The 71,866-nt window shown below is 42.5% G+C and overlaps 1 protein-coding gene across 1 annotated transcript; it reads left to right on the top strand.

Annotated features, from left to right (window-relative positions):
• Nucleotides 1-23,013: 23,013 nt before the first annotated feature.
• On the top strand, nt 23,014-70,384 carry SMAP2 (small ArfGAP2). Its single transcript, XM_027537682.1, has 10 exons — nt 23,014-23,555; nt 54,799-54,932; nt 56,122-56,207; nt 57,431-57,509; nt 60,930-61,016; nt 62,119-62,200; nt 63,159-63,268; nt 64,042-64,207; nt 64,613-64,929; nt 69,016-70,384. Exons 1-10 carry the CDS (start codon nt 23,453-23,455, stop codon nt 69,139-69,141), a joined length of 1,290 nt encoding a protein of 429 aa, XP_027393483.1. The 5' UTR covers nt 23,014-23,452; the 3' UTR covers nt 69,142-70,384.
• The last annotated feature ends 1,482 nt before the right edge of the window (nt 70,385-71,866 follow it).

Genomic DNA, 71,866 nt, shown 5'->3' with positions numbered 1-71,866 from the left:
CCAAGAATGCACTCCATTAGACAAGAAGATCCATAGATATTCCCTAGATAATTTCATTTCTATTTTTGGCTTCTGTTGAGATACTTGAGGGGAATCTGTGGGTTACATACTTCATCTCTCCAAAAAACCTTGTGTGACTGAATACTCCAGTCTTTTGATCTTTCAGAGAAATTAATAAAGATTGTCAAATACATCCTAAGCTTTTTCCCTCCAGGAGCTTTCCTGGCAGTGAATCTTTTCATGTTAATATCATATGCAATTTAGATAGGCTGCTGCTGCTGCTGCTGCTGCTGCCAAGTCGCTTCAGTCGTGTCCGACTCTGTGCGACCCCATAGACGGCAGCCACCAGGCTCCCCCGTCCCTGGGATTCTCCAGGCAAGAACACTGGAGTGGGTTGCCATTTCCTTCTCCAATGCAGGGAAGTGAAAAGCGAAAGTGAAGTCGCTCAGTGGTGTCTGACTCTTAGCGACCCCATGGACTGCAGCCCACCAGGCTCCTCCGTCCACAGGATTTTCTAGGCAACAGTACTAGAGTGGGTTGCCATTGCCTTAGGCTGAGAACTCCCCAAATCAAGTCCTGGTTCTTATTTGTTGGTGGGTTCTTCCCTCAGTTTATCTGTTTTCCCTCTCATTTTACCAAAAGTGACAAGAAACCAGGCCACACCCTTCAACTCTTTGCTTGGAAATCTCCTCAGCTAAATATCTGAGTTCATTGTTGATTAAGTTCTGCTTTCCACAGAACTGCAGGGCACACAGTTCTAATTTGGGCGGGGGTGGGGAGTTTCTGAGTATCGCCCTTTCCTCCAGTTTCCAATGACACGTCCCTCGTCTCCTCCGAGCGGAGCTCTCACAGGCAGCGCCTCTAGCACCCATACTGCTACAGGTTTATTCATGTGCTTCAGGTATTCTTCAAGTTGTGTTGTTTTCTTGGCCGTGCTTTTTTCTGAGTCCCCGCCGGCAGTCCACTCATATTTCTCTTAAGGTCTGTCCAAGGTGATCCGGGGTGTTTTGGTTCATATCCCTGAGTTTTTCTTGCCTCTTCTCACTGTCCAACTCCAAAGTCACTTCCACTTGTTTAGGCATCTGCTAGAGCAGATGTTATTAGTTCTTATGGCTGTTGTAAAAAATTACCACAAACTTAGTGACCGAAAACAGCAGAAGTTTGTTATGTCAAAATTCTCTGGGTCAGAAGTCCAACACTGGGCTAAGATCAAGAGGTGAGCACAGCTGCTTTCCTTTCTGGAGACCCTAGTGGAGAGTCTATTTCCTTTCCTTTTCTGCCTTCTTTTTCTCTCTTTCTCTTTTTTTAATTTTGGCCACACCATGTGGCATGTGAGATCCTAGTTCCCTGACCAGGGATCAAACCTGTGCTCCCTGCATTGGGTGCAGAATCTTAACCACTGGACTGCCAGAGAAGTCTCCTTTTTCTACCTTCTAAGGGCTTCCACATTCCTTGGCTCACAGTCTCTCCCTTCCATTTCTCACAGCCAGTGATGTAACATCTTTCTTACCATTCTTCCATAGCAAAAGCTCCTCTGCCTCTCTCTTCTGTTCCTCACCCCACACTTTCACTTTTAAGAATGTTTGTGATTAAACTGAACTCATCTGCTTAATCTAGGATCGTTTCCTCATCTCAGGAGCATTAATTTAATCATGCCTGCAAAATCCCTTTGGTCACAGAATGTAACATATTCATAAATTCCAGAGATTAGGATGTAAACATCTTTGGGAGGTCATTATTCTGTCTACCACCGTACCCATGCAAATTTTAGCCAGCATGGCCTCCCCAAACAAATTCAATCATGTTAGTCTCCTGCTTAAAATTCTTAAAATGAGTTTTGCCTTGGGGGCATGATGCTGAGTGAAAGAAGCCAGATTCAGAAAGAAAACAACCATATGATCTCACTTATATGTGGAACCAAAAAAAGAAAAACAAAAAACTTCATGGATACAGACAACAGATTGGTGGTGGCCAGAGGCAGGGACTGGTGATGGTGGGGTGGGTGAAATAGGCGAAGGGGGTCAAAGGTATAAACTTCCAGTTGTAAAATAAGTAATCCTTGGAAACGTAGTGCCCAGCATGATGGCGATAGTTAATAATACCGTATTACACAAGTGAAAGTTGCTAAGAGACTAAATCTTACATGTTGTTTATCACACACACACAAAATTGAAACTATGTGTGGTGATGGATGCTAAGTAGACTTATTTCGGTGATCATTCCATGATATATATAAATATCAAAATATGCTGTACACCTGAAACTAATATGTTATATGTCAATTATACCTCAGTTAAAAAACCCAAAACCAACAATAGAAAAAAACCTCCTAAGTGGCTCCCTGTAGACCTTGGGATGGACTTCCCAAGTGGTGCTAGTGGTAAAGAACCTGCCTGCAAGGCAGGAGACGTGGGTTCGATCCGTGGATCAGGAAGATGCTCTGGAGGAGGCAGTGGCAACTCACTCCAGTATTCTTGGCTGGAGAATCTCATGGACAGAGGAGCCTGGCAGGTTATTGTCCAGAGGGTCACAAGGAGTCAGACACGAATGAGTGACTGAGCACAGACTTCAGGTTACCAATCAGATTCCTACTGTAGCTGTTATAAAGCAACTTTTGTGATCTGTTCATCCCTGTCTACTGGACACTCTCACCTTCCCCGTCTGTCCAGCCTCAAGCACCCTACTATACAGCTACACTGAACTGCTGCAGCTGTAGAGTTCCATGACCAAGGTCACTGTTCATCGAGTTCAGTATCAGGTCTAGTCGAGCATCATCCTCTTCTGGACCTTCCCTGGGTTAGTTGTCCCCCTGCAACTCCCTCCACTTTCCCCAAGGCAGGGTGTGACCCGTGGACTTTTCAGTCCCTCCCGCTAGATTGTAAGTCTGTGAGGCCAGGGACTGTGCCTGCCCAGCTGCTGTGTCCTATCTGTGTGTGGTCCTGCCAGGGTCCACTATGAAGTAGGCTCTTCCTGAGTTTGCTTTGAGAAGTAATGGACACGATTCCTTCCAGCTCACACATTCTGTTCTGTGAACTCTCACTGCAGGGTATGCTGGAGGATTTTGGCAGAGGTGTCCAAGGCAGTCATCGTGCTTGTGGGAGTGATGCGAGCTTTGAATGACAGAGGCAGAAGTGGGAGTGTTGGGTGGCCAGACTCTTGCCTCTTTAATGATTGTGCTGCTGATTCCCAGCTCAGAAGGCAACGCTTCCAGCCCCAACTGTCACACCCTGGGATATTCAAGGAGTTTCCTTTCTGCTGATGGAAAGGAGACTTCTCAACTCTAAAGGTTCACATTTATTTGTTTTAATTTTTTGTGTGTGAAAAACAAAATAATATGTAACATCCAGATTCCCACCTCTTAAAAATGCTTTATTTCTCAAGCTCTGTCTCTCTACCCACACAGATACACACACACACATGTAATCTGCTTTTCTTCAACATATCATGGATTTAATTGATCAGTACATACTCTTTTTTTAATGCCTGCATCTATTGTATACAATCACGTAGTGTTAAAACCATATCCCATAAATGAAGGACTTTGTTGTGGCTTCCAATTATTGGTTTTTGCAGTTGCCAATGTTCTCCAATCTGAACCTTAGGAACAATCCATCCCCAATCAAATTCAAATCTGTTTTTGCTCAGCTTCTCCTCTTACCCTGCCTCTATCTTGCCTTCTACACAAATTTCTGTCCTTTCCCAGGTTTTTTATTCCAAACCAGGTACAGGTAGAGAGAGGAAGCGGAAGAGGCCAGAGGAAAAGGTTGAAGCCTCGAGCCTTTGGAGGTTTGGCCAGGGAGAGGCCTGGAGAATAGAGGGTGAAGTGTGGCTGCGGCTTCCCTTCAACGCCCTTTGGGAAATAAAGCATTGGAATTTCTTTCTACTGGCACTTGATTATTTTTATTTTTTTAATTACAAACCCTTTTTATTTTGTATTGGGGTATAGTCGTTTAACAATGTTGTGGTAGTTTCTGGTGTACAGCGAAGTACCTGGTGTGCATATGCATGTCTGCATTGTCCCCCAATCTCCCCTCCCACTCAGGCTGCCATGTAACATTGAGCAGAGTTCCATGTGCTATAGAGTAGGACCTAGTCAGTTATCCATTTTAAATATAGCAGCATGTACATGTTCATCCCAAACTCCTAATTATCCCTTACCCCCATTCTTCTCCCTGGCAACCATAAGTTTGTTTTCTAAGTCTGTGAGCCTGTTTCTGTTTTAAAAGTAGGTTCATTTGTATCGTTTCTTTTCAGATTCCACATATAAGAAATGTCATGTGATATTCCTCCTTCTCTGTATGATTTACTTTACTCAGTATGACAATCTCTAGGTCTATCCATGGCTGCAAATGGCATTATTTCATTTTTTTTAACAGCTGAGTAATGTTCCATAGTATCTAAGTACCAAATCCTCTTTATCCATTCCTCTGTTGATGGACATTTAGGTTAGGTTACTTCCATGTCTTGGCTGTTGTAAACAGTGTTGCAATGAACATTGAGGTGCATGCATCTTTTCAGATCATGTTTTTCTCTGGATATATGCCCAGGAGTGGGATTGCAGGGTCATATGGTAGCTCTATTTTTGTTTTGTTTTTTTAGGAATTCCATACTGTTCTCCATAGTGGCTGCACCAATCTACATTGCCACCAACAGTGTCACCAACAGTGTAGGTGGCACACTACATCTCCACACCCTCTCCAGCATTCATTGTTCATGGATTGTTTGATAATAGCCATTTTGGCTGGTACAATGGATGAGATCTCATTGTAGTTTTGATTTGCATAATTAGTGATGTTGAACGTCTTTTCATGAACTGGAACTTGATTTTGACCGCTGAACATTTTTTCTGAAATATAGTTGATTTACAATATTCTGTTAGCTTCAGGTGCACAGCAAAGTGATTCTGTTATACACGAGTATTAATAGGTATATATCTATATTCTTTTTCCTAGATTCTTTTCCATTAGAGTTTGTTACAAGATATTGGATATAGTCCTTGTGCTATACAGTAAATCCTTGTTTATCTATTTTATATATAGTAGTGTGCATCTGTTAATCCCATAGTCCTAATTTGTCCCCCACTCCTCTTTCCCTTTAGTAACCATAAATTTGTTTTCTATGTCTGTGAGTCTGTTTCTATTTTGTATATAGATTCATTTGCATCATATTTAGAGTCTGCCTATAAGTGATATCATATAATATTTGTCTTTGTCTGACTTCATATGTATGATGATCTCTGGGTCCACCCATGATTGCTGAGCATCTTTGAATGTGACTCCATGTAAAGACTGGGCTGCTTGGGTGTTAGGATTACCAAACAATACTGCAGTGGATCCCACTGACTGTGCTTCTTAACGTGTTTTTGCTATTATTTCTGTAGGATCCATCACCAGAGGAGGACTCCCTTGTTTAGTAGTATGTGCATTTAAATATCACTCCAAAAAAGGTATCGAACCACTTTCCAAAAAGCCTGTAGCCCCTTTTATGCTCCCACCATGGTTTGTGAACCTGGACATTTTTCTACACCCTCACCAACACCAGACCTTATCTATCTTTCATGTGTTTGCTACTGTGATAGGAAAAACACGCACTAGCCAAGTAATTGCTTTTCTTTTTATTAGTAGGGAGGTTGTGCCAGACATTTCAATGACACAGTTTTGATGAAGTTGACATTTTCACTCTATGTTTATGAATATGAATGTTTTACTCAGAATTGTACCCAGGATGTTACAGACCTAATACTTTCAATTCCTCCAGAGTTCCAATGAGTTATCCAGAATTGTACCATAAATGGCAACACTAGGCTTAGCAATCAGCTCTCGTAAACTTTAATTCAAAAAAGATACATACACCTCAACGTTCATAGCAGCACTGTTTACAATAACCAAGACATGGAAGCAACCTAAATGTCCGCTAACAGATGAATGGATGAAGTAGGTGTGGTACATATATACAGTGGAATACCGTGTTGTTCAGTCACTCAGACATGTCCAACTCTTTGCAACCCCATGGATGGCAGCACGCCAGGCTCCCCTCTCCTTCACAGTATCCTGGAGTTTGCTCAAACTCATGTCCCATTGATGCCATCCAACCATCTCATCCTCTGCCATCCCCTTCTCCTCCTGCTTTCAGTCTTTCCCAGCATCAGGGTGTTTTCCAATGAGTTCGCCCTTGGCATCAGGTGGCCAAAGTATTGGAGCTGCAGCTTCAGCATCAGTCCTTCCAGTGAATAGTCAGGACTGATTTCCTTTAGGATTGACTAGTTTGATCTCCTTGCTGTCCAAGTGACTCTCAAGAATCTTCTCCAGCACCACAGTTTGAAGGCATCAATTCTTTGGTAGTCAGACTATTTTATAGTCCAGTTCTCACATCTGTACATGATTACTGGAAAAACCATAACTTTGAATATATGGATCTTTGTAGACAAAGTAATGTCTCTGCTTTTTAATATGCTGTCTAAGTTTGTCATTGCTCCTCTTCCAAGGAGCAAGTGTTTTTTAATTCCACAGCTACAGTCACTGTCCACAGTGATTTTGGAGCACCTTGTTTCCCCATCTATTTCCCATGAAGTGATGGGACCAGATGCCATGATCTTAGTTTTCTGAATGTTGAGCTTTAAGCCAACTTTTTCACTTTCCTCTTTCATTTTCATCAGGAGGATCTTTAGTTCTTCTTCACTTTCTGCCATAAGGGTGGTGTCATCTGCATATCTGAGGTTATTGATATTTCTCACAGCAATCTTGATTCCAGCTTGTGCTTCATCCAGCCCAGCATTTCTCATAATGTCCTCTGCATATAAGTTAAATAAGCAGGGTAACAATATACAGCCTTGACATACTCCCTTTTCCAATTTGGAACCAGTCTGTTGTTCCATGTCCAGTTCTAACTGTTGCTTCCTGACCTGCATACAGGTTTCTCAAGAGGCAGATCAGGTGGTCTGGTATTCCCATCTCTTTCAGAATTTTCCACAGTTTATTGTGATCCACACAGTCAAAGGCTTTGGCATAGTTAAGCAGAAATAGATGTTTTTCTGGAACTCTCTTGCTTTTTCCATGATCCAGCAGATGTTGGCAATTTGATCTCTGGTTCCTCTGCCTTTTCTAAAACCAGCTTGAACATTTGGAATTTCATGGTTCACATATTGCTGAAGACTGTTGAAGCCTTGGAAAATTTTGAGGATTACTTTACTAGCGTGTGAGATGAGTGCAATTTTGTGGTAGTTTGAGCATTTTTTGGCATTGCCTTTCTTTGGGATTGGAATGAAAACTGACCTTTTCTAGTCCTGTGGCCACTGCTGAGTTTTCCAAATTTGCTGACATATTGAGTGCAGCACTTTCACAGCATCATCTTTCAGGATTTGAAATAGCTCAACTGGAATTCCATCACCTCCACTAGCTTTGTTCATAGTGATGCTTCCTAAGGCCCATTTGACTTCACATTCCAGGATGTCTGACGCTAGGTGAGTGATCACACCATCGTGATTATCTGGGTTGTGAAGATCTTTTTTGTACAGTTCTTCTGTGTATTCTTGCCACCCTCTTCTTAATATCTTCTGCTTCTGTTAGGTCCATACCATTTCTGTCCTTTATTGAGCCCATCTTTGCATGAAATGTTCCCTTGGTATCTCTAATTTGGAAACTCCCAGAATCATCCTTTAATCCCATATTAAAGATGAGGATGCCAAGGCACACAGAAGTTAAGTAGGTTGCCTGCAGTCACGCAGAGAGTAAGTGGAAAGCTCTTCATTATTTCTCATCCTCATGACAACACGTGCAGTGTTATTTTCTCTGCAATTCAAACACCCATTTTCCATCCTTTCTAAGGTCACTCACAGGAGCACCTTTCCCAGTATGGCATCTCACAGGCACTTGTTGGAAATAGCAGAGGGTTGGTGAGTCAGATAGACAGCAAGGATTTTCTCCAACCTTTCCAGAGAGTCCAGGTTTGAGGGGTGGACAGTACTCCCTACAGGTCTTCTCAGAGGAAGTGTGGGTAAATTCCCCACCAGTAAGGGGGAGCAGGTGTCTGTTCATGAGATTCCTGTCTCAAGAAGTCAGGTGTCAGTGAGTACTTCAAGAGCAGACCAAAGCTCAACAAAGGGTGATACATCTGTTTACTGGTAAGAGACAAAACCAAGGCGAAGATTGTTTTACTGGCGCAAAACTGAACTTGTGTGGCAATTTGCAAATCTGGGCTACTTCCTGTTTAGGCACTAGTTGCGTAATATACTTGGTAATAGGGCCCCATCTTGCTAGATCAAGGGACATTCCCACCCAGCTCAAGGGTGCTGACAGTTACCTGGAGGTCTGTTGAGTTTACTGGATGAATAATTTAAGGATGTGGTACTTGAAGGGCTGAGAACCCAAAAGCTGTCTTAAACTCAGGAATTGATTGAAAAGAACCAAAAGAACACCATTGTCAAACAGCTTAGTTCTGTGAAGAACGTTTCTGTATAATCTTCTAAAACATTTTTTATAAAGTAATTTCTCTGAGTTAAGAAAAATAAGTAATAATATTCTGTCCTACTATGCTGGTTCATACATACAAAAAAGATCTTCACAACCCAGATAGTCACGATGGTGTGATCACTCACCTAGCGTCAGACATCCTGGAATGTGAAGTCAAATGGGCCTTAGGAAGCATCACTATGAACAAAGCTAGTGGAGGTGATGGAATTCCAGTTGAGCTATTTCAAATCCTGAAAGATGATGCTGTGAAAGTGCTGCACTCAATATGTCAGCACATTTGGAAAACTCAGCAGTGGCCACAGGACTGGAAAAAGTCAGTTTTCATTCCAATCCCAAAGAAAGGCAATGCCAAAGAATGCTCAAACTACCACAAAATTGCACTCATCTCACACACTAGTAAAGTAATCCTCAAAATTCTCCAAGCCAGGCTTCAGCAATACATGAACCGTGAACTTCCAGATGTTCAAGCTGGTTTTAGAAAAGGCAGAGGAACCAGAGATCAAATTGCCAACATCTGCTGGATCATGGAAAAAGCAAGAGAGTTCCAGAAAAACATCTATTTTTGCTTTATTAACTATGCCAAAGCCTTTGACTGTGTGGATCACAATAAACTTGGAAAATTCTGAAAGAGATGGGAATACCAGACCACCTGATCTGCCTCTTGAGAAACCTGTATGCAGGTCAGGAAGCAACAGTTAGAACTGGACATGGACAACAGACCGGTTCCAAATAGGAAAAGGAGTATGTCAAGGCTGTATATTGTCACCCCGCTTATTTAACTTATATGAAGAGTACATCATGAGAAACACTGGGCTGGAGGAAGCACAAGCTGGAATCAAGATTGCCAGGAAAAATATCAATAACGTCAGACATGCAGATGACATCACCCTTATGGCAGAAAGTGAAGAAGAACTAAAGATCCTCTTGATGAAAATGAAAGAGGAAAGTGAAAAAGTTGGCTTGAAGCTCAACATTCAGAAAACTAAGATCATGGCATCTGGTCCCATCACTTCGTGGCAAATAGATGGGGAAACAGTGGCTGACTTTATTTTTCTGGGCTCTTAAATCACTGCAGATGGTGATTGCAGCCATGAAATTGAAAGATGCTTACTCCTTGGAAGGAAAGCTATGACCAACCTTTTCAATATACTGAAAAGCAGAGACGTTACTTTGCCAACAAAGGTCCATCTAGTCAAGGCTATGGTTTTTCCAGTGGTCATGTATGGATGTGAGAGTTGAACTATAAAGAAAGCTGAGCGCTGAAGAATTGATGCTTTTGAACTGTGGTGTTGGAGAAGACTCTTGAGAGTCCCTTGGACTGCAAGGAGATCCAACCAGTCCAACCTAAAGGAATCAGTCCTGAATATTCATTGGAAGGACTGATGCTAAAGCTGAAGCTCCAATACTTTGGTCACCTGATGCGAAGAGCTGACTCATTTGAAAAGACCTTGATGCTGGGTAAGATTGAGGGCAGGAGGAGGAGGGGATGACAGAGGATGAGATGGTTGGATGGCATCAACGACTCAATGGACATGGGTTTGGGTAGACTCCAGCAGTTGGTGATGAACCGTGTGCTGTGGTTCATGGGATTGCAAAGAGTCGGACATGACTGAGTGACTGAACTGAACTGATGCTGGTTCATTCATCATAAGTAGTGGTTGTAAGCTGCCAGAGTTAAAAGACTTCTGAAGACACAAGGGAGGGAAGATCTCACTGATCCTACTCTTAAAAAAAAATATATATATATATAAATATTTATAAATATAAATTAATATAAATATAATATATATTATATAGTAATATATATATATATATATATATTTTTTTTTTTTAAGAGTAGGATCAGTGAAATCTCTTCCCTCCCTTGTGTCTTCAGATATTTATTTGGCCACACCAGGTCTTAGTTGCGCACACAGGACCTTCAATCTTCATTGTAGCATGTGGGAATCTTAGTTCCCTGACCAGGGATGGAACCCGGCACCACATGCATTAGGAGTGTGGAGTCTCAGCACACTGCACCACCACAGAAGTCCCCAGTTAATCCTACTCTTTATGGGGAATCATAGGGACAAGTCACAGGTGACAAGTTCTTTTGCACTTATTCCACTTGCCTTGGAAACATTCACTCCTGTTCCATTTTTCTGGTGACTTCTTGGTGCAAAGTGTGCCATTCTGGAGTGTCCCAGCCTTGATGGATAGCAGTGGCTCTTACATTGTAGATGTTCCATCTCCTCCTTTCTCATCATGTGAAAGAGGCGATAGAGGCCAGGACTGAGAGGTTTGTGGAAAGAACAGGAACTGTAGGGCCTAGCAGGTGTTTCTCACACACTGGAGGAATACCCACCTCTCTGGGCATCTGTTGGAGAGTGCCCACTTCAGAGATTTCACAGAAAAGGACTCTGGACAGGAAAATGGAACTCTGGTGCTAGTCTGAGCTCTGTCCTTCTCTAGTTAACCTGGACCTAGAATCTGGTTGGAGTCTGAATTTATTCTGGTGATAAATACAAAGTCTAATGACTAATTCTTTGACTCCTCAAAGAAGTGATTCTTAACCTCATTTGGGTTGTATATATCTTAGCAAAATTTAGGGCCCACTCCTCAGAAAAGGTAACACATCTGCACGGCCGTGAAGTCTGTGTTCTAATTTCAGAGGACTGACAAGGTTTAAAGTTTACTCTTGCCTGAAAAATCCCATGGACGGAGGAGCCTGGTGGGCTGCAGTTCATGGGGTCACTGAGAGTCGGACACGACTTAGCGACTTCACTTTCACTTCTCACCTTCATGCATTGGAGAAGGAAATGGCAACCCACTCCAGTGTTCTTGCCTGGAGAATCCCAGGGACGGGGGAACCTGGTGGGCTGCCGTCTGTGGGGTCGCACAGAGTCGGACACGACTGAAGCGACTTAGCAGCAGCAGCAGCAAAGTCCATCTGCGGGCCCAGGTTAAGACATCCTCCAAGCTTTAATGATATCAGAAACAGTGTAGAGCTCAGCTGCCGGGAGCCGGCGAGAGACATTCCATTCGTGACAAAGGTCATGAGGAAGGAGGCTCGTCATACGCAAAGGCGGGATCGATCCTCAGGAGTCCCCCCGGATATTCTCGAGCATCTACCCCCAAAAAACCAGAGTCTGCCTACTTTATTGCTTTGTGCTCTCACCTCTGACTTTACTGGGGGCTGTCCCCCACCACCATCTCGCTCTCTCTGTCAAAGAGTTAACTTACAGCTCCAATTAATAAAGTTCCTGGGCAATTAGGAGTGTTTAAATCCAAACCCCTCAGATAGCTCTCTAATTCGCCTGACAAGTTTACCCGGACTCCTACAGCTATGCATACGATTGTTTACAGTCTCCCAGCCTGAGAGGCACAGGAAGCTTAAGATATTCAAATAGCTTAGAACCTCTCAGAGAGTTAGAAACTGTCAGAATAAACTAGTAAAGGATTTCATTGATGAGCCAATGCTTGTTGCCAAGTTTTCACATCCCCTGAATTGTATCCTTGAATGTGTATTAATTAATATAGTTGGTATCTAGAAAAAATAAGTAGTGGCCTTGGTGTTAGTAACTTTAGACCCTTAAGGTAATAAATTCTTTCCTTTGTTGTAAACCCATTACACATCCACCCTATAGGAATGCAATTTTATCTTCGGAAGATGGTGCCAAACCTTAAAATAATTACTCTTAGAGAAAATAAGTCTTTGTGATAAGTCCTTGTCAAGAGTCATAAAATGTTAATAGGCCTTCTGGTCAGAAGATGATGTAAATCACCTAAACCATTTGTATACGATAAATTTGCAGGAAAGAAACCCTGGTTTTTGATAAGGATCAAAAACTGCTGACTTTGCATCCCCTATTATCCTCTATGTGTAACTTAGGGTATAAAAGTCCCTGTTGAAAATAAAGCTACGGGCCTTGCTCACCAGAGCTTGGTCTCCCCATGTCATTCTTTTCACATTCTGGCTGAAGTCTCCATCTGGAGTGTGGATATCCTCTGCGACCATTTATTTGCCTGGGCTTCTAAGACCCACTCAAGAAGGTGTCTAAGGTGGGGCACCTTCCGCTATTCGAGAGGGCGCCTGCGGCCTCCATGGTCAGAGCTAACCTGGTGTCACGGGTTATATTGATTTTCCGCGTAAACCAAGCTACTCAGCCTCTTTTCTCCACTGAATTTTCCTACTGAGCTATCCTCATTCTATTACTCTTTATATCTCTAATTACCATTTGAATAGGTCGCCGACGCTGTCTCCCCTTCAAATACCCTGGATCAGCCGGGGCTGGACCTCGGCACTCAACCTCCTCAGCAAAGCACACAAGGCCCTTTATAATATGGCCATTTGCTCTTTCTCCAGCTTCTCGTAATGCTCATCACCTGGACCGTTTCTAACAATTCACTGTTCTCCTTTCCCACCCCTGCTCTTTCAGGAATACTCAGTTGTTGTTGTTTTTTCTGCCTCGACTGTACTGCTTGATTGCCTAGAAACTAACTCTATTAAGATAGAGTTAAGCACTCCTTTTTGTATGTTAGGTGTACCAAAACAGGGCATCTTGATGGGCTGTTTGATCAACAGTATCAAAGCAGTCACTATGTCAAATCTCCATGTTAACATGTAAAACAGTGTTTCTTTCAGCCAGTGTGGCAGGACAGGATTTTCTGTCCCCTCTTTCCCCTGGGCAGGGATTCTTTCTGCATAATGAATTATGGTAAGAAACACCATGCCATAAGAAACAGATAATATTAATAAGAATTCAATTTCTATGTCTTGTAGATTTTCCCATCTGAAGAATTTGCCAAGTTCTAAGGCTATTTTGAGGACTTCTTAGGTGGCGCTAGTGGTAAACAATTCTCCTGCCAATGTAGGAGATGCAAGAGATGCGGGTTCCATCTCTGGATGGGGAAGATCCCCTGGAGAAGAAAAAGGCACCCCACTCCAGTATTCCTGCCTTGAAAATTCCATGGGCTGAGGAGCCTGGTGGGCAACAGTCCAGGGGACTGCAAAGAGTGGGACGTGAAAGAGTGAGCACGCACACACAAAGCTATTTTTGCAGAACAGTGACAAGATCTGCTGCTTTTCCATGATGGGGTCAGGAATGATGCTGTCTATGGCCCTGAGCATCATAAACCCTGTGGCAGATGCTGTCTGCTTACTGAACGCAGCCATTCCCAGCCCTCTTCTCTACTGCTGCCTTCAAGTCTAGGGCCTAGAAAGCTATACATGCCTTCCACGTCATCTTTGTAGTTAGGGGTTGAGTCATGTAGCCTGATTCTGGCTAAGGAGTCTTAGGGAAAGTATGCTGGAAAGTTCTGGGAAATTTTTTGCTTTCCTGATAAAAGGAACTTAAAGCATTCTTTTCCCCTCTTTCCATCTTCAAAGATAATGTGATGTTTGAAGCTGTGACAACCATTTTGTGACCATGAGGTGATGAACATGAGCAGTGGTTCTCAAACTTGAGTGTGCACCAGAATCACCCAGAGGGCTTCTTTTGTTTTAATTTTAAATTAATTAATTAATTTTTGGTTGTGCTGGGTCTCTGTTGCTGCACGTGGGCTTTCTCTAGTTGTGGTGGCCGGGGGCTAATCTTTACCTGAGGTGCACCGGCTTCTCACTGCAGTGACCTCTTGTTGTGGAGCACAGGCTCTAGAGCCCATGGGCGTGAGTAGTTGTGGCTCACAGGTGCTATAGCACAGGTCTAGTAGCTGTGGTTTACAGGCTCAGTTTCCCCGGGGCATGTAGACTCTTCCTGGACCAGGGATTGAACCTGTGTCCCTTGCATTGGCAGGCGGATTCTTAACCACTGGACCACCAGGGAAGTCCCAGAGGACTTCTTAAAACACAGACTGCTGGAACCTCTCCCAGACCTATTTCTAGGTCTGGAATGAGCCTGGGAATTTGCATTGTTAGTAAGTTAAGTTTTCATGTGATGCTGATGCTACTGAGCTGGGGACCACCCTTGAGAACCACTGAACATGAAGGTGAAAATTCAATAGCCTGATGAGGGCAAAGCAGAATGATAGAGTGTGGGTGTTGATGGCCTTGTCAGGCAGCTGAATCAATGTAAATAATTGCTCTGCCTCTGGATTTCTTGTTCTGTGAGAAAATAAACCACTATTTGTTTAAGCCATGGTTATTTGGATTTCTTGTGACTCACATTCAAAAGCATTCTGAATTTACAGAGAGCGGAACTCTGTGCGGAGGGCAGATGGAGAGAAAAATCCAGGCGGATGCTTATCTGAGGCTAATTTAGCATGGAGTAAAAACCGCTTCAACAGGAAATGTTTTGAAACATCTCTCAGGGTTCATGGGTATTGATCGTAGAAAGACTGTGGGTTTTAAAAAATATTATGTTAACTAAAAATGTTCTTATCAAAATAAAACATGTATAAAATTTTAAAAATCTGATTATATGAAGCTTATAATGACAAAGGAGAATGCCCTGCTCCACGCCTACCCACCCTGTCCCTACTCCTCTGAGGCAACCATTTTCAATTCTTCTTGTTTCTTCTGGAATTTACAAGTTTACCTAAATGACATGCTTATACTACCATTATATACCGTTTGGGCTTTGTTTAATCATGTCCTGCTGTGGAAGATGAGCACTTAGATTTCTTTCTTTATATCCTTCCCTACTCCATGCCACATACTTCCTGTCCAACATTTTCCCAGTGTAGTTAAATAACAATATTTTGTTCAATTAATACTCAATCTTTCTCATATTATGACTAAATATTATTGACAGTTGAGTCTTGTATTCATTGATTACACTTTTCTGGCTAATTTTTCCCCTCTGGAGTCAATAATTGCTCCATTTTTATTTGTTTAATTCTCTGTGAATCTATAATAAATTCATACCCTTATCCTCTGACAGAGAGAATTTCCTCTTGGTTCCAACACTTCAGCTAATCTATGAATTTCATTTTTCTTGGCCCTGGCCATTCAGTGCTGCAATCTAGGGTAGCCATTCTGTTGTATCACTGTCACATTGGAATTTCCCTTCACCATCACCCTGGGAATAGCCTCTGTCCTCATCCTCCTAAATTTTCTCTTTTTTGGACTTGGTGTTTTCATTTTTCTTGATTAACTCTGTCATTTTGGACAAAGTATGCGTCAGTAAGCATTCTGGGAGATGAATTAGTTAGGGTACCAACAGGAAGCATATGGCCAACACAAAGAGGGCAATTGAAGAGAATTTAAAGAAGGAATCATTTTACAAAATGTGGGCAGGGTTAAAAGAAAAAATCAAGAGGCATGATGTACCCTGGGGTTAGCAACAACCGGAAGCTCTTACCCTTAAAGCTGGAAGGGGCAAGAGAAGTGGGTGTTCCTAGAACATGGTGAGACCCACAGCCACAGGAGAGGGCTATCTCAGAGGGACTCTGGCTGTCACTTAGAAATGTGGTAGTTCTGTCAGCAGGGAGGGAGCAGAGAAAATAAATAACTCATCATCTTCTTCTTTTTTCAATTTTCTGGTCGTGTTGCAATGTCATGTGGGATCTTAGTTTGCTGACCAGGGATCTAACCCATGCACCCGGTGTTGACAATGTGGGGTCTGAACCACTGGCCCACCAGGGAATTCCCTGAATGACTCAGCTTCTACTTGCTCCTGCCCTCTGATGTTCCACTCATGCCTCCAGTTGGCTGAATCCAACCAGAAGTCAGTGTGCGGAGGAGCTAATACCAGGCACAGAGCATCTTGGGGCACAACGCAGGGTGAAGGGTGAGAGTGGATGGGGGCAGGAGGAGGCAATGGAGCATAGCCAGCATAGGAAGCAAAAGTTTTAAATTTAGTGTATCTGAAAGTCTTTACTCGGTGCTGCCTCTAGAGCAATAGTTTTGCTAGTATAGAATTCTGAGCTGGCAATTCTTTTTCCTTCGGGATTTTGGAGGCAATTTCCATTGTCCCCAGGCCTCCAGAGCTGTTCTTGAGAACTCTGTGCCGTTCTGATTCTTGCATTCTTTTTATGTGACTTGTTTTTCCTTTTTGGAAACTTAGGATCCTCTCTTTCCCCCAGTGTCCTGCTATTTGATGAGGGTTAAATTTCTGTTATTATACAACAGGGTCCCCAGAGGAGGCCAGGCAAGGTTAGGCATACTTGCTCAATTCCTCCTAGGCCCTGAAAATGCAAGAAATAGGAATATCGGTGCCCACTCTCCGGCATCATTCCATAGCTACAATCCAACTGCTCACATGTGATGTCTGGTCACCATTATGCACCTGTGAGCAACATAGCAAGAAGGCTGTGATGGTGAATTAGGCAGGGATTCAGATACTGCTGGTACAGAGGGCTCTGCCTCCTCTCCCAGATTAGTCGTGGTTGATGATAGTCATGGGAAGTTTTATTTTGAAACTAAGAAAGAGAAGAGGCTTCCCTTGTGGCTCAGTAAAGAATCCGCCTGCCAATACAGGAGATGCAAGAGATGCGAGTTTGATCCCTGGGTTGGGAATATCCCCTGGAGAAGGAAATGGCAACCCTTTCCAGTATTCTTGCCAGGGAAATCCCATGGATAGAGGAGCCCTATAGTCCATGGGGTCACAAGTGTTGGACACGACTTAGCAACTAAACCACCACCATCACCAAGAGAGAAGAGAGAGGTCGAGATGTTTAGTAGAGGTCAGAAGCTCAAGTTGTCTTGAGAAAAATGGTGGGTTGATGCGGCATTGAAGTCTGTGCCCCTCAGACTCCTTGAGTCTCTGGACAATGGGCCTGAGCCCCTAGGTGAGAGAGAGAGGTTCAAACACCAGCTAAGCGGCCTTTAAGCAAGACCTTGTAGGACTACGCACCAGGCATTTGGGCCCAGATGACAGCGTGTGATGGAGTTGGAGAGGAGCCATCTCTCTGTCCTTGAGGGGACTACAACTGATCACCTGGAATCCCCAAAATTGCTGTGAACAGCAAGAAATAGTGCTGCTGACAGAGACATGGCTTTCTCACAGAGCATTCCATCAACAACAGAAAATTGAGGCTCTTCCTAGAGTCTCAGGCTGTGGAAATAGACAAATGGGAACTGGAGCAACAGAAGAGGGCCACATAGCTCAGCCTCAGAGCTCAGAGAGTTGGCCTCCAGAGCAGACATATGTTTGCAAGGCAGTGGAAGCTTTTAAATAATCACAAGTTCTCTATACTGAGAAAAAAATTGAGAGTTGACTGAAGAGAGATATTGACTAGATTATGAGTTCACTTGAGATACTAAAAAAGTTCATTTACATGTGACAAAGAGTAAGAGCTGGTAATAAAATGGAAAACCTAATTAGCCAGCTTTATTTTCAATTTTTATTTTATATTGGAGGGCTTCCCTTGTAGCTCAGTTGGTAAAGAATCTGCCTGCAATGCAGAGACCTGGGTTTGAAGGAAATGGCAACCGACTCCAGTATTCTTGCCTGGAGAATCCCATGGACAGAGGAGCCTGGCAGACTACAGTCCATGGGGCCGCAAGTGTCAGACACGACTTAGAGACTAAACCACCATTTTAAAATGGAGTATAATTGATTTATAATGTTGTGTCAGTTCAGGTGTATAGCAAAGTGATTTAGTTTTACATATACATATTTCTATCCTCTTTCAGATTCTTTTACCATATAGGTTATTACAGAGTACTGAGTAGACTTCCCTGTGCTATACAGTGGGTCCTGGTTGGTTATCTCAGTTTTCTTGACTAACGTCATTTTATTGAGTATTACCTTGAATAGGTAAAGTGTCTGACCAGGGGATTAGAAGTCTCCTATATGACTCAGGAGATTTGATCTCTTAGCAAGAAGATACACTAATGATAGTTTCCAATAACAACAGTCCCAAAATATTCACCATACCATTTTTTTCTTTGGTAGTATTCTGGGCATTTTACCACAGTGACTATTCTAATATAACAGTTTAAAAACAAGTTTCTATTTTGTACTTTTATTTATGTGAGTTGGGGTTTCAAAATACTCTGATATAAAGACCAAGAAGAGAAATGACCTGGAGGTTGAGTATATATGGTGTCAGGTCTCTTCAATTTATCCCAGTTTTCTGAAATCCATAGGTATAATGCAATCAAATTGTATCCAGTAGCCACTGAGAGAGATTAGAAACTTTTCTCTCTGGTGGTAGCTAATGTGAAACACTTTAAAGACAAGATAACACAGTCACGTATGGAATGGAGGGAACATTTTTGCAGGAATTGTCAAAGAAAAACTCAAGACTTCAATACAAATATGTGTACTTGGGAAGAGAAGAAGTTTGCTTTGGCCATATTCTGAGACCCTGGAATATGCATTCACTTTCCTCTGCATTTTTTTTTTTTTTGACTGCACCACCTGGGATCTTAATTTCCTGACCAGGGGTCAAATCCATGCCCCCTCCAGTAGAGTCCTAACCACTGGACCACCAGGGAATTCCCTCCTGTGCTAATAATAATAACAATAGCACATGTTTGGTGTATCGATTGGGGTAGGGTACACAAAGTTCAGTGGCTTAACACAAAGAAGGCTAATTTCTTGCCCATGCTACATATCCTTTATGGGTTGGCAGAGAGCTCTCACTTATAGCTACTGGGGAACTTAGGATAATAGAACAAGCACTGTTAGGGACTGAATGTTTAAGTCCATAATTCCCCAAATGCATATATTAAGATCCTGCCACCTAATGTGATTGTATTAGGAAGTTCAGCCTTTGAAAAGGGATCAGGTCATGAGGATGGAGTCCTCATGAATGAGATTGTGCATGGATGCAAAGTCACTTCAGCCATGTCCAACTCTTTGCGACCTATGGACTGTAGCCCTCTAGGTTCCTTTGTCCATGCGATTCTCCAGGGAAGAATACTGGAGTGGGTTGCCATGCCCTCCTCCAGGGGATCTTCCCAACCCAGCATCTCTTACGTCTCCTGCATTGGCAGACAGGTTCTTTACCACTAGTGCCACCTGGAAAGCCCCATGAATGAGATCAATGCCCTTACAAAAAGAACCCAGAGAGCTCTATTGCCCCTTCCGCCTTATGAGGACTCAGTGTTACATCCCCTGCTGTGAACCAGGAAGTGGGGTCTCACAGAAACTTTCAGCACCTTGATCTTTTACTTCCCAGTCTCCAGAGCTATGAGAAATACATTTATGTTTATAAGCCTCCCAGTCTATGGTATTCTGTTATGGTACTAAGACAAACGCCATCTTGAACATTGATGGTTTCCATGTCAGAGGGAAAGAGAATCTGAGGAGTCTCAAAGTAGTGATTAAATGCTTAAGGCATGAAGGGACACATAACCTTTCTGCTCAAACTCATTGGCCACACCCAATGGTAAGAGAGCCAGGAAATAAAATCCTACCCTGCGCCCAGAAGGCAGAAGGCCAGCAATATTTGGTGAAGAGCATTGATTGTCTGTCACTCACTGTGTGCCAAGAGCTCTTCTAAATATATTACAGGCGTTATCTCAGTTAAGCTTCACAAAAATCCTATGAAAGAGGTGTTTAATATCACTATCGTTCACATTTTGTAGATGAAATAACTGAGGCACAGAGAGGTTAAGTTACCTGGTAGAAGTCATATAGATAGTAAGTGGTAAAGCTCAGGATTCAAACCCAGTCATTCTGGTCCCATAGTCTGTGTGCTTAACTACTAGACTAGACAATCTCTCTCAAGATGGAAAATTTTGAGAAGTATTGCCATAGGTCATGGAGAGGCACTAAAGGGTTTTTAAGCAGGAGACAGTCAACCAGATTTACCATTTAGAAAGCTCTCTCCATAGCGTCATCCTGCTTATTTAACTTATATGCAGAGTACATCAAGCGAAATGCCAGACTGGATGAATCACAAGTTGGAATCAAGACTGCTGGGAGAAATATCAACAACCTCAGATACAAAGATGATACTACTCTAATGGCAGAAAGTGAAGAGGAACTAAAGAGCCTCTTGAGGGTAAAAGAGGAGAGTGAAAAAGCTGGCTTAAAACTCAACATTCAAAAAACTAAGATCATGGCATTTGGTTCCATCACTTCATGGCAAATGGAAGGGGGAAAGTAGAAGTAGTGACAGATTTTCTTTTCTTGGGCTGCAGTCCATAGAGTCACAACTCTTTGTGACTCTATGGACTGCAGCCCAAGAAAAACTTGCCTGGAGAATCCCAGGGACGGCAGAGCCTTGTGGGCTGCCGTCATGGGGTCGCGCAGAGTCGGACACGACTGACGCAACTTAGCAGCAGCAGCAGTAGTGACTAAACAACAACTACTCCAAAGAGTAGAGTGAAGGATCAAATTAAAATTAGACTAAAGCAAAAAGTCTATTTGCATAGTGTCGGGATGAAGATGAGAATTTGAACTAAGGCACGGTGATCACAATTTACTGGGTAAGCCTGAGCCTTTCTTTCATCTTTTGAGACTCTGTTTCATCATTTTTTTGAAAAATTGTTATGTTAATATTATTACTTATCCTGTTGGGGCTTTCTCTGGATTATGATAGATAACATAAGCAAAAACTCTGACAGTACTAAGGCTGTGGGATCATAGAGATCTAGGTTAAAAATCCCAGCTCTACTACTCCCTAGATGAAGGAGTTTATTATTCTAAGTCTCAGTTTGCTCATTAGTAAAAGAAGTGTTAAAATAAGAAAATCTAAGTACGTTAATGTAAGAAAAATGATTACAAATGGGATATCGGTTGAGAATATTAGCTTCAGAGGAAGGCAGAATTCCTTCTAGAGAAAGAACTGAGAATTTGTTTAGGAAAAATACCTTAATGAACTTATGTGTTTATGAAAGTCAAATCTTTAGAAGGAAAGACGTTTAGACAGAGAATCAGATTGTTTTGATTAATACAGTAATAGAAAATTTTAGTTTTTTTCTGATGAAAGTTTTGCTTTGGGGGGAAAGTAATGAGATGGTGTGGTAGTTTAGTAACTAAGTTGTGTCTGACTCTTGCAACCCCATGGACTGTAGCCCACTACGCTCCCCTGTCCATGGGATTTCCTGGGCAAGAATATTGGAGTGGGTTGCCATTTCCTTCTCCAGGGAATCTCCTCAACCCAGGGATTGAAACTGTGTCTCCTGGATTGCAAGTGGATTCTTTACCGCTGAGCCATCAGGGAGGCAAAGAGACGGAGGAAAATTTGACTAGAGATAACTCTGAACATCTGGTCTTACCAGCTTCCCAAATCCACTCTTCCCATAGCAGCCAGATTGACTGCTTAAAACCATTAACTGAATCACATTGTTCCCTCTCATCCCACCCCAGGACAGTGCCTCATACTTAGAAGTTTCTCAGTAACAGTTTACTAGGTGATTGAAAGAATGAATGAGTGAAGGAAAACATTTGCCAGACGGCAGGTAAGTCCCTAAAGAAAACGACAGCCATTGAGAAATTCTGTACTTAATCCCCTCTGTAGTAAGGGTGGTTTTAGACAATGATGTTTAATAATCATTTTAATTAGTTATCTATTCTTGTGTTTTGATCTGATTCTTGTGTTTTACTGTAATAGCCCCTCCTCTCCACCTCACCTCTCCAAATAACTTTCAGTAAAGGTCTTCTGCACAAAACTGCACTATTTTGGGAGAACTGAGGAATTAAACAAGAAAGTGTTTAGGCAAAACAATGTCCAAAGATGTCAATAATCATAAGAGGAGACCTAATGAACAGAGAAACCCAGAATTCAGCAGGAGCAGGCATACCAAGTGAGAGGTAACCAGGGGGAGGTTGTGATTGATGTTCCCTTATTCTGTATTAGGAGGTGGTTGTTGTTATCCAGTCACTACATCGTGTCTGACTCTTTGTGACCCCATGGGCTGCAGCACGCCAAGCTTCCCTTTCACCATCTCCAGGAGTTTGCTGAACACATGTCCATTGAGTTGGTGATGCCATTCAACCATCTCATCCTCTGTCACCCCCTTCTCCTCCTGCCCTCAATCTTACTTAGCATCAGGATCTTTTCCAATAAGTCGGATCTTCGCATCACGTGACCGAAGTATTGGAGCTTCAGCTTCAACATCAGTCCTTCCAGTGAATACTCAGGGTTGATTTCCTTTAGGTTGATTTCCTTGCTGTCCAAGGGACACTTAAGAGTCTTATCCAGCACCACAGTTGGAAAGCATCAATTCTTCGGCTTTCAGCCTTTTTTTATGGTCCAACTCTCATATCCATAATGACTACTGGAAAACCATAGCTTTGGCTATATGGACCTCTGTTAAGAGGTTTAGAAGGTAGGACCCTTCTATTTGGCTGTTGAAGGAAAGAATAAGCTTTGGAGCATTCACAACCCAAAGGTTACATAAGGATGGTAAAATTTTAACTCATAGAGAGGTTTGGGGGATTATGTTGGGATCATTCATAGAAAGCGCTCAGCACAGTGCCTGGCACGTGTAAGAGCTCAGTTATTTGTTGTTTCCCTTCACTTTCCTCCACTCCCTCCACCCGCTCTCCGCCTGCTCCATTCATTCTTTTCCAAGGACATGCAGGGGGCGTGCCCAATCCTTCCTCCGCCCCATCCAAGCCCCACCCCTTACTTCTGCCCGGATTGGTTCTTGAGAAGCGGAGCGGAGGGAAGAGCCCAGTCAGGAGCGGTGGGGGCGGGGCGCATGCGCGGGCTGGGCTGGGTGGAGGAGGAGAGGAAGAGCTGCCGGAAGTAGGCGGCCGAGGTGGTGGCAGAGCAGGCGGCAGCTGCCAGGGAAACCGAGGCGCGGGAGCCGTAGCCCGCTGACAGGCAGGCCCGGGGGTCGTCTCTGCGCCCGGCAAAAGCAGGAGGCCCGAGCGTCCCTGTTGCCTGGGCCGAGGGTCCTGCCTGGTCCGGCAGCCTCGTTGGGACCTGGGCCTTTCCCTAAGCCCGCCAGGGGGCGCCGCCCTGAGGGGGGCTGCAGAGTTGGGGGGCAGGCGCGGCTGACTGGAGAAGGGGCGCTGGACTGCGCAAGGGGAGAGGGCTCCCTCGTTCTCAGGAGGTGCCCTGGGCCGGGGACCGGGAGTCCTCACCTCCGGACTGAGGCAGGGGTTTCTGGGGGCTAGGAGGGCGCGTCGCCCTCTGCCCCCACCGGCACCCTGGCCATGACGGGCAAATCGGTGAAGGACGTGGATCGGTACCAGGCAGTCCTGGCCAACCTGCTGCTGGAGGAGGATAACAAGTTTTGTGCGGACTGCCAGTCTAAAGGTAGTGCATCCTTCCTTGCGGGCGAGGGGTCCAGTCTCCGGGCGACACGGGGAAGGCGACCTGTGTGGGGAGGGGGGAGGTCTCTGGAGCTTAGGGGGCCCCTACCGTCTAAATGGTAACGCGCGCTACCCTCTTTGAGGAAGCTGCTAGGTGTTCTGGGGCGCCGGGATTGGTGTGGGGAGAGGTTGCGAGGGCGAGTTGTATGGTTGAGACTAGGGTGGGGGGCGGGGGCGGTGATGGTCGGGGTTGGGGGAAGTGGCATGATGTGTGCAGGTGAGAATGTCTGTATTTCAGGGCTCTGAATGAGTTCTGCGCCCACTGTCAGTGCGGCTCGCAGCCTTCCACTTGCAACGCTGGGGGTGAACTGCAGCGGGGTGGGGAGGGGGTGGGGAGGAGAGGGAAGTGAGATGACGGGGAGGAAAACTGCTTAAATGGTTTTTAAAGGTGGTGAGCGTGGCTGCCTGCTATTTGGTTAGCAGTTCCTTCTGTCATTTTACAGCCTTGCTGAGATCTGACAGAGTGCTTAGGTGGCTTTCCTCTTCCAGGATGTGTGGAGGGGGGAACTGGCTTATGCAGTGACACAGTGCGGATTTCTAGGCAGCCTAGCCCTGGCTTGTGGAGAGTGTTGGAGGCCTGATGTGTGTGTGGTGGCAGGAACTGGCAGATTGTGGCTGTAGTGCAGGATCGGTTTAATCAGTGCAGAGAAGGAAACAAGGGCTCATCGAATTTGTTGCTTCCATGGCTATCATCCTTCTAAAGATGAAATATGATCATGGCAGTGTCTTTGTTTTCTGTGCCCTTAAAGATTCATGATTTGGTACAGTTACAAATTAGCATGCAACCAAAGCTTGCTTATTAGTGAAATATTTGCGCTCGAAATTGATAGGTTACAAATATTTTGTTTCCTTATTTTCTTTCTGAATTCTTTGGAATATAAATTGGAGTTGGGAAAATTCCTTTTTTGGTTTGGGAGCTATTGCGAATTTACTTTTGTTCATAACACAGTGAATTCACCTGGATTGTTTGCCATATAGCATGTTGGGCATATAGTACACAGCAAAGATCCAAATGTATTTGTCTTTATCAGTATTGAGAAAGGAATTACATGCTTAATTGATACTTTCACTTAATTACCTTTTATTTTGGAGAAGTAAGGTTATATAAGGAGATGGGAGAGAGACATTGATTTGGACCCCTGGTAGTATATTTTAGTGCCCTTTACCAATGGGTAAATGGCATGTGCCATTAGGAAAGTAGATCCCCCGACTTCTTTCCTGAATTTTTGCATTGGCAAAAATTCATTTTAAAAAGTATTGTAGAATAAGGTTATGTTGAGTAGGTTAATTTCTTATAGTTGACTTTCATGAGATCTTCTGCTAGCTCTATGGGAAGATTTGGCTTAAAATTTGGGAGTATATCTCTTTGGCTTGACTCAAATTCCCTTGTGTCCTCAGTTGACAGATCTTGAGTCGCAGTGGAACAACCCACTGAGTGAGCACTGCTCCGTTTGGGGAGTCAGATACCATTTTGATAATCGGTACCACCCCACCCCCCATTTCCCATACCACTCTTGTACTTACTCATATTCCAACAAAACATAGCACATGGAAGAGAGGTTGATTCATCACCTCCAAATTTTCTGTTGCTCTTTATTGACAGAATTACTGGGGATCAGGTAATAAAACATTAGTTAGTTCATTCTTAATGAGAGATGGTAACTGCTGGCCTGTAAACTTTATTAACTAATTTTGATAGTAGAATCCTGGGTCCTGAAATGACTTCTTTTCATGAATTAGCTTTACATTTTGGCCTGATGGCTTCAGTGACTTGGCCATTCTATTAAAAATGAGATGACAATGTGTCAGTCAGTCATCGTTCGGTTCAAGTCAGTAAGATATTTGTGGCCTCAGTTTTTGCAGTTTATGTGTTAGCTAGCCCTTGTACTCTTTGAACTCCTCCCATTCATTTTCCCGCTCCTTTTTCCTGACTGTGGTTGTCGTAATGGTCATGTGGACAAATGTCAGATCGTGGAAGGAAGAGACACTTGAATCCGTAGATTAAGTTATCTCTTAGCTCTGGTAAAAAACACTTTTAGTGGGAGGAGGAATTTTAAAGCTGCAGGCTAAAATGAGGTTTGTACTTGGGTATTTATCTGTAGGTCTCATGTCCTTTCTTACTTAGAAAATTGAGAGCTTAATTGTGTAGGACCTGGTGAGTGATTGCTTACTAATCCATTAACATAAAATCAGATGATGTAACCCTGAACTGCAGACCTATGAACAGGTATTTTTGTAATGTTTCAAAATACCTCTGGCAGTAATTCTTTAAAAAAAATTGTATACTGATTTAAGAATGATGTTATAAGATATGTAATTTGAGTGTCAGAATAGAGAATAAATGTGTTCTCTTTGTGTAGTATAAGTTTTGTTGGTTCTGGGTTTTTTTTGTTTTTGTTTTTAACTCTCTTGAGCATAAGACTCACAAGTTTCCTGTACCTCCAAGGCATTGAAATAATTTAAGTGGGAATGGAGGCCACTTTGGTACTGCCTTTAAAGCAAATGCTTCAACTTGCTTTAAGCTGAAAGATATGGTTTCATCACCCAAAGCCTTTAACTTACTGTGACCTTTAGGGTAAAATTTTGGGCTGACTTGAAGTTGTGGTAGAAGAGAGGACAAACATACTGAAAACTTCAGATATGTTGATGGTTAACTCCACCTTGCTGAGGCCAGGCCGCGTGTTTGGAGGTTTAGTCTGTAGCTCTGCAGTTCCATGTTTTGTCTGTATGCCTGGAATAACTCCTAATCAGCCTCTTCAGAGAGTGGTTTAAACTGGACACTATCCTATTTAGCATGAAAGGATCTACCTTTCTGATGACCTGAATACTTATGTCCAATGTTGGGATGTTCCTTTCTCAGTATCAAGGTTCGTGAAAAAAATAGAGCTGTTTAATGAGCAAAGAATTAGAATGGAAGAAATTTGATGGTCTTGAGGAATATTTGCTTTCAACTGTGAAATACCACATAGAATTCTGGAGTCTGACAAGAAGTCTGTCATACCTTTTTACTGCTCTGTTCTTCTGCACTCCATCTCGGAAATGTTTCACTTCAAATCACCTGGCCACTGCCTTTGTTCCAATGCCTAGTACGTGTTCTTAAATTCAGATTTCCTTTTTGAAAAACCACTTTTATGTGGTTCAAAATTCAAAAAGTTCAAAAGGGAATGTATTCAGTGAAAAATTGTTTTCCTGTCCCTGATCCCTTAACCAGCTTTTCCCAGTGCTTCTGGAGGTAACCACTGTTGGTAATTTATTACATGACTTTTAAGAGATGATACATACATAGACAACTTCATTTAAATGTATTCCTTTTCAGTGCTTTTATGCAAATAATAGCATGTTACCCAAAGTCCATGGCACCCTGCATTCTTTTTCTTCTTCTTTAATATTTACGTATTTATTTTTTTTTGGCCACGTCGGGTCTTAGTTGAAGCCCGCGGGATCTTTCATTGTGGTGCTTAGGCTGAGTAGTTGCAGCACGTCCAGTAGTTGGAGCACACAGGTTTAGTTGCCCTGCAGCATACGGGATCTTTGTTCCCTGACCAGAGATTGAACCTGCATCCCTGCATTAGCAGGCAGATTTTTAATCACTGGACCATCAGGGAAGTCCCAACCTTTCACTTTTTCAATCAAGTGTATAACATGAAGGGCATGGAGAGTCCCTCTCCATGCACAGTAAGGAGTGTCCCCAGGGTTTAAAGTTGAAAGATATGCTTGATTTGGAAACATCTGCTCTCGCTGAAGTCATCTTAGGCAGTGTCCTAGCCCCCGTCCATAGCACCTGTAAGCTCACCTTTCAGGTGCAAAGAATCAGAGCTGTAGACTTTTAAAAATATGTATTTATTTATTTATTTTTGACCTCTTCAGATCTTAGTTGCCCCAAGGCATGTGGGATCTTAGTTCCCCAACCAGGGATCAAACCCACATCCCCTGCATTGGAAGACAGATTCTTCCAATGGAAGGACTTCCAATGGAAGTCACTGGACCACCAACGAAGTCCCAGAGCTGTAGACTTTTGTTGGAAAGTGAAAGTCACGTCTGACTCTTTGTGACCCCATAGACTACACAGTCCATGGAATTCTCCAGGCCAGAATACTGGAGTGGGTAGCCTTTCCCTTCTCCAGGGGAATCTTCCCAACCCAGGGATTGAACCTAGGTCTCCCGCATTGCGTGTGGATTCTTGACCAGCTGAGCCACAAGGGAAACCCAAGAATACTGGAGTGGGTAGCCTATCCTTTCTCCAGGAGATCTTCCTGACCCAGGAATCGAACTGGGGTCTCCTGCATTGCAGGCAGATTCTTTATCAACTGAGCTATCAGGGAAGCCCTTTGATGTTGGAACATCCAGTTAAACTCTATCATTCTCTTTATTTTAGCTTTGGGACCTTCAGCACACCACCTAAGTTTCTCAGTTTAATTTTCCTCATTTGAAAAATAAAAATGCCTTGTAAACTAAAGTGTTACACACATGTAAGCACTATTTATCATTACTATTGCTGAACTCATTTATTTCATCTTAATTTTATTCATTCATTCCACTTTCAGACTTTATTCCCTTAAATACCCTAGTTACTGGAAGCCACAGTTAGAATGACTCACTGAATAACTCACTGAATAGAAAACTCATCTAGTTTTTAAGCCAAAACCATTTCCTATATTTGATTCTAACTCTGGTAAATTCATCTCTAGTTTTGCTTTACTTTTGTTTTCTGTCAATAGCTAAATCATTGCTTGTTGAATATCATTCCCTAGAACATGAACATTGCTATCAGTTTTTAATTATTTTAGCTGTATCTGTGGCACCTTTTAAGAGATTTTTATCTTAATTGCCACAAACCTGGACAGTAGAAGGTATTTTCCTTCCATCTCTAGTTAGACACCCTTCTCCAGCCAAAATCAAATAACTCTCAGTCCTTTTACAGCTCATGCACCTTAACTCTGACCATTGTAGTTAGGCTGACAGAGTTTTACTGAAAGTAATTAAAGTCCCTGTTAGGTTGTCATTTATTTTATTTTATTTATTTATTTGATTGCGTAGGGTCTTGGTTGAGGCACACCAGATCTTGGCTGTAGCTCACAGGCTTAGGTGCCATGCGGCATGTGGGATCTTAGTTCCCTGACAAGGGATTGAACCCACATGCCCTGCACTGCAAGGCAGATTCTTTTTTCTTTTTTTAAATGATTTATTTGTCTGTGCTGGGTCTTAGTTGAGACACTCGGGATCTTTAGCTGTGGTATGTGGAATCCAGTTCCCTGACCAGGGATCGAACCCAGGCCCCCTGCATTGGGAGTGCAGAATCTTAGCCACTGGACCGCTAGGGAAGTCCTGCAAGGCAGATTCTTAACCACTGGACCACCAGGGAAGTCCCTAGGTTGTCCTTTAATATCCACTTATTCAAACTGTTCCCTGGGAGACATTTTCCTATTAGTTCTCTCTGTCCTTTAAATATCATCTGGTAGCAGTGGGATAGAAAGTACAAAATGCCTTGTCTTCTGAGAGTGCAGTCCCACACTGTATGTATTCATTCAGAAAATGCTCTTAAGCACCTGCTTTGTGTCAGACACTACCAAGACATGTAGATTAAAAGATAGGGCCTTTGGTCTCAGGGATTTTATAGTCTAATGAGCAAGCAGATGTGTAAACAGATAAATGATGCAATGTAGTAATTATCATTGTAGCATTGTGTACAGGGAGAAATGAAAGCGCTGAAGAAAGCAAGCAAGTCTGCTTAGGAAGTCATGGCTCAGAGAGACAAGTAGGCTATGTCTTGAATGATAAGCATGATTTTGTCAGGTGAATTTAGGGGACTTGCATTCCAAGCCGAGGAAGAAGAATGTGCAAAGCCTCCAAGACGTGCTGTAATGTGTGTGTGAGATTCTTTGGTATAGTCTCACTACATGTTGGGGATTGACAAGGGCTAAGGTAGGCAGAGACACGTCAGACTAGCTCTGTAGTTGACTTGCTGTGTGGCATTGAAATTATGAATATGCATTAGACTCTCTGTTATGTAAGAAACCCACAGTATTGGAAGTCCACCTGCTACTCAGATGGAGTTGTAAATATAGCAAACATGAAATGTTTCTAACTGCTGAGTGGTAAGGAAGGTCAGAGTATCGTGCCCACTCGATCTCCCTTCATGAGTACCTTCATTTATCTTGTGAAGTCTAGTGAAATGCCAGCCGTCGATGTCAAGCTGTTTCTGGAGCTGGTGACGTTGGATTTTTGAAGCTGAGCATGCTCTCACACTCAAGCAGTCTAAGAATATTTCACGCAAGCCCTTGGCTGTTCAGTGCTTGTGTGTGTGTTCAGTCGTGTCTGACTCTTTGCGACCCCATGGACTGTAGCCCTCCAGGCTTCTCTGCCCATGGAATTTTCCAGGCAAGAATACTGGAGTGGGTTACCTTTTGCTTCTCCAGGGAATCTTCGCAACCCAGGGATTGAACCTTTATCTCTTGTGTCTCCTGTATTTGGCAGGCGGATTCTTTACCCTGAGTGCCACTTGGGAAGCCGGATGTGTAAACAACAGGCAGCTGCAGCCACATCTCAGTATACCTTTCAGCAAATCTATTGCTTTTAAATAAATCAGAAAACTACCTTCTTTCTGCATGTTTCCTCTGAGATCGTGGTATGTAGGTGGCAGCTTTCTTGGGCAGAGTCGTCTGTGTAACTGTTCACCACATGAGTCATTGTTTCTGTTCAGCCTAAAAATTCCATCTTGGAAATAATGTCATGCAGTTGGAGACCACAACACTTGACTCGTTATGTGCATTGTGGCTGGCTTTGTATGTGATACTGGAAGCTACCTGCGCCATAGGGAGGAGATAAAGTGACATTAAATGGACTCAAACTCAATTCCTCCAAGTAATAGCTCCTCTGAAAAAGATACCCAGCAAGACTCTGCATCAAACACTCATGTGTTTTTCATTTAAGCATACAGTGCTTAACTTTTATTATTGTGTCTGCCTAAATCCTTATCACAGTTATATTTTTGTTTGAGCAAGTTGCCAGTTTAAGTAGATACTAACTTTGAAGAAGTTCTATACTGGCCCCTGGAATGTGACAGTTCAGCATACCACACTGAAAAGGTAGGAACCAAGTCTCTGTAGAGTAGAACCCCTTAAAGTTAATTCACTTTTACCAAATTCCTCTATTTTTAAAGAAATATTCCTCTGCTAGTTAACTTCTTAAAATTGTAATTTGCCACAGTTCACTAGAAAGTAAGCCGCATGAGGGCAGGAGTTTTGTGCCTGTTTTGTTCAATATAGTATTCCCAGGACCTAGTGTGGTCAGTTCAGTTCAGTTGCTCAGTCGTGTCCGACTCTTTGCAACCCCATGAATCGCAGCACGCCAGGCGGTCAGGCTGTCAGTAAATATTTGCTTGAATGATACAAATCCTTTGTTTCTTATTAAAAGAAATCCTTTATAACTTATCTGAATATTTGTGTAATTCTTAGGAAATCTAAGTTTTTAAAATATATTTAAAAGTCATGGACCCTTCAGAGAAACAGAAAACACTATAGGAGATACAAGCTGAGGGACTTTAATATCGAATAGGTTCCATAGGTGATAAAAGGGCCAAGAAGGTCAGTGGGCTGGTGAGACAACGCAGAGATTGGCAACACCTGGGACCTCCTATGCCCTAAGGAAATTAGAAGGTGCTGAAGTCAGCAAAGGCCAGAAGCCTGAGCCATCTGCTGGGACCAAGAAGAGTGGAAAGAAAAGCTGTCTGGTGGTAGCTGGCACTCGGACCAAGTAAGATAGAGAGTGTTACCCTGGCTTCCCCCCTTCTCCTGCCTCTTATCCTTATCAGTGCCTCCCATTGATGGAACTTACCAAGAAATTAGTTGGCAGGGGAGCCTGGGAGATGTAGTTCCCCGTGATAGTGTGGAGGAAGGGGAGGATCCAAGTTGAGACAGGCAAAGGCACTTAAATCTCCAAGATGCAGTTCTTTCTGCTTGTAAGAAAACAGTTGAGTTATTTTGGACAAAGGATAAGAAGGGTGTTCAGGCCAGTGCTTCTAAAGGAGCTTAACTGTTGCCAAAACAATAATTAGTCCTGGGAAGTAATGTAACAACTCAGTCATTGCCTGTTTAATTAGGATGCATGACTTCTGTGGAATCTGTATTTGACTTTCTGTTTCTACCAGGAGCAGTTTATCGTTTGGTTACTTGGAAAATAAGTTCCCACCCTGCTAATTCTGGGAAGACTTAGGCATGATGTGTATACACTGAGTTTGTCCCATCCACAACTAAAAACTCGAGTCGGTATCACTTAAGATATGCAAAGAGTTTTGAGGATTGCAGCCTTAAAACGTGGTACGGATTAGACTTTTCTGATTGTTAAGCTGGAGCCAATTTTCCTTGTGTTGGGTATCTCTTTAAATAGTTTTGATTGGTTTGTCTGTTCCCCTCCCTCAGCAAGCTCAGATCAGTTAGCACTGGGTGAGAGAGGAGATCACCGGACACACAGTCTTCTCTGTTGTTGTTGTTGCCCAGTCCCCTCGTCGCGTCCGTCTCTGCAACCCCATGGACTGAAGTCTGCCAGGCCTCTCTGTTCCTCACCGTCTCCCGAAGTTTGCCGAAGTTCGCTGTCTTCTATACTAGACCTGAAAAATATTTTGTCTTATTCAGAAGGTTGCTGCTGTTCCTTGTAAAGACAAGGCTTCTCAGGTTATTGCTGCCAGTTTTCTTGATGATGAGCTGTTTAATGAGTTCTGTGATACGAGTTGAGCGCTTTGTAGAAGAGCTTTTTTTGTCAATCGGGTCACCTGCCTTTGGGCGCCTGCCACATTATTGGAATTGGTGGAACCAGGCCAGCAAGGGTTTTTCAGTGGAGTGTGAGTATGTTTGCTTTTAGGTGGTTCTTTTCCTGCAGAAGCTATGGATAAGGACCTCTCGTTGAGTAAAGTTACCAGTGGTAAAAATTGCATAGGTTTCATTGTTTTTCTCTTCTTTTCCAAAAATTAGTTTCCTCATAGCAGGTACTACTATAATTCACGCATGTGATTGAAGTGTAATTTGGTAGTGTAAAAAGCATATCTCTTCCCAGAGTACCAGTTCTTCCCAGCCAGCCCCTTTCACCTTAAGAGGTACACTTATGTGGTTTTGAAGCCTCGTGTTTAATAATTGCAATATTTCACTACTGTATTTGACTCTTCCATTTTCCAAACTTTCTCCTTTCCTACCCCACTCTTCTGGATCCTGTATTTCCCCCACAGGCTGTGTGGATGCTGGTCCATTGATGGCTGAACTGCAGGTTTCTTCCCAGTGGAAAACCCCAGAGATGAGCCAAATCTGCCTTCAGCTGTGGCCACCCATCAGCGTAAGGTCACCCTGGTGGTCGTCTTCAGTTTGTGCATCACGCCCCTGAAACCCCCATGCTCTCTCTTGTGTGGCTGGAACTTGTCCCGGGTTCCCACCTCTGCAGCCTGTTGCTGGGATTTTGTTGTTGCTGCTCGTTTTCAAACAATGTTAAGTAGCTTTTTAACCATTTTTGTTGACCATAGCCCTCTTTTCCCCATTTGTATATTTCCTATGGGTATTCTGGTTTGCTTTTTAAATAGCTGTTGGATATGGTTTATTTAGAAAGTACTGGATTTCATAAGTCCACTTGGAAAATGCTTTGTTTATCCTTACTTAATTTCAAGTCAAAACTTACAAAAAGAACTGTCTTAATCAGAAACAAAGAGAACCAGATCCCTCAGGCTTCATGTCCTTTCTCCTCACCCAAGGAACAAACGTGTAACCTTTTCCATTTTATGATGTAGTGAAAATAATAGAGCAAATACAGGAGGAGGAGAGACCTAGTCTCAGCTGCAGCTGATAAGCCTGTCCCCGCATAGAGATGTGCGGAAATAGAGCACCTTTTCTTTCCCTTTATTGCAAACAGCCACCCTGTCTTTCATGGCGGTTGCTGGTGGTGGGAAGTCCGTAAATATCCCCGCGCCTCTGTCACAGAGCTTACATCTTGAGATGTGGGTTTACATGTTAATCCTACAGTGTTATTTCCTGAATGCACACACAGTGAATTTTAACTTCTTCCTCTTTTCTTATCTTAATGGAAGTCCCCTCTGTGTGTGTGTGTGTGTTTGTGTGTGTAAATTTAGAAATGAGTTCTCTAGTGTTTCAAGTCTTGAGTTAAAAATTGTCCTAATATTATTTAGATGGTTTTTGTTCTAGGGCCTTAAAAAATAATCACCTACAGAATTTTCCATCCTGTGCTGTTGATGGAGGGGACATTGGTGTCTTTTCATGTTGACACTTTACCACTTGGGTTATAACTGACCCAAGGCCTCTGATGAGAAAGAGGAAGGAAACTCCCTATTCTTATCATGATGCTTGTGTTCAAAATAGCTGGAAACAATGGACTTAATGGAGACCATTTGAAGTGTGACAGCCGATTTGAAAAAGAAAGAATGAAAAGACTCAGCCTCTTCTGCTGTATCGAAAGCGTTTTTATTGTGAGAATAGCTGTAAGGGACTGGGAACTTGGTCTCTCCCAAGGTAGATGTCAGGAGATGAGTTAGAGGAACTGTTTCAGACTGAGGGGAATTTTGAGGTCTTTCTGGTAGTGTGAGTGTTGTGTGAACATTCCTAGCTCTCCTGTGAGAGAAAGGAAGCATCATTAAATACAGCATTGGAATCAGGAAGATTCCAGCTCAGCTCCCTTGAGCCTTCTGACTTGGTTTTGAGCCTTGTCTGTGAATAGGCATCTGACACAAGTGACTCAAATTAAGGATCGATAGGAACAGATTCCCAGGACAGTTGTGCTTATTAGCTAAACATCATTAAATGCTATTTCTCTAAAAAAGAAAAACTATCTTTTTCTCATTATGAAAGTTATTCATATTTGTGATGGAAATCATTGGAAAGTATGAAAAAGTATAGTAATGTAGAAGATATTTCATATAATCGTTATCACCCATTTTTACTTAAGCTTATACTACTGTAATATAGTTTTATATCATTGTTGTTTTGCTTAATATTTATCATAAGCATTTTTCCTGACATTAAAAATGTTTAAATGCCTTTATTGTACTCCATTGTTTGAATATATCATTACTCAATTCTTGCCCAGTTGTTGGGCATTTGGGTCTTAAATTTTCAGGGTTATAAAATTTTTTATAACGAGACAATGTGAATTTTGGTGTTGCTGTTAGACTGATGGGTTATTTATGCGTTCAGAGTTGAGTAGTGATGTGTGCCTTCTAATTTTAAGGAGTGGTCAGGGGGTTCTCCGGTTGAGCCCCTGTAGAGACGGCCTTGCTGTGGGGGCTGTCGCTTTGAACTGTCTTATTGTAGTGGACATTTGAGACGGGAGCAGAGAGCTGGGGAGAATCCAGGCTTAACCATAAGGAACAGATTTACAGGATATGATCATAGCAAGATGGGCCAAGATATATTTTTATATCTGACGTGCACGTTGCACATTATGTACTTGATATGTGGAACTGTTCTGTCAGGCCACTGATCAGCATCTTATGCTGTTCATACAGGCCTCCTTCACTTAAACTCAGTCCCCTGGGAAGAAGGATTAGAAGCCCTACTATGGTGGAAAGGGGATAACAGCCACTGGTTTTTGCTTTTGTTTTACAAGGCTTTCTTTAGACTGTGGGTTCCATAAGGACAGGCACCTTGTTCCATGTTTCCCTGATACCTGATGCTCAGCATCTGCTGCATAGCGTCTGTGCTTCTGTAACCATTTTTTTTGGAGTATAATCTGCAACATTGTGTTAGTTTCACATCTACCGCAAAACCATTGAGGACACTCACACACACGTGTGTGTGTATACACATTCTTTTTCATTCTTTTCCATTATAGGTTATTAAAAGATATTAAATATAGTTCCCTGTGCTATACAGCAGGTCCTTGTTTACTATCTTATCTATAGTAGTGTGTATATCTTAATTCCAGACTCCTAATTTATCTTCCTACCCACAAAAATTTTGGTTTTAGGTTGAATTACTTTACATTTGTCCCCAGTATCATCTTTTTCTCCTCTTTCCAGTCCGCACTCTCGACTGGGTTGGGTGCAGAATGATGTTTGCTGAATGGGGTAGAGTGTGTTCTGTGGGCATCGTGAACACTCTCCTAGTCATGCATGTTCAGGTCATACTCTTTCTCCTGTTTTATTTTTTGAAAGTCACCTTTATCCTCTCAACTCAGATATTTGAAGCTCTGTGACATTGCAGGAAGCCCAGCAGGTGAATTTCCTGGTGGCTTTGTGACCATTGCTTTTGTGTGCCGTTTCTTCTGTGTGCTCCTGGCATCTGTGCCACGTTGAAAGCTGGAGCCAGTCACAAAGCTAGTACCCTGTCCTTCGCATAGGAGGTTTTAGTGTGACACATCACTGGGTGGGGGGATGTAGCCACGGGTGTGAAACAGAAGGCTGAAACAGTAGCCCTTTAGCCTTTTTTGTGGGATGGGAGTAAATATTTAGACACTGTTCTCAGGTGCTGTAGAAATTAATCAGAACCTTGCAGCGCTTTTAGAAGCTCTCTTTGTCCCGCTGGAACAGGTTTGTCTAATTCCAAGAACCTGTGCTTTTCCTTGAGACCTGCCCTGGGTTCCCCTGCATAAAGTTCCCTTTGCAGGAGCTTTCTATCCACACAGCTGGCATCTTGCCCCACCCCCTTCTGACCTGTACCTCATTATACCCAATTCTGAAACACCTGGCTTGTGAAAGCTTGTAGTGAATGTCTTCCTCTGGAAGGGCAGATCTCCACCTTTGCTCCGCTCCCTTAAGCCAGGGCTGTTTCAATGACTAACATTCTGTGCGTCACTGAACTAACTGGCTGTACTTTGATATTGGATTCATTTCTGTTCTGCTGTTTGTTTAGGAATGGAAGTTCTCTAGCTTTTGCATGCGGTTGTGATGCGATTAAACTGGCACTGGTTTTCCATCTGCTGGGAAAGCTGCACACCGGTGTGGAAGGGAGAAGTTCACATGTCTGTGGTCTCGTGTACGAGCTCATCTGCTGACTCGGAAGGTTTTGTGTAAAGCCTCTCTCTGCCTGTGTGAAAAGCATGAGCTTCCCTTCAAACAACTGAAAAATGAGTTCTGCCTGGCCGCTTGTTCTTCACTGTCCTCCACCTCTGGGCTTCCTCTGAGGAGGAGGACTGTGAGTGAGAAGGGGTGGGAGATGAACCTTCACACACAAGCTCAGGCATTGGGCTTTCCAGGAGCAGAGAGTAAAAAGTATGTGGTAAGAGAAAAGAGCACTTGAAGATCAGGACATCGATACAGAGACTGTTATTGAGCGTCTTCTGTGTATAACACATTTCAGGTGGAGAAAGATGATTCTAATTCCAGTCCAGCTGGTGATTTCTTCCATGAACTTGGGTAAATGACTTGACCTCTCTGGGTCTTAGATTCTCCAGCTGTGCTTGGACTAGATAATCCTTAAAGTTCTTTCCAGCTTTGGAATTCTGTATCTCAGTGTTTATCTCCTTGTTATGGAACAAGAGAGGCAGCTTTTCCACAGGATTGGTATATTCTTATATCTCACATGCTCCAAACTAAATGGCTTAAAATAAAGATGGCTTCTCTCGGGCAGGACTTCCTAACCGGAGCACTATTCGTGTTTGGATACGTTGTTGAGAGGTTGTCCTGTGTAGGAGCTTAGGCAGAACCCCTGGCCTCACCTGTTAGATTCCAGTCCCACTTCCTGCCAGTTGTGACAACTAAAAATGTCTCCAGACACTGACATTGCCACTTGGGGGGAAGTTACTTCATTTGAGAAGTACTGCTGTAGAGGAAGAAGAGTGGGAATGGAGGATTAAGAGCTGTCTCATTGGTCAAGAGCTCTATCGCCCCTCTTTGGTAGCTTATTCTAAAGGTATGCCTCCCCCAAATGGGCAGGCTCACTTTGCATCTTCAGTATTTTTTTCAGGATATGAATAGATACTGGTTGTTGCAAAGAGGAAGTTAAAGCTTTAGCCGGAAGTAACCTAAAGAACTAAATGTCCCCAGAGGGTGAAGACAATAACTTCTGGTGAATCAAGTTAACGTCCGTTTCCTGAAGTGAGGTCATGAGCGATAGGAAATTAGTTTAATTATAATGTCAAGTTTTGAAATATCAGGTCCACCTGGCCTTGAAATAATTGCCCAGCTGTCAGCTCAGTGATCCATCTCTATATGCCTCCTCCCCCCAGCCTGATGAAAGCCATTGAGCTACTGACTGAAATGTCCTAGCTTTCTTACAAGATCTGGGCTTTATCCTTATTACTTTTGCTACAAAATGTTGGTTTTATTTTATCCTTTTAAAATATTTTAAATTTTTTAACCATTTTTTTGAGGTATAGTTTACAACATTGTGTAGTTTTTAGATCTACAGCAAAGTGATTCAGTTATACTTGTGTATATATATGTGTGTGTGTGTGTGTGTGTGTGTGATTCTTTTCCATTATAGATCATTAAAGATACTGAATAGGTTCCTTGTGCTATACAGTAGGTTCTTGTTGTTTATCTTACGTATAGTAGTGTGTATTTGTTAATCCTGGGGCTTTCCAGGTGGCTCAGTGATAAAGAATTTGCCTGTTAAGCAGGAGATGCAGGTTCAATCCTTGTGTCACGAAGATCCCCTGGAGAAGGAAATGGCAACCCACTACAGTGTTCTTGCCTAGGAAATCCCCTGGACAGAGGAGCCTGGCGGGCTACTGTCCGTGGGGTCACGGAAGAGTCAGACACAACTGAGCGGCTGAGCATGCACTTTATCTTTGTCCCCAGTGTCATCTTTTTCTCATCTCTTTTCAGTCCACATTCTTGACTAGGTTGGGTGCAGAATGATGCTGTTTGCTGGTTGGGGTAGAGTGTGCTCTGTGAGCATCCTTGCTGGGATGTTCTGGGATCCCAGATCCATGACACTTGAGCCTGTGTCAGTCTCCGTCCCTCAGTCCTGGCAGGCTGTCTGTTCCATTCCAGCTGAGCCTCTGTGGGAGTAATTGGCCACACGGAGCCTTCAAGCCAAACAATTGTTTGTACTCAGATAGTCTCACTGTTTAGCTCCTAATGAAATAATCTCCTTCCTGCCCCCAATGAAAGCAGCTCTTTTTTATCTCCTCCCTCCCCTTTTCAGAGAAGCCTCGCCTCAGCTACCACTCTTCTAGCTTATTCATAAATGCTTTAAGCAGGGTCTTTGTGTAGAGGAAATTAGCTAGAGCCAAAATATCCCGGCTAACCGGGATACAAGGAACATTAAGGACACCCTTCTTCCTAATTTTCTGTGTAGGATATTTAAATCACCTTTGTGTGGTTCAATAATAAGGAATTCAAACCTCAGGTCCACATAGGAGAAATACTCATACTAGGTTTTTAAAAAGTATGCCGACTTAGGCAGTTGTTACCTAAAGGAGATGACAAAATAAAAACATATAAAACCCAGCAACAGAAAAACTGTAGATGAGTGCCATAGGAGTACTGAGAGAGTCAGAATAGGAAGGAAAAAAGACTTGCTGGAGAAAGTGGATGGAGCAAGGTTTTCACAAAATGATGTTTTGCAAGTAACAGCTCACGTAGAGTTGTTTGTGAGCTATAGTAAGTTCATCTAGAAAGTGTAAGTAATCCAGTTTTCCTTACTTGTCAAAACTGAGAACCTCCAAAACGTAAATCCAGGAAAGAGAATCCACAGGTAGAGATGGAAAGGTGTCCAGGTGACCCCAGCGTGTCCTGCTTCTCTTTCTGTTGTCGTATACTTCTCCTGGATTATTAATGCTCTCAGCACACTGCTGCCTCTGCTCTAAAGCTCTGGTTCGTACACAGACACAGATCATTTCCTTTGATTCTTTGCTCTTAGCCCTGTTAGCACCATTCAGAACTCTGAGTACAAAGAGGGAGCGAAAAGAGAACTTACCACAAAATATATGAAACTGAAAAGCAGTCACTGTTTGAAAGTTTAATTGCTGATCCTGCCTCAACTTGTTCCCAGTCCATGTTCAGCTTCATAATCCTTAAGTTGCTTGCCTTAGTTTATAAACCAGTGTAGATTCTTAATTACCTTGCTTGATTTTTTCCCCTCAACATCAGGCCCACCTCCATGGGAAAGGTGCTATTTAAGGACCTACCACCAGGAAGTTTCTCTCTGGAGAGCTTGACCCAGAGGATAAAGCCAAACTAGCCTTCTTGTGATGCTGCTGCTCACTTAAGGCTCTTTTACTCATTTCTTAGCGGATAGAGAAATCCAGGCCTCTTCCTAAGGCATAGTCAGAGACCTGATCCTCCAGGCGGATCTCAAGATTCTCCCAGAAAGAGAGGGTCTTCCCACTTGGAGGCCCAGCACTGTGTACCCACAACTTTCCTACTGGCTTCTCGTGGGAGCATTTATTTAAAATGAACTATGAACATACTGTTTTTGTTTTTTTAAGAAAGTAAAACTTTTATTGTTGGCATAAAATTTTAAAACATTTAAACAGCAAAACATATGCTAAACAAAATAACAGAGGTTAAAGAGAAATTTAAAAATCAAGAAACAAAAGTTGCATAATGAGTTCTCCTAATCTATGCATTTATGGCTAAACCAATAAAAATAGTATTGTTTTTAGCTGGGGATGTTGTTTTGTTTTTACATTCTTTTAAAAACCAGTCAATTTTTGGGGATAAATATTGTCACTTTTATAGGTCTTTAATAACAGCTTATTGCACTTCTTGTATTGTTTCAAATGCCTCCACCCTGTCATATCAAGCTTCAATTAATGAATTAAGTGATAGAGGGTCTTTTATTGTAGCCAAAGTACAACAGTTATACTATCTAATTCTAGAGAGTCTAATAAAGTAGGACTACTATGTTCTTAAGCATTATATTGGGCTTTCCAAGTGGCTTAGTCGTTAAGAATCTGCTTGCCAGTGCAGGGGACGCTGATTTGATCCCTGGGTGGAGATGATCCTTTGGAGAAGGAAATAGCAACCCATTCCAGTATTCTTGCCTGGGAAATCCTGTGGACAGAGGAGCCTGGCAGAGTATAGTCCATAGGGTCACAAAGAGCCACACACGACTCAGCAGCTAACAACAGGCATTATATTAAATCCTATCTTAGAAATTATAATAAGGGCAAATGTAGCATCAATTGAATAACAGCCATTAAGTAAAAAGAGAGAAAACAAGGTGATTTTTGAAGAGAGGAAGCGTAGACAGATGTCCTGCTGTGGTTTTGAGTATTGAGGACGTGGCTGCTGTGGGATTAAAGCCAGACGTGACCCTGGGTCCCTCAGCCCTGGGCTTTAACTCCTCCTTCCCTGGGAACCTGATGAAAGAGAGGGCTGCCCTGACCTCTCTGGCCTCTGCTTGCTGATTAGCAAGGCAGAGGAGTCCTGGATCGGGGTTGGGGGTGGGGGTTGGGGGGAAGCTAGGGTTTAAATTCTGCTTTGGCCAATTTGTGTCTCCACTTCTTTTCTAGCTCATTGAGCTTTCTCTCAGTCAATGGAGATGCCAGCCAACTTTGTTGAGGATTTTTTCTCATGGGACATGATCCATCTTTGATAGAAGGAAGTGTTTCTTTCCAATTCTCTCTCGAGGTCTTTGGCCGGCTTTCTGTAGGAGTTGCACTTCTGGTGTACACTGCTGATGTTTTTGTACACTTTAGGAAGTTTCTTCTTTTTAAGTTTTTGTGGTTTTTAAAAAATTTTTTTGAAAATTTGTTTGTTTATTTTTGGCTGTGCTGGGTCTTCGTTGCTGCGTGTGGGCTAGCTGCAGCAAGCAGGGGCTACTCTTTAGTTGTGGTGCATGGGCTTCTCACTGCGGTGGCTTCTCTTATTTCGGCTCTAGAGTACTGGCCTCAGAAGTTGTGGTACACAGGGTTAGTTGGCTCCCTGGCATGTGGGATCTTCACAGACCAGGGATCAAACCCGTGTCCCCGGCTGGCATTGGCAGGCTGATTCTTAACCGCTGGACCACCAGGGAAGTCCAGTTTCTTCTTTATTTCTAAGCAGTAAATTCCCTGCTTGATTACCTTTGAGCAAAGTTTCATTATATATTCTTGATGTGGTTCAGTCAGTATTTCAAGTTTCAGCAGAAGCTTTTGAATTTCACTTTCAAGTTATGAATATTCAAATTGCAGAGAGGCTTGTTCAGTTTGGAAATTTCTTCATTTGACTTGTAAGCTCTTTTTCATTTGATTGTCTTCACACAATTTCAAAAATGTTCCTTGCTTTTCTCCTTCAAACCTTTTTAAGGAAATATTTAATTAACAGCATAATGAGTTTCTTTGAATTGACTTCTGACTCATAGTCTAGGTGGTCTCCATTTTCTGATCCATTTCTTTTCTTTTTTTTTTAAACTTTTTATTTTATCCTGGGGTATAGCCAATTAACAATGTTGGGATAGTTTCAGGTGAACAGTGAAGGGACTCAGTCATTCATATATGTGAATCCATTCTCTCCCAAACTTCCCTCCCTTTCAGGCTGCCACATGACACTGAGCAGAGTTCCATGTGCTGTAAGTAGGTCCTTATTGGTTATCCATTTTAAATAGAGGATCCATTCTTTTTATGTAATTCCAAATTACTGTCATCCATAAAATCTCTAAAGAGAGCAGGGAAGTTTGTCCTATTTGTCACAGATTTTTAGCTGGCTCTTTTTTATCATTTACAATCTACTTCATCCATGTATTTGAGTTCTCAAGCATTTTTTCCCTTCTGTTCCCACACTCTTTGCCTCCATCATGCAGTTTGTTGGGAAAGCAATCCTAGGTTTTTCTAGAATGAGTATATTCAACCATACCATCCATTCTTTCCCTCTGAAGTTATGCATTCTTCTGAGATGCTTTTAGGGTGTTTTGGCACCAGTCACTAGGGTTTGGAGAGATTTTGATGTATCTTTGAGTGGCCATGTATGTCCTTGAAAGCAAGCCACCATTACTCCGTGTAATGAAAGTTTAGGGGGCTCACGTTTAGTTCTTTTTAGAGAAAATCTCCTGTGTCCTCAAGTAAAGAGGTGGACCTGTTTAGATTTTTATTACGTTTTGCCATACTCTATTTGTAATAGCAGAGGACTGGGCTCCAGTGGAGGGAAGCATCAGCTTGTGTGAGAGTCTTCATCCCGGCAGAAGATGTTTTGGCCAGCTCTTTCCCTCTCCTTAGAATGTTTCAGCTCTCTCCTATGAAAACAACCATAGCATCACATACCATAAGCTCCCAGGGAAAGCCCAGGAGACTTGGGCTTTGTCTCAAACTTTCAGAGAGCACCACTAGCAGTACTGCACAGCTGCTGCTCCAGGACTGGCTGGAAAGAGACCTCTGTGGCGGTGCAAGACCTTCTGGGCAGAATCAGGGACTTACCTTGTCCAGGAAGGAGTCCCACAGTCTGCCTCAAATCAGAAAAGTGTCTGTGGGTGGGAGTTACCCTCTCAAATATTTCTGTGTGCTGGAATCTGGCAACTGGCAGCTGCACACAGTTTTAGGGGAAGTGATGTCTTTGTTGGTGTATAGAAGAGAGAAAAGGAGTAATAAAAGTTGATTCTACAAAAGGCCCAAATCATGGAAGAAGTTAAGCCACATTTAGAAGTTTGGAGTTCAGTTAACAGTGGGGCTGTAAATTACATGTCTTTGAATGGAGCGGTGACATCATTAGAACGTACCTTTGCAGAATGTCCTTTTCAAAGCCAAACAAACAACCAAGTTCAAACTTGGATCTGGTGCTTTCCCTTCTGAAGTATTCTGGGAAGTAGAGTTGAGTAATAATGGTACAGGTTGGTTGATTTGGGAGTTTGGAAGTTCTTTAGTACTAGAAATATCACCTGAGTGTACGTTACCATCCACTGATGGGATAGCCAGAAAGGAAGAGTTAGAGCCTAAGCCACAGCAAATCCCTGCTGTCTAATAATAAAATAAGGCAAATAAGCTAAATTTTCTGAAAGTTAACTGCCCTTCCTTTGATCTTTTCAGAGTAGTTTAATGAATTTTAGAGATACAGTTACTACCTTTTAGGCCATAGCTTTGTGGCTAGCTAAATAACATGAGACATGTACAAGCATGTTACTGGACTAGTTCTCATCAAGGACTGGTTTTCCTGGGCTTTAAAGAAGATAGATAGCCAGTGTGTAAAGAAGCTGAGAAAGTTGCTGCACCCATCTGTAGATAGGTGCCTTGTTTTAGCTCTGGCCCTTTGACTGTTTTATTGTTTTAGACTTATTCCTTTCTGTAGGCTCTTTTTCAGTTATATTTAACTTTCTGTATCACCACCCCGCCTCCAGAGCAAAGTCAAGGCTGTTGTTTTGTCTCTAAGCAAGCTCTGCTTAACAACAAGAGAAAGATGAAGAATGTCTCCTTCTTTTTTCCCACTAGTCCCCAGTCTGCTTCCCTGTTGACTTCCCTAGTGTTGCAAGCTTTAATGTCTTTAGAGAAAGACCGTTTTAAGTTAACTACTGAAATGGGTTGAGATGTAGATTGACTGCTTATTTCATCAGTGATTGCCCAGCAGTGCTCTGCTTCACTCACCACCTTTTCCTGGTTGCCTGGTAGGAGGATAGTGTTGCTTTGCTTCCTTTCCACGGATGGCATAGCAGTTTGTTTGCGTTGTCTGTCCTATCCTTGACCTCCTGGATTAAGTTGGTTCAACTGGCTTGTATTTTGGTTGAGTGTAGAATAGCTGCTCTCTCTAGAATCTCCAAACCACTATCTTTATCTTACATTTATTATTTTATATAAATTTGGGAGGAGTATAAAAGCAGCACCAGGAGGTTAAAAATGGTAAGAAGGCAGGTTAATGGGACTCAGTATAAAGAAGACATCACTAATATTCAGTGCCATCCAGCAGTAAAATGGCCTTCCATTCTGGGAGGAACCAGATAGAAGGGTCTCAGTAACTAATGAGAAGTTTAGACTCAGTGACTTTTCCTTCCCTTTTTTAAAAAATAAATTATTTATTTGGCTGCTCTGGGTCATACTTGCGGCATGTGAGATCTAGTTCCCTAACCAGAAATCAAACCCCGCACCCACCCCCACCCCGGTTGGGAGCACAGAGTCTTAGCCACTGGACCACCAAGGAAGTCCCTAGACTCAATGACTTCTAATGTTCTTTCCACCTCTGATTTTCCCATTTTTCAATTCCTTGGTATAGTATTTTCCTTTATTCTCTAATCAGTCTCAGAAATCTTTCAATTTGTTTTTTGTCTCAAACATTTAAAAAGCATAACTTCTTTTTTCAAAAATGTGAATGTGGACAGTGTCTCTTTTTGACAGAAGGAAACGACATTTTTGCAAGATGGACCAGGTGGAAAGGGACTGACTTCTCTTGCAGAGCAATCTGAGAGCAGAGGTTGATTGAGTAAGCTCTTGTTTTGGCCTCATGGTTCCTTAAAATGTTTGTGTTTACAGAAGTTCAAAGTAACTGTTTATTGTTATTTTGGAATAAGGAACTAGGTGAATTCTCTTTTGGGTAGATGGAAATAGGCTGGTAAACATACCTCCTAGTAGCCCTATGTAATTTCTCCAAGATGCCACTGGTGTTTATGTGTATTCTTTTTTTGTAGTAAATCAGGGGTTGAAGGGATATAATGAATGGAACTGAGATAACTAGCATTCAGTTCAGTTCAGTCGCTCAGTCGTGTCCGACTCTTTGCGACCCCATAAACCACAGTACACCAGGCCTACCTGTCCATCACCAACTCCCGGAGTCCACCCAAACCCATGTCCATCGAGTCGGTGATGCCATCCAACCATCTTATCCTGTGTCATCCCCTTCTCCTCCTGCCCTCAATCTTTCCCAGCATCAGGGTCTTTTCAAATGAGTCAGCTCTTCCCATCAGGTGGCCAAAGTATTGGAGTTTCAGCTTCAACATCAGTCCTTCCAGTGAACACCCAGGGCTGATCTCCTTTAGAATTGACTGGTTGGATCTCCTTGCAGTCCAAGGGACTCTCAAGAGTCTTCTCCAACACCACAGTTCAAAAGCATCGATTCTTCAGCGCTCAGCTTTCTTTATAGTCCAATTCTCACATCCATACATGACCAATGGAAAAACCATGACTAGACGGACCTTTGTTGACAAAGTAATGTCTCTGCTTTTGAATATGCTATCTAGTTTGGTCATAACTTTCCTTCCAAGGAGTAAGCGTCTTTTAATTTCATGGCTGCAGTCACCATCTGCAGTGATTTTAGAGCCCAGAAAAATAAAGTCAGCCACTGTTTCCACTGTTTCCCCATCTATTTCCCATGAAGTGATGGGACCAGATGCCATGATCTTCGTTTTCTGAATGTTGAGCTTTAAACCAACCTTTTCATTCTCCTCTTTCACTTTCATCAAGAGGCTCTTTAGTTCTTCACTTTCTGCCATAAGGGTGGTATCATCTACATATCTGAGGTGATTGATATTTCTCCCGGCAGTCTTGATTCCAGCTTGTGTTTCTTCCAGCCCAGCGTTTCTCATGATGTACTCTGCATATAAGTTAAATAAACAGGGTGACAGTATACAGCCTTGACGTACTCCTTTTCCTATTTGGAACCAGTCTGTTGTTCCATGTCCAGTTCTAACTGTTGCTTCCTGACCTGCATATAGGTTTCTCAAGAGGCAGGTCAGGTGGTCTGGTATTCCCATCTCTTTCAGAATTTTCCACAGTTTATTGTGATCCACACAGTCAAAGGCTTTGGCATAGTCAATAAAGCAGAAATAGATGTTTTTCTGGAACTTTCTTGCTTCTTCCATGATCCAGTGGATGTTGGCAATTTGATCTCTGGTTCCTCCGCCTTTTTTAAAACCAGCTTGAACATCTGGAAGTTCATGGTTCACATATTGCTGAAGCCTGGCTTGGAGAATTTTAAGCATTACTTCACTAGCGTAGAAATGAGTGCAATTGTGGGGTATTTTGAGCATTCTTTGGCATTGCCTTTCTTTGGGATTGGAATTGTTCTTAAGACAAATATGGCCTCTGCTTTGCTTTGACTCTAATTTCATGTTGCAGTTAATGACAGGCCAAGTCCAAGAGAAATTGAGCTGTATTTTTCAGAGCAGAACATGTTGATGGAGCTTCTTCCTTATGTGTCTCACATTTCAGTGTCAGTCAGGTTTCTGAACTGAATTTGATCTCATGTTTTTAGACTCATCAAGACATCTTTGTATGTTAGCTCACGTTACACTTTCAGAACCACTGAATTTCCAACAGGAAAGGATCAGCCAGTAGAACTATAGTAGCAGGAGGACATTTAGAGTTCACGGTTTACCCTACCCACTGCGCAGGAATCATTTCTCTACCTCCCCGAGAGTTGATCATCCAGCCTCTTCTTGAACACTTGCTCTTATTGGTATCCCACTATTGCCAGATATGCTGCATTTGCTTTCACACATAATTATGAGTTAGGAAATTCTTCCCCAGAGTGTGCCAAAATCAACTTCTACTCATTGGTACTGGTGCTGCCTTTGGAGCCTCATCAAAGTAACCTAATCCCTTTCCTGTGTAATATCTTGGCCTTGCAGGTGTTTGAAAACTTCTCCCTTTATTTTGCAAAACAGGAAAAAATGGTATGCTTTCTATCTTGCTAATTGGTGACTTCATTTACCAGAGGAAGTACGTTTTGCATGTACTGCCTGCAACCACTGTGCTGGACGTTTGGGGTAAATGATGAAGAGATGAGGTCGTCGCCTTCCAGAGCTGATAGTCTATTTAGGGCAAGAGAGTCTTGTAAGCAACTAACTGTAATAAGATATTCAGTTTGGGAAGAGCAAAGCATGCAGCCATGACGAAGGTCAAGATTTATTCCTTTGATGGCTTCACAGAAAGAGGTGCCATTGGACTAGACTTTGGAGTTTGTCCAGCGGGGAATAGGGGAGAAAGCCATTCCAGGTAGGAACAAGGTGTAATCAAAGAGAGGCATGCATGAGTCATGACATATTTCAGAATGATGACTTGCGCATCCTGCGTGAAGCACAGGCTGGTAAAGGGCTTTACTGCCATGCAAGGTGTTTCAACGTACCCTGCAGCCACCAAGGAGTCATGGATGGCTGTGTTATTTTGTTTTTAAAATACCTCTACTGTTTTTTCTCATTGCACAAGTAATACAAGTTCCTTGCAAATAAGTCAGAGAATATATAAAACAATAGGAAAACAAACATTTCACAATCCCACTACCCAGAAGCATTAAGTAGCTTCTAGTATTCTACATACATTCTTGTAGGCATTTTCTTCTGTACATACATATGCATTTATTCACATCCTTAAAAATGGTTTGATTTGTTCTGTGTATACTGTTTAAAATCAGATTGTATCACTCCAATGTTCTGTTCTTGCCTGGGAAATCTCATGGACAGAGTAGCCTGGCAGGCTATAGTCCATGGCATCACGAAAAGTCAGACACAACTTAGCAACTGAACAGCAACACACAGTCAGGCAGATTGTGATTTGAGGAAATAGTTCTTAATGGAAATATGGCATAAAATGGAAAGTGAAGTGACCTAGCAATATGAAATATAGAGTTTGGTAAGAAATTAAAATTTGTGTATAGAATAATAGCTGCAAATATTCAAACAATAAAGTCCATGGCTAAAGGAAAAAGAAAATCGGATTTTATATAATTAATATAACTTGTACATGTTCCTGTATTAAATAAAGAACTACAAATTTCCCCCCTAATTTTATAGTGATATTATAGTTCTTTTATGTAACCTGTTGATATTTTTTGTTAGAACACAAATCTTTTGAGAACATTCTTAATGTATTTCTTTCTGTATTTGACCTGTTGTTTCCCTGATGAATTCTTACAAGGGGGGAAAAGGAGGGAAGGAGGGTTCAAAGGATTTGCTTACTTCTGATTAATTTTTAAACAAATTTTGCCTCCCTGCCATGTGCTATAGCAACTGTGCTGTGTGCTGGGAACGTGACGGTGAACAGCACAGATCTGTCTGCTCTTGTGGTGCTTATAATTTAGTGGAAAAGACATGTTTAGCAATCACACAAATAAATATATCATAAAGTATGGTACGACTTAGAAAAAAATAAGGGTAAGTGAAAGTTTCTAACCTTTAAAAAGTCCTTATTTCTAGAGATATACCAAAGTATAGATAGATAGAATGGTATGATGTTTGGGGTTTGCTTCAAAATATTCCGGGGTTGGGACTTGAGTATGTGGAAGTATAGCTAAAATAAGATTGGCCAGGGGTTGATAATTGCTGAAGCTGCTGGTTAATTACACTCAGCTTGTTTGAAATTCTCCATAATGAAATGTAAAAGCCAGAAGAGAAGATGGAAATGAGAATATAATCTGGTTTAACTTGAGGGACTGAGGAAAAGCTCTTTTGAGGAGGAAACTTTTCAGCTGAGACCTTAATGATATATGGGCTTTGACCAGGCTATGAGGAATAGATGGTGCTTTGGGAAAGAGCTTTTTAGGCAGTGAGAGTGACTTGTACAAAGGCCAAAAGCCCTAAGTAAGGAACATGTTGGTGTTTTGAGGAAATGAAAGAAGGCTGGTGTGACTGGAGCTGAAAAGCTGGGCCAGATCATGTAAGTCCTTGGAGACATGTTAAGGATTTTGTACTTTAATCCAAACCCTAGAAAGGTTTTAAGCAACTGAGTGACAGGGTCACATTTGCTTCTTTAAGAGCTCAATCTGGCATATGGGAAAAGAATCTAAAAAATAGTACATATATGTATATATATAACAGATTCATTTTACTCTATACCTGAACTGTGGTGTTGGAGAAGACTCTTGAGAGTCCCTTGGACTGCAAGGAGATCCAACCAGTCCATCCTAAAGGAGATCAGTCCTGGGTGTTCATTGGAAGGACTGATGTTAAAGCTGAAACTCCAATACTTTGGCCACCTGATGTGAAGAGCTGACTCATTTGAAAAGACCCTGATGCTGGGAAAGATTGAGGGCAGGAGGAGAAGGGGACGACAGAGGATGAGATGGTTGGATGGCATCACCGACTCAATAGACATGGGTTTGGGTGGACTCTGGGAGTTGGTGATGGACAGGGAGGCCTGGTGTGCTGCGGTTCATGGGGTCGCAAAGGGTCAGACACGACTGAGTGACTAAACTGAACTGAACTGAAACTAACACAACTAATCCAAGAGATCTGGTGGGTTTGAATTAGAGAAATAGTGTTGCAGATGGAGAGGAGACACACCGATTGATAGAGATTTGGTCTTGGTGATGCTATAGAGATGGTGGTTGAAGGAGAGAGGTATAAATGAGGTATGAATTTTTGACTGCTGCATTTGATTGAATGGAGGTGAGATGGAGGTGAATGGATCAAGATGGAGAAGAATGGAGACAGAAGGTTTTGTGGCAAGAGATTGAGAGTTCAGTTTGGAATATACTATTCAGAAAACTTGCACCAATTTACATTTTCACCTCTATGTTTACGACTATGTGAAAAGTTTATATTTGGGGCCTGATTTGTATAGTTTTATGTTTAGAGAGATTATTCTAGTGGGAGCCTGGAGACCAATTAGTTTAGTCCTTGAGCTCTTTGAATTAGGGAATCTCATCTTCACTGTCTCTGCCTTTGTATTCCTGGTACCTAGCAGGCAGAGTATTTGGCACATAAAAGGTACTCAGTGAAAAATGAAAGTCGCTTAGTTATGTCCAACTCTTTGTAACCCCATGGACTGTAGCCTGCCAGGCTCTTCTGCCCATGGAATTCTCCAGGCAAGAATACTGGAGTGAGTAGCAATTCCCTTCTCCAGGGGATCTTCTCAACCCAAGGATCAAAGCCAGGTTTCCCGCATTGCAGGCGGATTCTTTACCATCTACTCAATAAATAATACTAAAAGAATGAATTCCTAACACAACATTGTAAATCAATTATTTTTCAGTAAAAACTTTTTAAAAGCTCCAACAAGGAAAAAATCTTATGCCCATTAAAAAAGAGAGAATGAATGCTTATGGGTGAGATAGGAGAAGGTCTAGGTAGAAATGGATAGTTTCTGGGAAAGTTTCCAAGGTAGATTCAACAGGGCTTGGATGGAAGATGGAAGAGAGTTTCTCTCCCTTCCTGGACCCTTCCTGTTGAAGAGCTTTTCAACAGCTCCAAGATGCTGGCAGGTCTGATTATGGGTAACCATCTATTTTGCAATTTTTTTTTTTTTCACCTCAACATTTATTTTTTGGAACTCTACAAGTTAGAGATTCATGAGTTATAATTATTATAATAGTGACTTCAAGCTATCTGTAAGTCTAGTTCTCTTCTCTCTGCTGATTTCTCAAGCCCAGACAACACTTCTAGGCCCGGCAGCTCTTGTGATGAGGGAAATTTTAGCAGCAAGAAAAATTTGCAGCCAACTATCAGTAGTTAACTCAGTTATGTAGAAGCCATCCAGTAGTTGAATGTAAATTGGATTTACTTATATGCTTTCCATTTTACAAATGGAGAAATAAACACTCGAGATACTTGTTAGAAGGTGTGAAAATAGTTAGGGTAAGCCCAGATTTCCCTGATACTGGGCTGGTACTTATTAGAGCCGATTTCTTGACAGATTAGCCAGATCCAAATACTTTCTTTATTTTTACTGATCCCTTATTGCAGAGTGATTACTTGTTAATTTTAATGTTGCTTAATGCTTCCTGAGCCTGCTCATAGGCCCCTGTTGAATATGTTCACTTACCTATGACTTTGTTCTTATGTTGTGCTAATCACTACCCAGTTTATGTCACTATCTTTCCTCTTTGCTTTCAAAACGGTTTGGAATATTGCCTCTCAGAGTCTCTATTTTCAACTTCAAAATGGCATCTTTTGTATATTTTCTCCTTGGTTGCCATGACCAGTGTGTATGGAACAATTGGATTATCTGCCTATAAGGCCATGTTCCAGTAGGCTGGCCTTGCAGCAGCAATGCAGGGTGCTGTGTAATGCGGACCTCATAGTTGTCAGCTTCTGTCTCCCTCTGTGTGTGTAGTGGAGGCATGTGTGGGCCCAAAGGCAGAGTGGGAGTGTATAACAAGAGGGGAGCAGGTGGGGGTTTAGGGAATACATTTCAAGGAGTATTTGGGGGGAGATTTAGAAAACTGCCTAAAATTTCATGTTTTCTAGAAGACTTTGAAATTATATCGAGGGTAAATTTCTTCTCTCTGCTGTTCAGTCAGTTGATTCTGGTTCTGACGCTTTAGGACTGGAACTCGCATTCCTGTCTAACAAGAGCATTCTGTGGTCTTGCATAGTGTTGGTATATACATATGAATGTGTTAACATGCCGCTATCGACGGAAGTAGATGAACGGGAAGTGGGTTCCAGAAATCTCACTCTATACCATGTTCTTAGGCGTAGCTCTCTTTTATTATCCCTCCATAGTCTCAGCACTGTAAGGTGAATATTACTGTACACATTTTGAAGATGAGGAAACTGAGGCCTAGGAGGTTTCAATGTCTCTCTGAAGGTCACGCAGCTAATTGTTATTGAAGCTGACCTTCAAACCTCAGTTTTTTCCTGGCTGCAAAGATTATGCTTGCAATAACAACACCATTTCCCCACATTTTCAGCCATATTAGTAACTGTCTCTCCTGTGTTTTCCTTTTCTCTAATTTCGGAATCCTGTATGGAGCATAAAGTTACAGCTTAATAAATCCAGCAGCGTAAAACTAAAGGAAGCTGAGTGTCTGAGATGGAATGGCCCGTATTTCACTGGGAAAAGGTCGTAGGAGGGATGTGGGAGTGGGGCAGAGGAGGCTTTCCTTTGACTTTTCATGAAAATATTATTGCCTGTATTTCTATACTGAGGCCTTGTTAGCAGCTTCAGAATATCAGGATTTAGTCCTGTATTCCTCAGAGACTTTATACTTTGGAATGGGATCTGGAGAAATTCCCCAATTGTGACAGTGGCTTTGATGTTTGGGAATCACCTTCTCCAAATTTAAGGTCAGGAAGCAAATAGTGTAACACTCCACAGCTAACTTTTAATTCGTGTTTTTGGCTTCTGATTTTGTTAGCAAACAAGTACAATTTAACTATCTTATGAGTTCTAGAATCTAGAGCAGAGGGAAAATGGTAAAGAGACATGAAATAGTAACTTTTGGTCCCACTTTTAATCCTGTATAATTTCGATTTATCTTGAGTTCCTTTATAAAAATTGTAACCCGAAATAGACCCACAGCACCCTAAGGAATCTCATTTCCGTCTATTTAGGTTTTCCATTTTGTATTTGTGTAGCTCACTGCCACTGAAAGAAGTGTTGGATCATTTGTGTGCTTGTTAGTTACATGGCAGATCTACTGTGCAAATCTGGGGATTTGAAGGGACGGAAAATCTTTTTAGAAGATAAACCTGAGTGTATCAAGATTATAGCAGGAAGAGGGTGTTGGGATAAAATTTCAGGCAGAGAACGCCATCTGGTGGTTATAAGGAGAACTTGAGCCTTCTGTATTTGCAGTTTTTAACCGTAGTATCTGAGTGATATCTTTATCTAGAAATGACCTTCTTATATATAATAGCTGCAGATTCAAATCTCTAAGAATAATTTTCTTCCATATAACTCTAGCATTCCTTCATTAAAACTTATGTCAAGGAATCTAGAAAAATGGTACTGAAGAATTTATTTACAGGGCAGCAGTGGAGAAACACATAGAGAATAGACTTATGGACATGGGGAGAGGGGAGGAGAGGCTGAAATGTGTGCAGAGAGTAACATGGAAACTTACATCCCCATATGTAAAATAGATAGCCAGCGGGAATTTGCTGTATGGCTTAGGAAACTCAAACAGGGGCTCTGTATCAATTTAGAGGGGTGGGATGGTAGGGAGATGGTAGGGAGGTTCAAAAGGGAGGGAATATATGTAGACCTATGGCTAATTCATGTTGAGGTTTGACAGAAGACAACAAAATTCTGTAAAGCAATTATCCGTCAGTAAAAAAATAAATTAAAAAAAAAAACAAACTTCCATCAAAACCCTCAGACTAAACACACTATTGTCTGTGTCCGGCAGAACCAAAACCCTATGTCCTTTTTTGTTCCAAATGCAGGCCCTGTTTATCTCTGTAGAAAACCAGTTAGTGTCTTTTCACTTCTTTTTCACAACCTCTAGCTCTTGACATCATGCTTCTTTTATTTGGTGAATTTCTGCCTACTGGAGTAGTGGCAAAAGAAATATTAGTGATTTTTCAGTAAATCTTTGGCAGATGTCATATAAAAGTAAGTCGCTTTTACCCTGTATAAAAATTATGAAGAGGAGTTTGAAATTTTTCCAAAGTGATTATTAGGGTGAGCAAAGTTGGCAGGGGATGGGAGATTATGTAACAGACTTATATTAAAATACATGTCTGAGATTTTTTTTTTTTTTTTTGCTATAAGCATCTTTATTATATGGCAATTTTGAATGTAGATAATGCTGTAGTTGGGTAAAGTAGAGACATTAACCCTAGGGGAAGGGATCCTTTTAAGTGAATCTGGATGCATATTTTATAGTCCTGGTGGGGAGGGGAGGATAAACAGAGTTTTAAATTTCAGGCTTAGCTGCGAGCTGGCATGGCATGTCTGTATCTTTTTTCCTAGTAGGAAAACTGAATCCAGGTCTCACCACCATTAAAAAGTTTCTTGAGGGAGGGCTGTTCATGAAATACATTAAATAGAATGTGACATGACCTGCCACTGTTCTCCTGGGATTTTTAAAAACATAAGTAACAATATTATAATATTTGCAGTTCAACCTTTATGAAACTCTAAAAAAGCTATTGTTCCATACACAAATGCTCACATGTTATATAATTCTATTTCTATGAAATGTCCAGAGTTGGCAAATCTATAGAAAGAAAATGTAGATTTGTGGTTGCCAGGGGCTGGGGTCAGGGGATGTTTGGAGGAAATGAGAAGTGCCTGCTACTGGGCTTGAGAATTCTTCTTGGGGAGGATGAAGACATTCTGGAATTAGATAGTGGCCATGATGCATAACTGTGTGAATATACTAAAGACCACCATGTTGTACACTTAAATCTTTAAAGTTTTTTTTAAAAAAGCTCATTTTTGGAAAAATGAACAAAACAATGACCAAAAAAAGGTGATTGTGGAATTCCCTGGCAGTCCAGTGATTAGGACTCAGAGTTTTCCCTGCTAGGCCTGGGGTGCAGTCCCTGTTCAGGGAACTAAAATCCTGCAAGCCTCACAGCGCAGCCCAAAGACTAAAAACAAAATTTTTAAAAATCTAAAAGGTGATCGTGGTAACAATTCTCTCATTTATGTTCTAGCTGAAATGTTATCTGATAACTTAAATAATTCTGGTTTGGGTCATGAATGTTGTTTTAATTTTTACTTTATTGCCCTGCTCCTGACCTCCACAGGGCCACGATGGGCCTCCTGGAACATTGGTGTGTTCATCTGCATTCGATGTGCTGGAATCCACAGGAATCTCGGGGTGCACATATCCAGGGTAAAATCGGTTAACCTTGACCAGTGGACTCAAGAACAGATCCAGGTACTTACACAACCCAAGAGTGAGTCAACCGCTCCCATACTTCATGTGAAAGTAGTTCCAGATGAATTTCAGTCAAACTGGGCACAAAGGTGAAGGTGGAGGGAAGTTTAGGTATTCAACACTAACGCCACATTAAAAAATTATCTTTATATTTAAGACACAAGTTATTCCACTTATATTTTACCTCCTTCAAAACACAAGTACTCTGTGGACTAGGACCCCCCCTGGATCCATGAAGACATGAAGGAGAATCTTTGTATTGTTTTCTAAGGCCCTTGGCATTTTCAGATCTAATGTTTGTAATTTTAGATATTCACTTAAAAAAGTCCAACACATATACTTTTAATGTTTTTTATTGCAGAAATGCATATATGAATCCTGCTTGCCGTTAGGTTGGTGGGCTGAGTGTGAGACACTTAAGTTAGTGAGTCCAGCCTGGCCGGAGAGCTGCAGCTTGATGTGGCTTCCCTGTTTTCTGTTCTCTTCCTGCATTGAAACTTCTTAAAGTAATTTACAAATACATACATATTTTGCTTTGGGGAAATCTCCTGGCTCCAAAGAAAACCAGTTGCTAAAGTTGATGGTGTAAGTAAGAGGTTATTCTTGATAGAAAATGGCTTTAGAAGTTACTTTAGGTTATCTTTATAGATTCACTGAAGGACTAAAAGATTAGTTATATTTTTCAGTTATATTTGAAGCTGTTTAAAAATCTTGGAATTTGTCTCTCACAAATGTTAAGGAGTCTTTCAAAAGCCTAATGAGAAACATAGTTGTTGGTAATAAAGTGGATAGGTTAATTACTACTATAAACTCAGAATTGTAGTTATTCCTAATTACTGCCTGCCTGATTAGGCACTGATTATTGCCTGTCAAGTAGACATTTGGATTGGCAGCTCTATGTCTTGGACTTTCAAATGGGATCTTAAATTACTATTGAATCAAATATATCTTGTTAGACAAATCTTTCAATAAAAGGAGACAGAGTGGCAGGACAGACAGCTGTGGAAGGAAATGGTTGGGAGCAGAGCCGAGAGAATCATGGATTGTAAATCAGAATACTCAGGTTTAAATCTTGGTTCTGCCACTCCCTAGGTTGGTTGTTCAATTGTAAAATGATGCAGTTGGATAAGAAGTTTTTCAGTTCTTTCCTAATGTGACATTCCTTGTTTCCACATCTCTTTGACTGCAGTGCATGCAAGAGATGGGGAATGGAAAGGCAAACCGACTTTATGAAGCCTACCTGCCTGAGACCTTTCGGCGACCTCAAATAGACCAGTATCTTTTTTGGAGCAGCTTCGAAGGCTGGATGGTTTTATTGGTGGTGGTGGTGGTGGTGGTGGTAGTGTCTTGGGAGAGTTACAGAAGACTCAGGACCCACGATCTGACTGGGCCATCTTTATATGTGGATGAGTTGAAGTCTGGCTTTTCCTCTCCCCTGCAACCAAGACATATAGAAAGCCCACGTATACTCTCCAATGTCACAATGGTGGTGTCACACAGGAGCGACTCATTCAGAAATTAAGACTGCTGTGGTTCACTGTGAATTCTTCCATAGAGTAACATCTCCAATAGTCTTCTGATCTCTGAAACTGTTGTTTGATAAAAAGAATAGTTTATTGTGCTATGTTGATTCAGCAAAACTGCCACTAATTTTTAATGCCTTTTTGTGCTCTACCTGAAAGAATTAATTTGTTGACCAGTTAATCCATAACTTTCTTCCCCCAGCCCCTCAAATGGAGATAGCACCCAGCTCATAAAACCAAACTCCCTGAAGGCAGTGCTTCTCAAAATATGGCTTGTAGACCATCTTGTTAGAGTTTGATTTTGGTGGGTATAGGGAGAACCTACTAAATGTAGATTTGGAGCCCTGCAGAGGACCCCAGATCAGAATCTGGCAGTGGGGCACGGGAGTCCTGTATATTTTTTTTAAGGGGCACTCAGATGTCTGTTTCAGTCCTGTTGACTTAAGGACTTTATTTTTTTTAAATATGAATTTATTTATTTTAATTGGAGGCTAATTACTTTACAATATTGTATTGGTTTTGCCATACATCAACATGAATCCACCACGGGTGTACATGTGTTCCCCATCCTGAACCCCCCCCCCCACCTCCCTTCCCATACCATCCCTCTGGGTCATCCCAATGCACCAGCCCCGAGCATGCTGTATCATGCATCGAACCTGGACTGGCGATTCGTTTCACATATGACTTAAGGACTTTAAAATAGATAACTGACTGCTTTACCTGTACTCAATCAGTAGAACAGCCACAGGCTCCACTGATGTCAAAATGGGGAGTGACCCCGTTTCTGCTCTCATTACTCTGAAGGAAGATTGTTGGAAATGGTGATTCCCTGCAGTAGCCATGAAAAAGGCCTTTTAAGGTTTTGGTTAGGGGTAGGCCAGAAGAGACAATGCTCATGGGATACAAATTGACCTTTTATAGTCATTCTGTGAGAAAGATTTGTTTGCTTTATCCTTAATAAGCTTCTTGCAGTGCGGTCGAGGGATTTATTCGAGATAAATATGAGAAGAAGAAATACATGGACCGAAGTCTGGACATCAATGCCTTTAGGGTTGGTTGTAAATCTTTCAAGTTTTGTTCATAATAAATAATTTGCTTATTAATCAGGCCTGAGGAGAATTTGAAGAACAGCTGCAAAATACTCTTAAGAACATAAAAACAAAAAAAGTAGAATAAAGCCAGCTATTGAATGAAGACCATGAGATGTCATGGAGCAAACCTTTGCCTCAGGGATGGACCAGCCATCAGTTAATTCTTTACCGTGATCTGAGTTTAGATGTCAGTGATTCCCAGTTCCAAATTACTTCTTTATATGGATATGTTGGGCATACTAGATCAAACAGAATAGTATGTGTGTGCATACATACGTGTGTGCATCTCTTTTTCTGTAAATGAAGTCACCTAAAATTGGTGTAATTATATCACCAGAGTTTCCTTCAATTTGACCAGCATATATTTCCATTGTGTCAGTGAACTGACTGCCAATGGAACGCTTGTTCTTGAGAGGAGTTTTAGGAGACGCCCAGTTGCCAAATACACTTTGCATCCTAGGCATGTGGCTATAATCTAAAATACAGTGTACAAGAGGAAATACAGCATGGTTTCTGGAAGAAGAAAATATGCCTGACTAATGACAGCTAGCGGGGAACCTATAAATATGACTAACTTAAACCTTCAAAAAGCCTTTGACAAGACTAATAAATTTTTGAAATAATCGACTGTTTCTCTAGCTAAGGAAGTATGGAGAATATGGGATTCTCCAGTTCTAGCAAAAGACCTATCTACCTATCATCTGTCCTCTGTCTGTTATTTATTTTGTTGGAAGATGTACTAGCCAGTGAAATCATTACATGTACACAGGGCTCTAAGCCCTTGCAGATAAAGTCAAACTAATTGGAATTAGCTCAAGACTGATTTTTTGATCTTGTGTGAAAAGGGGCACTAACCGGTAGTTGATTTCAATGTGGGCAAGTAAGTGCAGGGCAATACATGCAGTTAGGTAATGATAATTCCTTCTCAGCTTTGTATGAAGGACTCTTACATCACACTCATCCAGAAAAGGGATGTGTCATAACTCTTCCAAGAAAGACTTAACCCAGCGTACATTTACGGCTTGGATGGCATCATCAAGAAGAGTTTGAAACCAAAAGAAACAGACCTTTCCTTTCCTTTGTAGAGAACTGTAGTCTGTCTGCTTAGCTCTGTTCATTGTACAAGAACATATGAAATCAGACAAGGTCAAACAAAAGGTTATCTGAGGTAATTCAGAAGGTAGGAGAAGAGGAAAGAGTTGCTGTATGGAAATAGATGGTATTCATTCATAATTATGTTGCTGCTGTACCATACCCATGAAAGCAGCCTGTTTTACTCACTAAATGCTTTCACTTAGAAAGGAAATGTTTCCTGTGTGCCAAAGAGCTATTTCAAAACTTTTTATTTGATGTATTTAGACTTTTAAAAAATATCTTCGTGAAGATGTATATGCCAAGAATTAATATTTGCTAAGTGAAGGCATTTAATATCAAATCTAAAAGAAACTGGCTTTGTTGAAGAGTATTCTTTTTAAATGGACAGTTAAGATGTTTTTAATTTTGAGAAATAAAGTGTTCTGTATTAAAGTATTACACTATGTATGCAACAAGCATAGCTGCATGTGTTCTTCATGATTATAATATCATTTACAGATAATATGAAAGTTAAAGTGGAAAATCCATGCCTGCTCTTCCCTTCATAATGACTGTCATCCATGTGTTTCCCCCATTCTTCCCTGTGTAGTTACGTTTTGGAGGCATAATCGTGACATAGTTGGATAGAACGTCTCCTGCTTTCCTTTAACTTAGCACATCATGTTCTTACTTGTCACCTGTTAGCTTGTTGCTTTTCACAACTTGTAATCATTGCCTCTTGTTCAGTGAGGAGCTGGATCACAGTTTATGTTACTATTCCCCTCTGCGGCATAAAGGCTAAGTTCTTCTTAAGATATGTTATTCTGGAATGAACTGCTTGGCATATGTAACTTTCTCCATGTTTTGGATTATTTTTCTTAACAAGATGCAATATTGTCTTGGTCAAAGGGTTTCAGTATTTGTCTCTTTGTACTTTTGCCAATATATTTTTTAGAAGTTGTACTGTTGTATACTGTCTTCTCAGCATTGGATGAGTAGTTTTACTCCATCCCTACCAATATTAGATAGTACTATTAAGATTTTTTTCTCCTCCCCAAAATGTTTTTTTTTTTTTGGCCATGCCTCATGGCTTGAAATCTTATTTCTCCAACCAGAGGGCAAACCTGTACTCTCAGCATTGAATGTTCAGAGTCCTAACCACTGGACTGCCAGGGAATTCCGCCCAAAAGTGCATTTTAAATTTCACTTTTTGATCATTATCAGGGCCGACCATTTTTCACGTGTATTTGTTGTTCAGTTGCTAAGTGGTGTCTAACTCTTTGTGACCCCATGGACTGCAGCACGCCAGGCCTCCCTGTCCTTCACCGTCTCCCGGAGTTCACCCAGGTTCATGTCCATTGAATTGGTGATGCCATCCAGCCATCTCATCCTCTGCCACCCACTTCTCCTTTTGGCTTCAGTCTTTCCCAGCATCAGGATCTTTTCCAGGGAGTCGGCTGTTCGTGTCAGGTGGCCAAAGTATTGGGAGCTTCAGCTCCAGTTGTCCTGCATTTTACAAATAACATTAGTGAGGGCAGGAGAAGGGGATGACAGAGGATGAGATGGTTGGATGGCATCATTGACTCAATCGGCATGAGTTTGAGCAAACTGTGGGAGATAGTGAAGGACAGGGTAGCCTGGCATGCTGCAGTCTGTGGGGTCACAGAGTCAGACACGACTGACTGACTAAACAACGAAACCCCCTGGCTAGAAGAGGCAGATGGGGGACTTCAAACTTTATTCATTGTATTTTTACAGTATCCTTTAATATATAGCAAATTACATTTATGTTCTGTTATTCTTTTGATCCAGGTGCTAGCCCTGTGGGGTTAGTTCACAGCTCTTCTTACTCACGTTTTATATATAAGGAAACACTTGACACTTGGCTCGTATTTGTAAGGGAGAGAACCTTTGATTGAAGGCTGCGTGTCAAGTAAGATGAACATTTTTCACTACCGTACCAAGATGAGCAAGTTAAACTTGGGTCCAAAAGGGACAGCGAACTGGGGAAACGTTTTAACCTCTATAGATAACCCGGTCTGCACGCTAACAGGCATACGTGGATTAGACAGAACAAGGAGGGAGATACTTAAGAAATTTGAAAGATGCCTCTCTACAGCCTTGAGGCCAGGGTGGAAGAAGCCAGCACTCATGCCCCACACAAGACCCTCCCACAGTCCGTCAGGCTCCTGCATCAGATTCAGTAGGGATTTGTGTGTCCTTTTGAGACATTTAGAATTATAATTTGTTGAACTGTTGTCACCATGGGGTCTGTTCTTTGTCTTGTTTTTTTTAAATCATCATAGAAAGAAAAAGATAACAAGTGGAAAAGAGGGAGCGAACCAGCTCCAGAGAAAAAAATGGAACCTGTTGTTTTTGAGAAAGTGAAAATGGTAAGTGGGGGCAGTATGTGTGCTGTGTGGATGGCTTAGGGTTTGTTGACGTGTGGAGGGGAGGGCAGTGGAGGAGAGGGGAGGGGTGGGGAGGAGTGGGGAGGGGGCGGGCTAGTTGCGAGCACGCGGCACCATTGCACCTGGGACTAAAGGGGGTCACATTCAGATTAGACCACCCACTGCCATTTCTGCTGCTTTCCCATCGCCTTGCTGCTGCCTGATCTGCTCTGTCACACCGCCTCTGAGGTCCAGATGGGAGCTTGGGAATGGCACCTGTCCCGTCTGAGCAAGAGGCACGTTTCATGGCAGAAGGCCAAGGCTCTGTGACACCTTCTGAGCAGATGCTACGTTAGGCCTTCTGTACCTTGTTTTCCTGTTGCTGTTAAGAACAGTCCAGAAGCCAGGCCACAGTAATTCATTTTAAACCATCCCTTCTTGTATTCTCAAAGTAGGCACCTTTCTTTTCCCACTGGACTGCTGATGGCCGTGGTAGTAGATACTCTAAGATGGGGCTTCCCGGGTGGCGCTAGTGGTAAAGAACCTTCCTGCCATTGTACGAGGTGTAAGAGACATGGGTTCGATCCCTGGGTCACGACCCTTAACATGTTTGGAATCTTGGGAAAGAAGACTTTTTACTGTTTTCCTTCGAGAGTCTTTCAGCATCATTCTGAATCGTATTGTCTGCAGAACACAGTCCCTTTTGGTATTAAAGGTTTTCTAATCACTGGGAGAAGTGTTGGCCATTACCTTTTGTACCATCAGACACCTGCCTTTATTCTTTGCTTTTCCTGGGACCAAAAACCACTGCTTCTGTTGAATACCCTGGTCTGTGGTTGTCTTGGTTTCGGAAAGATCTGTCTCTTTAGAAAGCCAGACAAGTGCAGATGACAGCTTTGTTTTTCACTTTAGGTTTGATTTCTGCACTATGCCTTCTGATTTGGTTTTTTTTCACACAACAGTTCCTAAGTTCTGTTCCTTTGGTAACTCTCTTTGAATAACAACATCCATGCCACAAGAATTCCTGTGGCTTTACGGCTGGAGAGGGGAACAGAGGTTTCAAAAACACCTGCTTATTTCTTTCTGTAACATATTTTAACCCTAGCCACAGAAAAAAGAAGATCCACAGCTACCTCGGAAAACCTCCCCGAAATCCAAAGCTCCTGTGGTGGATCTCTTGGGCCTTGGTAAGAGCCAGACTTTTCCACTCCTCTAATCTCACCAATGTTGATGAATTCTCTGTGATCCTGGGGAGATAGGTAGAGATGGGGTTGTTCGGTTGGTGGCTTCATCACTAAGGTTGTTCCCGCCTGTTCTTCCTGGTGTTTTTCATCTGAGCAGTTGTTCTAAAAAGTGCTGATATTCTTTAGGGAGACAGTACAGTAATAGAGAAGTGGTCAAGTCCAGAGTCCCAGCTCTGCCACTCCTTGGGGGGCTTGCTCAGCCTCTCAACATTACTTTCCTCCTGTAGTGAGGATGATGAGTCTACATCAGAGATGTTGTGGGAAGGACTAAATGAGATAAATAAGCTCTTAGCTCCTTGCCCCACACACTGAGCATTCAGTAAGTGTTTGCAAGCTTCACTAGACCAGCACCTGTGAGCCCTGCCGCAGCCCGCTCGTTCTCCAGGTGCATCCTGTTTCTGAGACGGCCCCTTACCTTGTGGTCATTTTCCTCCAGACTTTTGAAACCCTGAGCTAGTGGTTCTGCCCCTTTCAGAAACAGAGCCTATTCTTACTTTTCATAGTACTGATGGCTGTACTTTGTCTCAGTCCATTCCTGCTGAGTGGACTGAGTATTGGCTACTTCAGCTTCTCATGTCTGTCCTTTTCATTTCTCTCTGAGAATAAATCCTACACAGCTTTGCCCCTCAAATAGCCAGAAGGGAGCCAGCCAGCTCCCTTGCAATGGTGCTGATGTAGCCTTCAAGCCCAAGTTCCTCCTGTCCTCTGCCGAGCTACAGGCTTTTCCAGTGTGTTCTCGGGAATCTTGTGAGATGCCTCATCCAAGCTGTATGGTTCCAGAGCCTAGATTTCAGGCTCTGTGATTGGAGCATGTGGGCCTTCTCTGTTTTGTGTCTGGAAGAGAAGAAAGGAATGGGCTTAATAAGCAGGGCTACATTTTAACTTTGGCCTCTCTTTCCAGATGCTCCTGTATCCTGCTCCATTGCAAATGGTAAGACCAGTAATACCCTAGAGAAGGATTTAGATCTTCTGGCCTCCGTTTCATCTCCCTCTTCTTCGGTTTCCAGAAAGGTGAGTCTTGTGGGTGACTCAGGAGGAAAGAGCATTCTGTAAAGGGTGCTTTTGATAACTTAATCCTGGAGTCAAGTCATGCGTTCTTGGTGGAATTTGACTTTGGTTTTCTTGATTCTTCCCTTAACCCTGTCATCTCTGTTACAGCCTATTCATTCCATTTTGTCTCTTGCTCAAAAAGAGTGGGCCCTTTATGTGAACTTCTGTTGAAGATTGTCAGATTGTAAAGGCTAATCCTATAAGTCAGCTCCTCAGCCTGAGTTATTGCCAGAGAGTTTGTAAACAGGAAAGGCTTGAGACCGTCAGTGACTCCCATTTGTGGAATCCCTGCTGTGTACACCAGGCGCAGTGCTAGGTGATTTTGTGTATCATTTTGTGTATTTCCCTTAGGATTTAAAATATTCACCACAATCCTGCAAAATGGGTCTTCTGGATGAGGAAAGAGTTCAGAAAAGTCACATGACTAGCCTCTCATTACACAACCAGTAAACAGTGGTACTGGGATCTTAGTTCTCTCTGGCTGCATCATTTGTAGGTCATTTTAATTTGTTAGTTCTTCACCAAATCACATTTTTTTGCTAAAGAGCCAAGAATTGTACCAGAGCGTAACTATCAGGTGTTTCCTGATGTTTGTATGGCAAAAGTGTCAGGAGGCTACTAACTCGAGCCACGTTTTCTCATGGCAAATGGTAGAAACAGTAGAGAGATGAGGGAGGTCCTTACAGAGAACCCCAGGAGGACCATTCCAATTCCTCCCTGCCGTTTGTCCTAAGGTTGTAGGTTCCATGCCAACCCCAGGGAGTGCTGGCTCAGTTCCGGAAAACCTGAACCTGTTTCCAGAGCCAGGGAGCAAATCAGAAGAAACAAGCAAGAAGCAGCTGTCTAAAGACTCCATCCTGTCGCTGTATGGATCCCAGACGCCTCAGATGCCCACCCAAGGTAGAGTTCACAGGGGTCATGGCTGTGTGCCAGGTGGAAACGGGAGGCCTTCCATGCAGGAATTATTTGTTGTGCCAGGGGCAGTTGCTCTGGGAGCCCTGACATCATATTCCAAACAAGCCTAAGCATGACATTTCTTGTGAAACCACTGAGTATCAGGAGATAGATATTAATGTAACTCAGAGCCATGCTTCTGTGGGGTCTGGCCCCTGTGAAGCCTGACTTGGGGTCTGGATCTGGACCCTAAAGGGGGAGTGCCTGGCTCTGCAGCCCACTGGAAGCCAGAGCAAGTCTTGTAGAGAACCTGTCTGCGGAATTCTAGCTGGCAGGAGCAGCCAGTGAGCATTTGTATTGACCTCGTGTGCATTCCTCCTTCACAAATCTGTATGTCTGTTCTCTTGGCAGCAATGTTCATGGCTCCTGCTCAGATGGCGTACCCCACTGCCTACCCCAGCTTCCCTGGAGTTACACCTCCTAACAGCCTAATGGGGAGCATGATGCCCCCACCTGTAGGCATGGTAGCTCAGCCAGGAGCTTCTGGGATGGTTGCCCCAATGGCCATGCCTGCAGGCTATATGGGAGGCATGCAGGCCTCCATGATGGGTGTGCCAAACGGAATGATGACCACCCAGCAGGCCAGCTACATGGCAGGCATGGCAGCTATGCCCCAGACTATGTATGGGGTTCAGCCAGCTCAGCAGCTGCAGTGGAACCTAACTCAGGTAAGCTGCTCCATTTCACTCAGGACAAGAGTTCTGAGCCTCCCTCAAGGCTGTCTCACTTAGTGTTTGCCCCTTATCCTTTGAATCCTTATAATGTAAATGAGATCTCGCCAGAGACATTCTTGGGTTTGCTTCATTTATTTATTTATTTTAACAGAAGGTCTGTCTAACCTCAGACTTTCTGAGGTATTTTGGGTTCCTGTAGAATAAGGGTAAATTGCCTGATTCTAAAACTCTCCACACATTCATCAAAACAAAACAACCTGTCCAGATAAACAAGAGATGCCAATAAAAGCACCCATAAGCAATGACTATTGGATCTAATAGAGCACCACAAACCTCAAATTACACGGTTATAACACTGAAATCCAGGGCTTCCCTGGTGGCTCAATGGTAAAGAATTCGCCTGCCAAGGCAAGAGACACAGGTTCAATCCCTGGTCCAGGAAGATCCCACATCCCGAGGAGCAGCTGAGCCCATGTGCCACAACTGTTGAGCCTGAGCTCTGAAGCCCAGGAACCGCAACTACTGAGCCCAAGTGCCACAAGTACCGAGGCCTGTGCACTCTAGAGTCTGTGCTCTGCAGCAAGAGAAGCCACAGCAGTGGGAAGCCTGCACGCTGCAGCCAGAGAGTAGCACCTGCTCACAACTAGAGCAAAGTCCCCACAGCACCGAAGACCCAGCACAGCCAAAAATAAATAAGTTTTTAAAAACACCGAAATCAAGCAGAGCCAGCACCACAGAGAGACTGTGTGAAAAGAGGAGAAGGAGTACGGGGCTAGAGGTGACAGCATAGATAAAACACTCCCAAGAAAGAGAAAGCCCTGCCCTGATTAAGTGTTCTGAGACCTGGTGCAGTATAACTCTGGTTACTTGGAGAATCAAAAGCAAAGGACTCGAAATAGATAGGACCATATGGGGTAGCTTTGGCAAAGCATTGTTTCTAGGAGAGATGAGGATGACTTAGAATGAGGGGGTGCTCTTTGGAGACCTTGTGGTGAAGAAGTAAAAATTGAGAACGACAAAACCAGATCTACTATCCTCCTCCCCACCAAATAGTCATTTCACTTTACTAACGGAAGAGGGCGCTCTTGAACTAAAAAATTCAGTAAGTCTCCCCAGATCCTTTCACCTGTGTGTGTTATTGCTGATTCAGGAAAATAAGGTACTACAAAGAATCCGCCTGCCAGTGCAGGAGATGCAAGAGATGAGGGGTTTATCCCTGGGTGGAGAAGATCCCCTGGAGGAGGAAATGGCAACCTACTCCAGTATTCTTGCCTGGAAAATTCTATGGACAGGGAAGTCTGAGGGGCTGCAGTTCATGGGGTCACAAAGAGCCAGACACGATTGAACACGCATACACACACAAAATGAAGTATCAAGTGACATTTATGTAAAACTATTATGAGAAGAAACTAAAAAAATGAAATCTAAACATTTTGAGGAATGAAAATTCTTTCTCCAAAACCAGTCACGAAGTGGAAGAAAACTGTTACACAATCCTGAATTAAATGTCCTCTAACAAACACTTGCAGGCAAGACAAAACAGCTTGAATCAAAAAGTGAAAAACTTAGAAGCAAAATGGACAAATAACTGAAAGTTGTGAAATGAAAGTTTTCTAAACTCAGGAAACAAATTGAGAAACAACACAATTATCTTAAAAATAGACTGAATTACAAGTTAGTCAGAGGAGAATAGATTCAACTGGAAGTATATTTGGCATAGAGGAAAGGCATGAAATAGCTCAGAGAAAGGAAACTAAATATAGAGAGCACTAAAAAGAAGGAAGGAAAGGAAGAACTTAGGCAAAGAAGATCTAACATAAATATGCTTGTTTGGCGACCCCCAAAGGTGGCACTAATGCTAAAGAGCCTGCCTGCCATGCAGGTTCTCTTATGCCTGGGAAGGTCCCCTGGAGGAGGGCACAGCAGCCCACTCCAGTGTTCTTGCCTGGAGAATCCCATGGACAGAGGAGCGTGGAGGACTACAGTCCATAGAGTCACAGTCAGACACGACTGAAGAGACTGAGCACCCACACAAAGAAGAAAGATAAAATAGTGGGGCAGGATTAATATGTTTAAAACTTAATATAAGAACATTTCCTAGAAACAAAGGACTTGAATAACATGTTGAAAGAAACTACTGTGTGTATCTGGAAGAACTGACTCAGAATGGTCACCTCGATCATATCCCAGTAAACTTTTAGGCTTTGTATGGTAAGAAAAAAAATCCATGAGTCCATTTTTTTTTTTTTTTAATGGGTGTGGGATAGAGGGAGAGAAAGCCTTCTTTGCAGAAGAATGACAACTAATAATTATAGAAAGAACAGGGTATTCACATATTTCCAAAGAAATACTCTTCAGATTACTTATTAATTACAATGAAAGAACATATGATGGATACAATCTTAGATAAGTGATCAAACGAAAATTATCAACAGTGGGGCACATTAGTATTATGCATTTCTTGGTATCTTTTACTAAGAAGGATATAATATCACTTACATAGAATTTTGGGGGTCTTCCCTGGTGGTCCAGTGGTTAAAATTTCACTTTCCAATGCAAGGGGTGTGGGTTTGATCTCTAGTCGGGGAAGCTAAGATTCCACATGCCTCACAGCCAAAAAACCAAAACATAAAACAGAAGCAGTATTGTAACAAATTCAATAGACTTTAAAAGTAGTCCACATCAAAAAATATATATATTAGAATTTTTGCCAAAAATATTTAACTTGGATTCAATCATAAGAAAACATGAGATAAATCTAAATTAAAGGATTTTCTCTAAAATAACTGGCCTGGACTCTTCAAATGGTGTTAGGAGAAAATGGCGGGGAAACTCCTCTAAAAAGGAGGCTAAAGAGGTGAAAAATGAAGTGTATATTAGAATATAGTATTAATGTGAAGTATCTTGAACATGATCATTGTATTGTGATACTAGGAAAGTCTTCTTTCATATGAGACCTAAGAGTCCGACTTTGTGCGACCCCGTGGACTGTAGCCCGCCAGGCTCCTCTGTCCATGGGATTTCCTAGGCAAGGATACTGGAGTGGGTTGCCATTTCCTTGTCCAGGGGATCTTCGTCTCCTGCATTGACAGGCCGGTTTTTTACCACTAGCACCACCTGGGAAGCTTCTTATGAGATGCCTCCTGACTTATTAAGAGGTGAAACGTCACAGTATCTGCAACTTTCAGTGTCTATCAAAAATTTTTTAAAGCTGATACATATGTATATATCAACGATAAAGCAAAAATGTTACCAATTGTTGAATTTAAGGAAAGATGTATGGGTCTCATTATCCTAATCTTTCAACCTTTCTGTAAACTTGAAATTTTCTTTAAAAGTTGGTGGAAGAAAAAAAAGTTAGCCTTTCTCTTAAAGGAAAAGATCTTATACAGAAAATGTACCAGACTTGGGGAATTTAAGGCATTTTTCTTTGATAAATAGTTTCGTCTGTTCACTGCCAGGAGCCAGTCTTTTAATCAGATTCCTAAAGGGGCTTCAACCCCACCCAGGCCTGATGCCACTAACCCTTTTCTCCCAGCAACTTTCTTTCTCATACAGTGAAGACATGTTGGTCTTTTTTTTTTTTTGCCTGCCTTTGTTCTTTCTGAAAAGTCCAGTTTCCTTTTCTTTGTCTTTTTTCTACTCGAGCATGCACAGCACTTTCCCTGACACTCTGGATAATGACTTTGCTGGAGAAAAGACAGGAGTGCTGGCTGGCTGGGGGCTTCTCTTTATACTCTCAGGGTTGGCTCCAGCCAGTTCACAATAGGCTCCTTCTTTTCAGAATCAGAGTGGAAAGGAAATAGAATAACCTCCTGTGCCGCTTTTATGTCAGCTCACTCCAGGATTCCCCCTTCCCCTCCCTGAGCATTAGTCTCAGACAGCATCTCCCTTCTGCAGAGGCCTCCATTGCTGTGGTCTGGTGTCCCCAGAATGATCGTTCAGGGCAGTTCTGTTCACGACAGAGCTCCCCTTTGTCTCACTCTCCTCTGCCCACAGGCGGAAGGACTTCTTCCCGCCCTTTGCTCTAATTGGCCCTGTGCCCACAGCCTGTCTGAAAGCGTCCTCTCTCCTTTTCAGATGACCCAGCAGATGGCTGGGATGAACTTCTGTGGCACCAACGGCATGCTGAGCTATGGACAGTCCATGAACGGCGGGAACGGACAGGCAGCAAATCAGACGCTCAGCCCTCAGATGTGGAAATAGGAACAGCGCACCTGGATGACTACCACTCTCCCCGCCAACCTCTCTCCTTGTGTTTCCTCTTTCCCCATCCCCCTCTCCTACTTCTCTCTGGTTTAGAAGTCGCTCAATCCGGGTCACTTAGGACTTGGCATCCTGCCTAGCCCAACCCCATCCCAAACCTGCAGACCTCTCTGTGGCTTTCTGTCATACCTGTCCCCCAGCTGTCCTGATTCCCTCCCCAGCCTCAGCCGGGTTATCTCCTGGCAGCCGCACCTTAGGAACTGTTGCCAGAAGGCACTTAGACTGCAGGGTAGATGTGCACACCTTTGAGCACCTTTCCCACAAGGTGAAACTTCCTGTCACACTCAGAAAGGTCTGTAGGGGTTGTGTTTTAGGCAAAGAGGGGAGAGTTTAGAGATCCTTCTGTATGTGTTGATAAATTATTGGGTTGACCAAAAGAACCTTTTGGCCAACCCAGTATTTCCATAGGTTTAAATTTTGGGGATGAGAAAGGAGGCATCATGCTCCCCTGATTTATGGAAATTAAGGAAGTACTGAAATCGAATTAAATGCTCCTGGAGTCTTAGAGCAGTTTGCCCCCAGCCCTGGGGCGAGGATGAGCAAAATATGACTCTACTTCACGCTGAATTGTTTCCTGGATCTGAGACTTCAGGAGTTGCTGCTTCGGTCAGCCTTTCTTAGCACCAAAGACTCTTCAAAGGTCCCACACAAAGACACACACCCTGTTCCCTGACTTCATCTTGTAGGATCTGGCTTTGTGGCTGGAGGACCAGCTCCTCCAGTGGGAATGCAGAGTTAACGTGTGTACTGCTTGTGTGTGTGTGTGTGGATTCCACCTCCGACTCTTTCCCCGTCTGCGCTGGGTATTTTTGTTCTTGTTTTTTAGTTTTAGGTTTACAACAGAGAGGAGTTAATTTATCAACAGCCTAAAACTGTTGCCAGTTTTTCTTTAGTTAAAAAATTTACAATCTCATCGGTAGCTCCCTTCCTCCTTTCCCCTCTCCGACCTGCCAGTTGCTGTTTCGTATTGGTGTGTCCAGGCTGCCCTGCGCCCCCATCTGTCCAGGTGTATGAGGCAGGGCGCCTGGGCAGCCTTCCTCTCAGTCATCGTTCACCCCACTTGAAAATTAAAACAAGAAGACGTTGCTTACAAGATTTCATCTGTGGGAACCACAGCTCCTGGTTGCCTTTCTCCTGTGTATGTGTAAATTCCTTAATAAACATTGCAGGGAAGCAGTGCTCACTCGCTCTCGCCGTGTGTCACTCGTGGAGGAGGGTGAGTTCCGCCCCGGTTTTCTGCTTTCCAGGGGCAGTTCCCTCACTTTCTGTATTGTAAAACATGATTACATTTAGAACGGATAAACAAGGTCCTACTATAGCATAGGAAACTAGAGCCAGTCTCCTGGGATAAACCAGGATGGAAAAGAATATTTAGAAAAAAATGTAAATATATATATGTGTGTGTGTGTGTGTGTATAACTGAGTCACTTTTCTGTACAGTAGAGATTGGCAGAACATTGTAAATCAACTGTATTTTAATTAAAAAAAAAAAAAAAACAACAGCATAGGGAGCATACCCAAGGGGCAGGTCAAGACTCAGGCAGTCAGAAAGGTGGCCTTTTTCCAGTAGCATCTAGAATTGTGAGGGAGTGGACTCTGGATGTCCGTACCGGCTGGAGTCCCGGACCATCGGAACTCATCGGAACCAGAAGTACCCCCCACAATAGAAAAACTGAGACCCCTCCCCCTTCCCGTCCTTCGAGTACACCTTTTGAATACTTCAGGGTGTGAGAGGATAGCACAATGGCTCCGAAAGCTCTGAGCCAAGCTGCCAGTGTTCATATCCCTTCTTGCTCTGTGACCTGGCTACTAAAGCCCTGTGTATCAGTGTAAAGCTGATACTAAACCCCTGTGTATCAGTGTAAAACGGGGCTTGTGTAAAATGAAGCAATTCCTGTGGTACATTCAGCACACAGGGTATTTGCCCTCAAATATTAGCAAATACTACATGCCAGGCCTATGTCAATTCATTCAAAAAGTTTTTAAAGAAAGCTTTCAATGTGCCCAGCACTATCTTAGGCTCTGGAATAAAACAGTGAATCAAAACTCTCATAGGATAGTGTGGTAGGGGAGATGGACAATAAACAAGTAAATGAATGATTTGATTTCAGGTGGTATTAATACAAGGTAAGGCAAGATTAGGGGAGAGGGTGGGTGTGGGACCATTTGGGTGGAGCAGTCAGAAGGAGGTTACATTTCAACTGAGACCTGAATAAGGAGCCAGTTGTGTGGAGATCTGTAAAAAGAGAGCAAAGGTGGATGTCTGCATTGAAAATGGTTTGGTGGAGGTATTGGTTTGAGATTCATCAGGGTGTGTAAAGCCACGAGACAAGGTGAAGTCATCTAAGGAGAAAGCATGAAGAGGAGAGGACTGAGCCTTAAGGTCCATCAGCTTTTAGAATTTGAAGAGATGAGGAAAAACATTTTGAAGAGAAAAAAATGAATCATAGTCCCTGCTCTTAAGACGCTCACAGAATCACGGGGCAACAGACTTCGAATCTCTTAGACATGCTTTATGGGAGCTAGGAAGGTTGGGGAAACCTTCCTAAGGACAGAGCACTTGAGCTGAGTCCTGGGGGCAAGTTAGGAGTTCACCAGCGAGTGGTATGGAGGTGGGGAGAACAGCCCAGGCAGATTGTACCATGTGATCAGAGAGAGAGACCTG

This window comes from Bos indicus x Bos taurus, chromosome 3, assembly GCF_003369695.1.
Source record: "Bos indicus x Bos taurus breed Angus x Brahman F1 hybrid chromosome 3, Bos_hybrid_MaternalHap_v2.0, whole genome shotgun sequence".
Taxonomy (NCBI): Eukaryota; Metazoa; Chordata; class Mammalia; order Artiodactyla; family Bovidae; genus Bos; species Bos indicus x Bos taurus.
The sequence above is the reverse complement of the archived record's forward strand: the minus strand, read 5'-3'. Positions and strand labels throughout refer to the sequence as shown.

What these genes read in the sequence shown, in the direction of transcription:
- SMAP2 (XM_027537682.1), top strand. Translation starts at nt 23,453, where the DNA reads ATGACGGGCAAATCGGTGAAGGACGTGGATCGGTACCAGGCAGTCCTG. An exon ending in TGCGGACTGCCAGTCTAAAG is followed by an intron (nt 23,556 to 54,798) that starts GTAGTGCATCCT and finishes TGACCTCCACAG; the next exon opens with GGCCACGATGGGCCTCCTGG. An exon ending in TGGACATCAATGCCTTTAGG is followed by an intron (nt 57,510 to 60,929) that starts GTTGGTTGTAAA and finishes AAATCATCATAG; the next exon opens with AAAGAAAAAGATAACAAGTG.